Genomic DNA, 72089 nt, shown 5'->3' with positions numbered 1-72089 from the left:
TCCTATCAGACCACCATGGCCTAAAACTGGACCTCAATAACATCAAAGATAACAAAAGCCTACATAGACATGGAAACTAAACAACTCTCTACTCAATGACAGCTTGATCAGAGAAGAAATGAAAAAAGAAATTAGAGACTTCTTAAAATTCAATGAAAATGAAGGCACAATGTACCCAAACTTATGGGACACAATGAAAGCAGTGCTAAGAAGAAAGTTCCTAGCATTAAGTTCCTCCAGAAATAAGTTTGAGACATCTCATAGAAGCAACTTAAAGGCACACCTAAAAGCCCTAAGGGAAAAAAAAAAAAGAAGAAACAGACACACTCAAGAGGAGTAGATGATTAGAAATAATCAAACTAAGAGCTGAAATCAATGAATTATAAACAAAGAAAACAATTCAAAGAATCAGTAGACTTGGGGTTGGGCGTAGGTAAGAAGAGGGAGGGAGGATGGGTTTGGGAGGAGAGAAGGTAGGATGCCACAGCCAGGGTACAAAGTAAATAAATTGTAATATCTAATAAATAAAAAATTTAAAAATAGTAAAGGACCACTAGAGTATAGCAATAAAATTCAGTGAAAATTAAAAAAAAAAAATGGGGTACAGAGCTAAACAGAGAATTTTTAACAGAAGAATATAGTATGGCAGAGACACTTAAAGAAATGTTCAACATCATTAGTCATCATAGAAATGCAAATCAAAAGACCCTGAGACTCCACCTTACACAAATCAGAATGGCTAAGAGCAACAACTCAAGTAACAATACATGCTGGAGAGGATGTGGAAAAAGGGAACCCTCCTCCACTGCTGGTAGGAATGTAAAGTTTTACAACCACTTTGGAAATCAATCTGGTGCTTTCTCAGAAAATTAGGAATTAAAATCCAGCAATACCACTCCTGGGCATATACCCTAAATATGCTCCACCATTCAACAAGGACATTTGTTCAGCTATGTTACAGCAGCATCATTTGTAATAGCCAGAATCTGGGAACAGCCTAGATGTCCCTCAACCGAGAATGGATACTGAAATTGTGGTGCATTTACACAATGGAATATTACTCAGCTATTAAAAATAAGGAAATCATGATTTTCAGGCAAATCCATGGAAGTAAAAAAGATCATCTTGAGTTACGTAACCCTGAAGCAGAAAGACACACATGGTATAAGGACTCTATTTCTTGATCTTAGCAATTAAGAGCATATACTTCTTTCATAGAATCAGAGCTTGTTTCCCAGCTTCTATGTTTGATAAGTCACAACTGCCTGTTACTTTTGCTCCATTTGATTAAACATTCACTTCTGGATTCCATGGACACTACATTCATAAGCACATACTTACCTATCAACACATACACATCATTAAAACCTAATTAAGTATTTTAAAAATTAAAAAATAATAATATATATAGGGCTGGAGAGATGGCTCAGAGGTTAAAAACACTGGCTGATCTTCCAGAGGTCCTAAGTTCAGTTCCCAACAATGACATGGTGGCTCACAACCATCTATAGTGAGATCTGGTGTCCTCTTCTGGTGTGCAAGTGTACATGCAGATAGAACATTGTATTTATAATAGATAAATCTTTTAAATATATAATATATATTATATTTATGTATATATCTTTAGAGTATATATTATTATGTATATTTTAAATGTTCTTTGGTACATATCTCCATAAATATTTGATTAAAAAAAGGAAGGGAAGTCAGTTGTGATAGCACAAGCCTTTAATCCCAGCACTCAGGGAGGAAGAGGCAGGTGGAACTCTGTGATTTTGAGGCCAACCTGGTCCAGGACAGCCAAGGATACACAGAGAAACCCTGTCTTGAAAAAAAAAAAAAAAGGAAAAAAGGAAGTGTTAGCCAGGCATTCAGAAGGCAGAGGCAGGAAAATTGCTGTGAGGTTAAGGCCAGCCTGGTTTACATAGTGAGTTCCAGGTCAGCCAGGGTTACATACAGAGACCACATATCAAGGAGGTGGGGTTGGGGAACTGGGGTGCATTATCTGTAAGCTCAGGAGTTCATGGTCATCCTCAGCTACATAGCAAACTAAAGGCTAGCCTGTGCTACATGAAATCCTGCCTGCCTTCTTTAACTTCCTCCACATCTGGTCTGAACAAACGGAGGATATGTCATGTCCCAAGGACATCAACCATTCTCTTACCTCACTCCAACACTTAACCAAGTACCTTCTGCTAGACCCTGGCAGTCTTGCTGCCTGTGGGGAATGTAGCAAACTGAAATCCATAGCACCCAAACTGGGAGACAGCCAGAGATACATTCCTGGGATACTCATCCAGCTTGGCAGACAAGAACATCATCCAATGATGCTGGGCCCTTTCTTGGGGTAGAAGATAGCCACAGAAAGATGCAATAAGTCTGGCATCTCCTTCATCCAGGTTATCCGTGTGATTGTCATATTCTCTTTAGAAGCCAGGCTACAGTACAAAGATGCAGACTCACCTAAGAAGTCAGTCGCATTGGAGGGTACCTGCACAGTCCTAATGCCACCTGGGAAAACAGAGGCGTTATTAATTCATTTAATGTAATTTATTTTAAAGATGTATTTATTTTTATTCTATGCATGTTAGTGTTTGCTAGAACATATGTACATGCATCACATATGTGAATCACCATGTGGGAGCTGAGAACAAAACTCATGTCTTCGGTAAGAGCAGCCAGTGCTCTTAACTGCCAAGTCAACTCTCTAGCTCCTTATTTTACTTATAATCATTATCATAAAGTAAAACTTTATTATTGTTATTATTATTATCATTAAAATAAACAGGGTCTCAGTATATAGACAAAGCTGGCCTGGAACCCAGAGGTCTGCTTGCGTCTGCCTCCAAGTTCTGTGATTCTGTGTTTAAGGGAGTGCGCCAGCACACTGGGCTGGATGCACCACTCAGAACTGTGGAAATGAAGGCATAGAAGAGTTTGCTAGGAGATCACACAGGCATAAGACAAGGTGGGATTTGAATCTGGGCCATTCATAGTCACTACAGTAGGCCCTATGTGAGACTCTTTCTGTCTTTAGCCTAACACACAGTCAGCTCTCAACATTAGCAAATACAGTGTCAGGCATTTCTGATTACAAGGACAATGACTTCAGCCTCAAGTTCTGGGACCCCAAACCCCTCCACGGTGAGCCGAGGGCCTCCCTACATGGGGTTGCCATTTTGGCCTCTGTTTGTGCATCTGCAGAATGGGCTGTCTACTGCAGATGTAAATGTCCACTGATAGTCTTCCTGTGTAGAGATTTAATCCCTCTAAGGGGTGGATCTAGAGAGAAGTCTTTCTATTTGTTTTTTTGTGTTTTTTTTTCCTTGCTTTGTTTTGTTTTTGCTCTTTGAGACAGGTCTCATGTATCCTCCTCAAACACATTAATAGCCGAGAATGAATAACCCTGAACTTCTGATTCTCCTGGCCCTACCTACCTAGTGCTGTCATAGTGGGCACACCTGGTTTAGGTGGTGCTGAGGACCTAACTTGGAGCTTCACACAAGCTAGGTAAGCATTCTATCATTGGAATAAAGACCCAGCTCCAAGTGGTTGGTTTTGGGGGGACAGTATTTCTTACATAGTTGAGGATACACTCAAACTTGAGATCCTCAAGCTTGTACCACCAAATCCAGTTTCTAGGTCATGAGGTCACTGGAAGTATGCCCTGGTTGTCCTAGAACTCACTCTATACAGCAGGTTGTTTTTCCACCTTCCTCTGCTTCCCAAGTGCTGGCTGGGATTAAAGGAGACCACGTGACACTACAAGCTTGTTTCTTTTGGGGGGGGTGAGGGCATTGCAGACATGACTTCAGCATCTCACCTCAACCTCAGGTCCTCTCCACCCACTGAAGTATGGGGCCCATCAGTTACAGAGCATGGCTAAGCACAGAGCTCCGTGTGAGGCCAAGCTTCTATTGTCAGCATTCGGACATGCTCAACCCTGTGCTTCAATCTCTAATTCAGTAAAATTAAAGGATGACCAAATGAATGAATGAGTTGACATTGAATCACATGGAACCTGCTGGAGAGGAAGGTGTGGCCGCCAGAGCTAAGGTTACCCGGCTTGAGAGCACCCTGATATTTTTCCCCTCAGAATGTGTATGTGTTATTTATTGTATAATTAAAAAAAATATTTAGTGTGTGTGCCTGTGTATGCGTGTGTGTCAGTGGTGGTGGTGGTGATGTATCAAGGTCTTATTTTGGAGCCTATCCTATCCTGGAACTCACTTTTGCCTCATCTTCCCCAATACTGGGGTGGCCAGTGTGACCCATCATGTCAGATTATTCTATTCGGTTCGGCAGGCTGAACCAGCTCCTTTTCGGTCCACAAAGATCCTAGCTAGATGCACGCAAGCGCCTTGTCTCTCTGAGACCAGGAGTCAACGTCTGGAATCTCAGTTGAGCATGGGAAGTGCCTGGAGGACTGTCCATTTACTGCTGCCCCTTGCCCTCTGCACAGCCACAGCCAAGCCAGTTTCCAGCTCTTGCAGGGAACCAAGTCTGAAATTCCAGCACTTTGGAAGCTGCAGCTGGAGGATCGCTGTGAATCTTAGATTGGGCTACATCAGGTAGCTATAGTGAGACCTTGTCTCAACCAACAATAACAATAAGAATAAAAATAACACAGAATAAAGGGGGAAAGGGCGGTGGGGGGAGAAAAAGCAGGCTGCTTGAGGGCAAGACTCGGACATGTACTGTTATGTAAACCTGTCATCTCACCACTTGGGCAAGGAGAGGGATTGAGGCAGGAGAATCAGAAGTTTAATGTCTCCTTTGACTGTATAACAAGTTTGAGGCCAGCCTGCGCCATATGAGATCATCCTGTGTTTGTTTGTTTGTTTGTTTTGTTTTTAATAAAAATAATAGGAAGTAAAAAAGCTAGGTTTGATATGTCATTAAGCTCAGCTCTCTGGAAGGCGGGCAGATCTGTGAGTACTATGTCAGCCTGGTCCACATAGAGAGTTCCAGGCCAGTCGGGGCTACGCAGTGAAATCCTGTCTTAAAAAGATACAGGGTCTCATGTAGCACAGACTGGCCTCAGACTGAATATTCTAAGCAAGTAGCTCTCAAATTTTCTAATTTGGGGAGCCTTTAATATACTTCCTTATGCTGTGGTGACTCCCCCCAACCATAAAATTATTTTAATTGCTACTTATAACTGTAATTTTGCTACTGTTGTGAATTATAATGTAAATATGTAATATATGCGGGATATCTGTTGGGGTCGAAACTCACAGGTTGAGAACCATTATTCTAGGCTAATCTTGAACGCCTGATCTTCCTGCTAGCACCTCTGAGTACAGGAATGACAAGTGTGTGCTCCCTAGCCCTGCTCTCCAGTCTGAACTAATTTCTTAATGGGATCCGAAGGGCAGATCTATTGGAAATCTGTGGATTTTCTTGAGTTCTTCTGTGGCATTTCCACACTGAGAGCCTTGCCACTCTCTTCCTCCTCTGATGATGCCACATGACCATGGGGTTCCCATTCCCCCAGGTGTCCCCATTGTGTTGACACAGATGGGCAGATCTTAGTGATTTGGAGGCCAGCCTGATCTACAGAGTACGAAGGCCAAAGATACACAGAGAAACCCTGTCATGAAACCACCACCCCCACAAAAAAGAAACAGTTCTGTTCCTTTCTCCCTCCCTTTTCTGCCCCGTGACTATCCCAGTCTGTGAGCCAACACAGCAACACAGCATCTCTAGTCCTTTCCCATACAAAGGCTGTTCTGTCTTTGAATCTCTGGTCCTGTTTCTTTCTTTCTGGTCAACCTCACACACACACATAGCTTGTCAGCCTTCTGAAGTGAAAGAAAAAGGTGGAAATGTCAGATTTCTGAGGAAGCTGATACCAACCTTTACGTTTTTCTTACTAACTTTTTTGCTGTTCTTCAACATGTTTCCAATTTTGATAGATTTTTAAACCGTTTTCAATGTATGTATGCATGTATGTGAGTGTATGTATGTATGTAGTATATGTGTGCCTGAATTTGTATGTAGTATATTATATAATGTGTGTTTGTGTATATGTAGTTTGTATATGTAGTGTATGTGTACACTGCATGTGAGTGTATATGAATGTACATATGTGTATAGTGTGTGGGGGCTAAATGCATATGTGTCTGTGTATGTAGTATAGTTATGTGTGTTTGTGTGTGTGTTGATCAGGCTTCTTTCTAGAGCTTTTGTATAAGCCTATTGCCAGCCCTATGGTGCTCTCCCTGAAGTCTCCAGCCTGCTAGGGTGGATGAAAGTGCTTCTTCAAATAGTAAATATATAAAATTTAAATTGCATTTTATTTATTGTGTATGTATTTCATATTTCACATGAGTGTGCATTGCCATGTCCAGGTAAATGACTGGAAGTCAGATGCTAATGAATGTGAAGGACATGATAAAGAAATAGAAATAGCTACTCTGTGGGTGAAAGCAGAAAGTTTATTTCAAATTGCCAAGGCTGTCTCTTGTGTGCATGTGTGGGGGGGGGGATTAAGGAGAAATGAAAGGGAGAAATTCTTCCAGGTTATCAGCAAATGGGTAGTGGGAGGATGGGAGCCTGTGAATGGCAGTGTGGGGATTTGAAGTGTTTAACATGTACCTGTGAGCAAGGACTGAGGGAGCCTGGAGGTAAGCATGGACTTTATATGCTGATAAACCCCATAGGAATGTGTTAGTAGAAGAGCCAAATGCCTCCCCCCCCTTTTTTTTAGAGATAAGGAGAATGACTCCTATTGGCAAGTGGGAACTAATAGCAGAATTTTAGCAGAACTGTTGTATCTGGCATGAATCTGGAGTGGTGGCACCTAAGCTTCAACCAGAGCAGAGGAACTGGCTTCTCAAGTCCCCAGTGAAATGCTGTCCTTTGTCTAATTGTCACAATGTAGGAAAAAGAATTTCTTCAGACTGACAGCTAATTTTCCAGAGTTGGTCTTTCCTTTCTTCCAGGTGGGACCTGGTGATCAAACCCAGGCCATCAGGCTTGGTTTCAAGTACATTTACCCACTGAGTCACCTCTGCAGCCAGAAAGTGCCTCAACCCATCATTCTTTCTGGCTGGATGCTCAGAGTTTTCTGAACTATGATGGAGGTTGTAATAAACAGGGAGGAGGAAAAGGCTATTTGGTAGCAAGTGTATAAGTATTTTTGAACAAACGAGGAAACTGGTGGCAGGAAAGATGGCTCGTTGGTTAAGAGCTCCTCTTACTCTCCCAGAGGACCTCAGTTCCCAGCATTCACATTAGCCTGCTCAAAACTGCTTATAACTCCAGTTCTTGCAGATCCAACACCTTCTGGCCTCCATGGGCACCTCTATACTACCTGTAACAATACACAGATATACACTGATAAATTTAAAAAAAGAAAAAAAGAATAACTGGGTGTGGTGGTGCACACCCATAATCCCAGCACTCAGGCAGGCAGAGGAAGGTGGATTTCTGGGAGTTTGAGGCCAGCCTGATCTATAAAGTGAGTCCAGGAAAGTCACAGCTAAAAAAGAAAGAAAAAAGAAAAAGAAAAACAGAATGGCCAAACAACCAGCTTAGAGTAAAGCAGTTCTGTCCAACAAACCAAAGTGAAAAGCTGGTCCTCTGAAGTGACTCACTGACACCCAGCCAAGACAATGTTGAGTGGTCTGGCCACAAGACATTACCTGTCACCAGTCTGTGTGACTCCTTCACTGAAGATGGTCATTCTTGGGGCCTGACATTGGGTGGTGCAATACTATCAATGAAAGACCTCATAGAGAACAGAGAGTGTTGATTCTGGAACCAACTGGAGTGACCTTGTCTTGGGATCATGAATTCAGCTTGATGTTCCAACAAAAGGGTTTCAGGCCAGGCATGGTGGTACACGTCTTGGGAGGCACAGTCAGAGGAATCTCAGAGTTCCAGGCCTGTCTGGTCTACACAGTGAATTCTAGGCCAGCCAGAGCTACATGGTATTGGAAACATCAGGTAGGTAGGAGTGATGGCAAATCTTGCTTGTCAATATGATACATCTTGGTAAAGCAAACTTCATTTAAGTTATTGCCTTTATTAGCCTGGCTTATAGCCACATCTGGGAGGCATTTTCTTGATTGCTTATAGATGTAGAACCCAGTCTACATGGGTGGGTACTATCCCTAGGCAGGAATGTGAGCCAAGGAGTAAGCTGTTACATTGTAACCTTAATAAACTTGGGCTTTTCCTCTATGCTCCAGTTCCCGAAATAATAACCTTGAGACTTTATTCATTATGAATCATTATGAATAAAGGCCTAGGCCATAATCTTTGGCTCATTCCCCTAATACCTTATAACCCATATTGCGTTTTTATCCTATTGTTTGTATGCCTCGTGGCTGGTTTAATGTGGCCATCTTCCTCAGAGTCTGGGCCGAATCTCTCCTCTCTTTCTATCCCAGAGTTCATCTCTCTCTGCTGGAATTCCCACCTCCTATTTCCTGCCTCAGCTAATAGGCCACCAGCTTTTTATTGGTAGGTGATTTTTCCATATAGCATACAGATATTCTCTCTATATTAAGTAGCATTTCATCATGGTTTTGCTTTAAATTCCTATCTTGAGTTCCAGCCTTGGTTACCCTCAGTGATGGACTCTAACCCATAAGCTGAAATTCCCAAGTTTTTTTTTTTTTTATCACGGTGTTTATCACAGCAACAGTAAGCAAACAAGGACAGCAAAGCAGATATAGTCACCAGATCTCTGATGCTATTCGATGGAATTCTTGGCTTTGGAGGTAGTGCAAATGGGTGATTTGTAAAGACAACATGTTCCCAGAGGTTTCATGTGATGGTCAAAAGGGCATTAGATCAGACACAGATTTGGGCAGGGAATTACTGCTATAAGGGGTTAAAGGTAATTGAGGATCTGCAACATCCTAACTCTACAATCATGAAGTCAGCCCGTCCAACAGCCTTGTAGACTAGCTTTTTATTGTTGGGGAGCTTCAGTCCACAGAAATTTTATGAGAAACACATAAAGTTTGTGGCACTGCTGTGGGTTTTGTTAGTGGTGGTACAGCAGAAGACAAAGCCCAGGCTAGATGCTAGCATCTTGAGGAAGTCCCTTAATCTTGACTTCACTGCAGAAAAGGATCTTAGCTAGCATGGAGCAGAGTCAGTGTTTATGAAAAATTGTGGGAAGGGCAGGTGAGATGGCTCAGTATGTAAAGGCACTTGCAACCAAGTCTGAAGACCTGCTTTTGATTCCCCAGCACCATATAAAACCAAGCAAAGTGGTAAAGTGTTCTGGCCTGCATGACACTTCACACAGATGAGGTGGCATCTGCCTGTGGCTTCCTGAGTGGGCAAAAGGGCATGTGTGTTTGCACTTTTTGGAAGATACCACCAAATTGCTGACAGGAGCAGCCTATGTTGGCAAAGCAAATGCAGCCATGACCTCTACTATGGTGCTCAAAGTTGGCACAAAAGTGCTTTTCTTAAAAATTTCAGATGCATGGGCCAGCGAGTAGGCTCAGCAGGTAAAGGTGCTTGCAGCCAAGCCTGACGACCTGAGTTTGATCTTTTGGGATCCTACATAGTAGAAGAACAGATTCTGGCAAGTTGTCCTTTGACCCCCACATACATGCCATATGCATGCATGTGGCACACCATAAAATAATGACATAAATGTCAATGTTCTATTTTTAAGATTTCAGATATTGATATTTTTTCAAAAAGGTGCAGGGGTTAAGGGGTACAGGAAAGAGAAACAGAGGAAGGCATGGGAAGAGAAGGAAAGTGGAAGAGAGGGATGGGAAAGACAGAAGGAAAAAAGTAAGAGAGAAGCTTTGAGTTGTAAATGACTCCTCTGATCCCAGCAATTGAGAGGCCAGGGCATGAGGTTCCTGGGTTACAGGGTGGTTGACATCTCAACACTAGAGAGTTGAAGGTTTTGACTAAAATAAACAAAAACAGTAAGTGGTACAGATTGCCTACATAAACACAATACTTGCCCATATTTCAAACAAGATTGTTAAAATAGCAAGCTAGGAGCCAGGTGGTGGAGATGCATGACTTTAATACCAGGCATTAAATACCTCTCACAAGGCAGAGGCAGGTGGATCTCTGAGATCTAGGCCAGCCTGGTCTACAGAATGAGTTTCAGGAAAGCCAGGGCTACACAGTGTAACAAGGAGAGAGGGAGAGTGGTGTCATTAGTTCTGTTATTCCAGCTCTTGGAAGGCAGAAGGCAGAGGATCAAGAGTTCATGGTCATCCTTAGCTATGTACCAAGTTTGGGCCCAGCCTGCAATATAAGAGACCCTGCCTCAAAAAACCACAAGAATTAATTTTAAAAGAGAGATGAAATAAAATAAAATAGCAATGAATCCTGTTTAAGACTCAAGCATATCAGACCTTTGCTCTATTTTTTTTAATTTTACTTATGCAAGTGTTTGTGGTGTGTGTGGATGCACATGCACCCACATACATGTATAGTGATCAAGGAGGCCAAAAGAAGCTGGAGTTACAGAGTTACAGGTGATTGTGAGCCACTCAGTGTGAGTGCAGGGAACCAAACCTAAGTCCTTTGCAATTGCAGTCCATGCTCTTAATCCCTGAACCATCTTTTCCACCACAACACATTTGCTGCTATTTACTGTCTCTCCCAGCTTGAATCTGTAAGTTCTCAAAATCAAACACCAGATTTTAAATTTGGATAACAGTCCAGTGTATTACTCAACAAAGTAGAAGCCTAGAGGAGAGGGGAGAGTTTACTTTGACCATTATGACTCACAGTTGTTTCTCATTCCTAATCAGCTCCTCAGGAGCAACAGTGTGATCTAGCTCACTTATCAAAAAAAAAAAAAAAAAAAAAAAAAAGGCAACTCTAAGAAAACATTTACTTGGGGCCTTGCTTATAGTTTTTGAGAGTGATGATTGTCATGATGGGGACCAGATAGGCATCATGCTGGAACAATAGCTGAGAGCTTTATACCCGCTCTGGAGGGAGCAGGCAGAAAGAGACAAAGAGACAGTGGGCCTGGTATGGACTTTTGAAACCTCAAGGCCAAACCTCAGCGATACACCTCTGCTGGAGCCTGCCAGCAGAGTCAATCAGTTCCTGAGTGGGGAGTGAGGATTGAAATAATTAAAGCAAGTCACAATACACATGGGATCAGCTTGAGAGGGATGTCAGTAAGACTGCAGCTAGGAGTTTATTCCTCAATTCCTTTTTATAGGCAAAACAAAAACAAGTCACATCAATACAAGAAAGAAGTTCAAGGAACTGCTCCACTTGTTTTCTTAAACAGCTTCCTTGTGGCAGATATGGTCCAAAGACACAAACAAGTTTTAAGGAACTTGGCGAAATATCCTCTTATCTCTGTCTCAAGGTGAAGGCCAGAGGGAAAACATGTTTTTTGTTGTTGTTGTTTTGTTTTTTTTTTTTTTTTTCTGGACACTCAATAACAAAGTAGCTTGAAAAACAAACAGCTCTCCACACACCTCCTCCAACAAGGCTGCACCTCCTAATCATTCCCAAACAGTTCATCAACTGGGGACTGAGCATTCAAACATATGAGCCTATGGGGTCTGTTCTCTTTCAAACACCCACAGGAAGCCACTGCTCTGTAGTCAGTTCTAGGCCAGCCAAACCTACATGAGACCCTCACTCAAAAACCCAAGATCAAGGCTGGTGAAGTGACTTAAATGGGTAAAGGCACTTGTCACCAAGCCTGAGAACCTGAGTTCAATCCCCAAGACTCACCTGGTGGAAGGAGAAAAGTGACTGTCCACACACACACACACACACACACACACACACACACACACACACACACACGTCTTTTAAGCCATGTAATTTCAGAAGCCACCTTAACCATGGATATGGAGGCTGGGGAGATGGCCCAGCAGTTAAAAACATCCTGCTCTTTTGTTCCCAGCACCCATGTTGGGTGTTTCACAACTGCCTGCAACTCCAGATCTAATGGATCTGACACCTCTGGCCTCTGCAGGCACCTGTACACATGTGAACAAACACATAAAAAAATTTTAAAAATGCTTTAGAAGATGTGTAAATGCTTGTGAGGCTCTAAAACCTCTTTCTCTTGAGCCTGCTCCTCCATCATAGGGTATGGACTACCTATTTCCCATGTACCTCTCTCTTTCTTAATGTCCATGTTTAAATATGTTTAAAAGAAATCTCTTCTCAGGCCAGCAAGATGGAATATGTACTGGAATTTGGAGGTTTAGACCCTATTTATAGGAGCCAGTGTTATGCCCAAGTCTCACAGACCCAAAAGACCACCAAGGAGCCAATTCTGATGCAAACACAGTAGGGTGTTTTATTATAAGCTCAAGCTTGGGCCCATACCATCACCAACGCAGTGGGTCTTGAGTGTAGAGCCTGGAGCTCAGGAAAAGGAGGATTTTTATTGGTTTCCAACAAGCTTTGGGAAATTCTAGCTAGGCAGTTCTATGATTGGTTGTTTGTCCAAGGGGTCAAACCACAATTGTTTTACTCAACCTATTGTAAAGAATACTTGGGTAAATTCCAGGTATTCACAGATTAGCTGTTGCTAGGGGTAATGGTTAAATATTACTGGGTTTTCTCCAAGCTATTCCTTGGGTAGGGGACTTTATTGTCTTTTTCCTGGAATTGGTGACCTAGTCCTAGTTCCTGGGACTGGTGACTTTTGGAGAAGTTCAGGCCTGGTTCTCTCATTTCCCGATTTTCACAGTCATTTGAAGGCCCAATCATGGGTCTTATAGATATGACTTCTTGGTGTCCTCTTGATGTAACCTTCCATAATAGGATTTGGGCACCATTAACTGTATCGCTTCCAATTGTTTCTTCATAAAAGCTACCAAGCAATTTAAAATGCAAGGCCCCAAAGTAAAAAAAAAAAAAAAAAGCAATATCACTTGAGGCCTAACAGTAGTGATTCTAGTGGGGGCCAATTTCCTGGTATGTTATTTGGCATTATAGAAACTCACTTCTTATGCCAAGGAGCCCCGTTTGACTTAGCATTTCAGCCTGTTGGGTAAGATATTGATCAATGAATTTCTCTTCTGTAACTTTCTTCAAGCTGCCATTAAGATGGAGATATTGGCAGCCCTGGAAGGCTGAAAGGCTAGTCAAAAGCAAGGCAATGTGGCACTTATCAAAACCATCTAACTAACGATCCAGTTGAAGAGACAAGAAGATATCACATCAGCTACTGATTTACTTCAGTGTTCAGCTTTCAGAAGGTCCAGATCTCAGCAGCTTACAATTCACATCTGGAGTCTGTTAGCCAAGTGAAAATCTGCTGAGACAAATTTAGACTGGAGAGAAAAATTTGTCTAGTAAATAGGGAAGTGAGGAATCCCAAGACCAAGGGAAAAATCCCATTTCAAAATCACGAGGGTGTACTCATCTGGGGTCCACTTGAGCTATGGCAGATCCAAGTCTCATGACTTTTTCATTTCCTGAAGCTCATGTGAATTTTAGTTTACAAAAATAAGTATTATTAGTATCACCCTTGTATTGAGATCCATACTTTAGTAAATGCAGGTAAGACGTATCTGCAAGACAGCAGGAGTAGACTCATGCCATTAAGACCTAGTAAAAGGTATGGTAGTGGGTCAGAGATATAAACATTAGACAGAGATCTTTTTAGCATGATGAGAAGCACCTTTACCTCTATCTCCAGAAGACAACCAAAGGGAAATTAAATTCTTGAGCTCCACCAGCTTATCAGTACTCTATTGATCAATGTCATAACTCTGAACTTCTGAAATCTTATACCAACATAAATACAACAATAGCATAGAGTGGGGAAGAGAAATCTGAAATATCTCCCATTTTTAATATGCCTTAAATTATTTTCTTATATTATTACAACTTGAATTCACATACCTTAAAACACCTTCTTAAATCCACAAACACTTTACAGCTTTCATTTACCAACCTTAAAATAGCTACTAGACTCTCCAATCTTCCTTGCATTTAGCAACTTTGAAACACCATCTTAAGAGGCTTCCCTTCATAACCTTCATTTAGCAACCTTGAAATATCTTCCTAGACTCTCAAACAATTTTTAGATCCTCATTACTTAAACTTCTATGTCCTCAGACCTTATATAAATTTTCTATCTTAATATCCAGTTATTCATCATAAGACACAAGAAGTTAACATGAAGCCTGTGAGCAAGGTAAACTTGTTTGGCTTTCTAAGTAAGAGAACTAGTACCTAGTAGTTTTAACTAGCCAATCAATCAACTAATAAACTAACAGTGGATCTAACTGTCTGCAATGCTACGATTAGCTCAACTTAGCTGTCAATGTGACCAGAGACCTGAGAAGGATAAACTGTAACCAAAATGAATCTATGTACCAATCAAAATAACAGAGATGACAAGTCTGTCCACACCTAAGCAGTTGTCCCTGGCTCCTGTGGTTTCATGGCATCATGAGCAGAGGCAGTCTGGCCATCAGCCACAAAAACAGGCAGTAACAGACAAGACAGTCAACCAGAATGACAGACATAGAGCCAGACAACAGATCCCACCCGCTTGTACCTCTCTCAGTAGAAAAACTGAAAGTAGGATAGTCTGTACCACAAAAGTAACCCATTTTGTCCTTATCCAGAGATTCTTTGATCACAGAAAGCTAGGGGTGTTCTATTATCCCTTACAGACAGGGGCATATCCATCTCCTCCAATTGGGTCTGTAACATCTTCCATAACCTCTGTGGCCCACAATTGGCCAGTCCATCTGCTTTAACTGTTTCCAACCACAGAGATTACAGATTTTGCCTTCAGGCCCAAAACAGAAACTAGAGGAACACAGAGACAGACACAAAGTCAAGACGCTTACCAGCCAGTACTGGACCCTTTGGCTCGGAGATCCTGGGGGGTCTTGGGGATCGTGAACACGCTCCCAAGATGTTATAGACAAGTCTCATGGACCCCAAAGATCACCAAGGAGCCAATTCCCATGCAAACACAGTAGGGTATTTTGTTACAAGTTCATGCTCGAATCCACACCATCACCAGTGCAGTGGTTCTTGAGTATAGAACCCCGAGCTCATGCAGAGGAGGGTTTTTATTGGGTTACAGTGAGGTTTGGGAAATTCCAGTTAGGAAGTTCTATAATTGGTTGTTTGTTCAGAGAGCAAAACCGTATTTGTTTTACTCAACCTATTGTAAAGGACAGCTGGGTAAATTCTAGGTAATCACTGATTAGCCGTTGCTAGGGGTGATGGTTAAATATTACTGGGTTTCCTCCAGGCTATTCTTTGGTAGGAGACTTCATTGTCATCTTCCTGGAATTGATGACCTTTCCTAATTCCTGGGACTGGTGGCTTTTGTGGTGGGGGGTCAGGCCTGGTTTTCTCAAGGCAAAGAGTGCTCTTATGCTGTTTTTAGGGGGTGGTCACCTGTTCTGGCAGTCCAGAGCCCCACATTGGATGCCAGCTGTGGTTCTTTTTTTTTTCCTGGGGAGCTTTTGTCCATCAGCCCACGAAGGCAGGAGGAGCAGAAGGCAAGGCTCAGGGCTCAGAAGGCTGACAGCAACAGAAATGAACTTCTGTAACCCCTTTAAGGAGAAAGTTCAGCTTTATGAGGGGAAAACAAAAGCTATATACCCCTTGCACAGGGGATAGCTGTCTCCCAGGATAAATGTACATAATTGGTTGAAATTAGGCATTTCAGGGATGCTTTATTTGCGTTTGGTAGCAAGTTTCTATCATATGAAGGGGAACACAGTACTTAATGATCCTATAGGCAGAGGGAGGGCAGAGCTAGATCAGAACTGTGTCAAAGGCCATATATCAGTTATGGTTAAAGGTATCTATGCCTAAAGACACTCTCCAGATGAGGTCAGACAGAAACTAGAATGTCCTGCTTGGGAGAGGGAGTCCTCTATCTAGCGCCAAACTCAGAATGGCTATCTAGACTGGGAGGACTACTACTTCAAACAGCAGGGTCCTTCCAACAGCAGTCTACAAAACAATTTTATTAATTGTGATGGTTAATATTGACCGTTAACTGGAAAAGCTCTAGAACCACCCAGCATACAATCTGCTATGCACATCTTTGAAGACTTATCTAGATCCTGTAAGTCTCTGGTGTGTACTTCTGCGAGATGAGCTTATAAAACAAGTTTATTGAAATGAGAAAACCCATTTCCAGAAGTGATCGCACCATTCCATTCTGTGGGCTTGACATTGGATTATGTAATAAGGATCAACATTTATCACTCTCTGATTGGTGACTGTTGATTCAGTGTGATTAACCACCACAACTTGCTTCTATGATAAGCAAAGGCTTTACCATATTGGTTACATTCATATGGTTTCTCTATAATATGTAGGTTTTTTTATGTATTTGAAGAAAATTTTTACTTGAAAAGGCTTTATCACGTTGATTACATTCATATATTCTTTTATGATATTTGAGAATACTGTGACTTACAAGGCTTGAGCACAATGATTCTATCCAGTATGTGTTCTTTTATGATATTGGAGTTTTTGGACATGAAAAGGCTTTATTTACCCCATTGATTACATCCGTAAGTTTTCTCTCTAGTATGTGTTCATTTATGTGTTTGAAGACGACTTTTTTTTGCAAAGGCTTTACCACATTGGTTACATTCATAATGTTTCTTTCCAGTATGTTTTCATGTGTTTGACGAAGAGTGTGACTTGTAAAGTCTTTACCACATTGATTACATTCATAAGATTTTTTTTCCAGTTTGAATAATTCTTTCATGCCTTGAAGACAAATGTTTTGTGCAAAGGCTGTGCCACATTGGTTATATTCATAAGGTTTCTCTCCAGGATGTGTTATGTATTTGAAGATAACTGTGATATGCAAAGGCTTTACCACATTTGCTACATTCATAGGTTTTCTCTCCACTGTATGTTCTTTTATATATTGGAAGTTGACTGCAAATTGTAAAGGCTTTACCACTTTGATTACATTTATAGGGTTTCTCTCCAGTATTTGTTCTTTTATGATAACAGATTGAGTTGACTTGAAAAGGCTTTACCACACTGATACATTCATAAGGTTCCTCTCCAGTATGTGTTCTTTTTATTTGAAGATAACTGATATGTGGAGGCTTTACCACATCGGTTACATTCATGGGGTTTCTCTTCAGTATGTGTTATTTTATGTATTTGATGAAGACTACCATATGCACAGAACTTTACAACATGGGTTACACTCATAGGGTTTCTCCCTAGCACAAATGCAACCTTAACCCTCTCCCACTAACCCTAACCTAACTCTAATCTTGACTCTGACCCTAACCCCTAACACTAACCCCCAAACCCTAACCCTCACCCACTCAACCCATCACCTGATGACCTTAACCTTTGAACTACCACTTCCTGAAATCTGAATGGGAAAAATTCAGGTTACATTTCATAGTATATCCTTAAACACTTATTTTGCTCTTTACACCATTCTTAAATATTAGTAAATAAAAGTATAGTAAGAACTTGTAAAACAAGTAACTTGATTTTTTGCTCTTAAGTTTTATTGTTTTCTTAAGTTTGTGCATCATTTACAATGAGACATGTGCCTTACAAAGCCTTCTTACACCTAGAGCAAGGAATACTTAATTCTTATAGCATGCACATAAATTTTATTCAGCTTGTAAAATAAGGGAAGTAAATTTTAAGCCTTTAATTAAAAATTAAAAATTAAAAAATTAAAATTATTACTCAAAAATGTCAATTATTTTGAGAATGAATATAAGTAGGAAATAATTATATAATTACAATGAATTAGTAGTGCTCATAAAAATATATTGGAAAAACATTTTTAGTATGCCTGATGAACAAAAGAAGTGTTCCTGTGTGTATTAGATATATCATTAAAAAAAAAAGGTAGCATGAAGGTAGAAGATACCCAGATACTGATTATAGAACACAAAGATATTCAAGGCACATGACTAAGCTAACAATTGGCTGAGTTTAAAATGCTAATTTATTGTTTCATTGAGAAAAGAGTAAGCTATAATATCACTTCTATTTAATTTCATCTATTCATAAATAAATGCAATTATATCTAGGGCAAAATTTTTCTTCTTTTCAGATAGACAGCAACTACTAAATGACTGATGCCAAAATAGATAAAGAAGCATTGCACTCAAAAATTTTTATACTACAATAAATGTATGATAAGATATTTTGTATTTTTTCTATATCATTATACCATCTATTCTCTTTCGGGTTTTAAATTTTTCAAAATTAGGCAGATTAAAGAATTTGTTAAACTATAAAAAAGAAGTCAAACCCAAATCCTGGAACTGACTTCTAACTGTATTTACTTCGGGCTTTTCCAAGAATGAAAAACAAAAACAAAAACAAAAACTGCCCACATGACCACATTTTGTGAGGCTAAAATGCATGCACTTTTACTATGGCTCTCTTCTTTTTCTTTGGTGACTGAGAGGTATTTGGTTCCCCTCTCATCAATTATAAATTTTATTACCATGTTTGTCCCAAATATGCACAGAAGAAAAAAGAATATATAAAACCCATAATCCTCAACTTAATTCATGTTCTCAATTAAACTTTGTAATAGGGAAACTGAAGATACTAAACTATGTGCAGTATGAATAAATAATGCACGAACTTTATTTCAGAAAGTAAACGCTGAGAGTAAGAAGGATAATTCTTGTGCTTCTAATGGGCCAGCAAATGTTTCCCACCTTATTGAAATAAAAACTCAATGTTAACCACATTACTTGTATGGGCTCCTGGATATAAGCAGCACCAACAATTTATTATAATTCCCCAAATTCTCTATTTATTATTTTGAAGCACCTAAAACTCTCCTATACCAAAAGAAACTGAAATGATATGTTAGCAATACAATCTGTCTCCCAATACTTTTGTGTGAATATACAAAGTTCCTAGACAGTTTTAGCAGACAGGCCTTAAGATTGGTGGTTTTCATGTTGGCAAACTCTTTGTATGCTACAAACAAAAGTGTCTTTCTAAGTAGAAGGTTCTACTTAACTAAAGAAACAGAGAAATGCTTTTTCTCCTGTAAATAATGGTTCAATGTGAAGTTCATTAAAATAAACCTTATGGTAGGACAAAATAAATGTGGAGGCATATAATACTATTAAAACAAGAAAAAGAGAAAAAGATTAAGGAAACTGGCAGGTACTTTCTGAGAGTAGTGAAAAGCCTGAGTCACATGGACTGCCTTTATGTCCTTTCACTCTCATATCCTTTGTTAATGGTAACTTTTTCTTTCTTATTTCTTCACACAGCTTGGCCATGTAAACCCACCACAGATAGGTGACACAATGAAATAGATGAATACCTGGAAGGATAAAGAAGGCAATTTTACTTACATGATTCTATCACACGGTTCATAAAAACCATTAAAGAAACATTACCAGTACTAGGAGAGTAATAAGTCTTCACTAATGCAAACAATATATAAAATATAAGGGGTTATTTTGAGGACAAATTTTATTATTTTCTTTTTTGTTAAATGTTAGCTTCTAAACAATGGGGGGAATCCACAGTTTCAGAATTCTATAACTGTCACACGACTATATGTACACAATAAACTTCTTCGATCATGAGACAGGATTAACACAAAAGACATACCACATAGCTAACAGATTTTAGTTGAGATGAAATCACATATTCATTCATGAATAATTCTTTGTATAGACTGAACTGGTTAAAAGTTTTACATATTAAAAGTGTATATATACAGGCATGTACACCTGTGACTGTATAGGTAGAAGCCAGAGAACCTTCAGCGCCTTCCTTTATTGTTTTCCTATTTATTTTTTGAGACCAAGTCTCTCACTGAATATGAAGCTCACCTTTTCAATTAGGTTGGTTACTAAACAAGCTCCCAGGATCAATATGTCTACACTGCACATGCTGGGGTTACAGGCCTACATGGTTATGCCCAGCTTCTTGGGTTAAGTGTAAGAGATTTGGACTCAGGGCCTCTTGCTTACAGAGCAAGAGTCATCTCTTCAAACTCAATTTTATTTATGTCATTTAGGTACAAATATTCTCAAAAGAAATAAAAGTTAAGTGAAGGATAGTATTTAATGCTGATTTCATAAGAAAAGGTACTTCCTGGTCATATATTTTACAATTAAAAGGTGAATGAAGCCCTTTTTAGAGAGCTAATCATTAAGAAAGAATTTCAGCACCCAATTCCTTCCTTTCTTCCTTTCCGTTTTTCCTTTCCTTCCTTCCTTCTCTTTCTTTTTTTCCCTTCCTTCCCTCCCTCCGTCCCTTTCTTTCTTTTTCTTTTTTTTATAACAGTGTTTATCTGTGTAGTCATGGCTTTCCTGGAACTCACTTTGTGGACCAGGCCGGCCTTGGACTCAGAGATCTGTCTGCCCCTGGCTCCCAAGTGCAGGGATTAAAGGTGTCTTAAAGAATTTGGGCCACCATCTGGCTCAATTTCTTAAAGAGTGAAAAATAAGCTCATACACTAAAGAGAGAAAAACTTACAATTGATACGATGATGATGATGATAGTGAGCTTGATATTCTTCATACACATGGCTCGAGCAAGATTTCTGCTGGTAGTTTTGAAAGTGACAGACTAGAAAACAATCATCAGATGTTTTATTCTTGGCACTGACTATGAATGATTTGTAGTAACAACCTTCAAGATCTTACTTTAATCAGTTCTCATACTTTTATGGTTCTAAAGATGGAACTCAGGGTCTAGATCACAGTAGATAAGAACTATACTACAGAGCTAGAGGCAAAGTGCCCTTTCACTATTCTGTTTAATTTCAAATGTCCCTTTCCCCTTCCTTCTCTTTTCAAGAAGAGATTGGTCATTCAGAATCAGTAGTTCCCCAGAGCAGAGTTCTCTAAAACCTATAAAAAGCAGTATGAACTCATTGGCAAGGATTCACTTTTTTTCCTTCTCTATGTATAAATGCAGATGGTGTTGAATCAAAAAGTGGTTCTTCAAGGGAAAACATTTTCTATTTTAAATTTTTAATAAAGTTTTATGCTAAGCCAATTGGCTGCAAGCATACTAGTTTATTCTATCCAACATGAACTTTGGGCTTTGAACCACACACATAAATCTGTGATTTTCCTAAAAACATAGGTATTTACTTATTATGTGTCAAAACCCCAGAGACACAGTCCTTTAATTATGTATTTTCTTTTGCATCATCACCTTTTCAGTATCAATTAATGCGTTTTCCCCAGGATACAAGAAGTTTAAAACAAATATGAAAACAAATAACAAAATGCAATAATTACTCAGTAATTCCAATCTTAGAAATATTATAAAAAGAGATATATAAAAGTTCAAAAGAGCCACATAAAATGTTTTGGGCTATTTTTCATACCTAAAACTGGAAACTACCAAAATATCCATAAACAATAATGAAATATTGTACAGTAATTAAAACAAACAATTTACTAATATTTTATATAGCCACTTAATATATCATGGATTAATGTCACAATTTTGACAGAAAGAAAAATAGAGTAAATGTTACAGCTTCTTTCTATAATTTTTGTAGACATAGCCTTAGGTAGTACTGACTAACCTTAAACTTGATATGTAGTCAAAGACATTGGAATCCTCATATTTTTGCCTACACTTTAAAAATGCTAGGATTATAAGAATGCATCCTTGACTGGTTTAGGTGGCTAGTTTTTATGTCAACTTGACATATGCTAGAAATATCTATGAGGAGGGAACCTCAATAGAAAAATGCCCACATAAGACTTGGCTGTTGGCAAATCTGTAGGATGTTTTCTTCATTATGAGGGCCCAGCTCATTGAAGGTGGTCCTATCCATGGGCTGATGGTCCTAGGTTCTATAACAAACCAGGATGAAAAAGCTATAAGGAGAAAGCCAAGTAAACTGCATTCTTCCATGGCCTCTGCATCAGCTCCTGCCTCAAGATTCCTGGCCTGTTTAAGTTCCTGCCCTGACTTCCTACAATGATATGCCAGTGAAAGGCAAAATAAACCCTTTCCTTCTGAAGTTGATTTTGGTCATAGTGTTTCATTACAGCAATAGTAAACCTAAGACAGAAGTGATGGAGATTAAGCCCAGGGCTTTGTGCACACTATCCAAACATTCTATAAATTGGGTTATTTAACAGCTTTTTAATCTATGGGGATAAGTTAGGGCAGAGATCATCTTTCAAGGGGAGTAGTCATTCAGTAGACAAAGGTAGAAAAGCACCTCTAATTCTTAATCTTCATGTTGGCTCAATGCATATGTTAGCTTTATATCAGTAAATTATTACAAACTACATATACTTACAAATACAACTTTTAAATATGGCTACTACATTTCAATTAACTGCTTTCTTTACAAATTCTCTACAGTGCAGCAGGTAACAAGGTGTCAGCTTGGGGTTCATTTAGTGCAGAATGAACAGGATACAATGCATAAATCCAATTGCTACATAAGCACACACACACACACACACATATATATACAGATATATATATACAGATATATATATATATACATATATATATATACATATTACATGAGAAAACTAACTACATTCAGTCGTAAACATTTATACCATAATTATGTACATTGACTAGAGCATATGAGAAGGGTCTACAAAAGTAAATGATCAGAGAAAATTGTCCTTTACCGAAAAGAACAGTTAATAGTTAACAGATTATAAGAAAATAATAATAATAACTCTAACAATTATCTTCTATCAGTCACACTTTTGCAAATATTTATTTTTGCACAGGGTTAGGGTCCTTGAGTTTTGGAAGTATTTATTTTCAGCACATGATTTCAGAGGACTCAGTCTATTCACATGGCCCCATATGCTTTGCCAGAACAGTATGGTGATTGCAATGCATGGCAAAGACTACTTACCTCATGGTGGACAGAAAGTGGAAAAAAGGAGACTGGAAAGGTGAAAGGATAAGACAACCCCAAGAACCATCCCTTTAACATGCCTTTAATCCCAGTACTCAAGACACAGAGGAAAGTAGATCTCTAGGGTTGAGGCCAGCCTGGTTTCCATATGCAATTTCAGGCCAGCCAGGGCTATATAGTAAGACAATCTGGGCCACTATACGGGTGCTGAAAACTGAACCCAGGTCCTCTGCAGGAGCAATTAGTACAACTAAATAACAAAAAATATTTCCACTTTCAGAATGATCTGCTTGGATATGTGAAGACATTGTTGTAAAAATCTGACTGAAAGAAGTTACTATTATTATTCTCTTATAATTTGCGTTAACTGCTGAGCCATCTCTCCAGCCTTACACAGGAAAACTTTTAATAGTAAAAAGCTATAACACATTCCAAATCAATGACCTAAAACAGAAAAACTCTCAGCACATTTCCCCCACCAAATACAGAGAAATGAACTATTAAAATCCACCCCCCTTTTTTACTGACACAGTGTCTCTCTGTGTAACAGAGCCCTGGTTGTCCTAGATTCATTCTGTAGACCAGGCTGACCTCAAAGTCACAGAGATCTGCCTGCCTTTGCATCTTGAGCACTGGTATTAGAAACATTTGCTACCATGCCCAGCCCAACTACTAGAATCTTAGCTGTTCATGATAACAGGTGTCCCTATTTCTCTATGTAAAAAGGCTCTGAGTGGGTTACCACATTTTAATCTGGATAAATCTCATTACTCAAGAATTTTATCTCCATGTACCTTTGGGACCTGTTTGCTATGGCTGTTTCCCTTCCTGGCTATGAAAAAGAATATTCTTGTTTATTGGCAAGGCTATCACATTATAATTGGTATAAGAAAGTGATTTGCAAAAGTAAGTTAAGTAAGTTAAGAAGTTGTGAGATACCAGGTTATTGGGTATGCTTTTTCTAAACTGCTATTACAATGTTTATAGAGAAAATAATTTAAAATGATGGTCTATTCAGATACTCATCCTAAGAAGTCAAGTATGAGCATGCAAGTAAATCCACAGTTACAGAGGATCCATGTTAACAACAGTAGGTAGCTGTGATGCAACAAAAACAAGCTGAATGACCCTGACACACTCAAATATTACCTTAATAATTCAAAAAGAATTCCTGAAGCAACTTGCTAGTATTGTTACAGTGCTAAACATTAAAGTAGCAAGTTTTAATTTATCTAAATTTTAAAATATTAAGAAAAACATTACAGTATTTCACTTCTTAAATTATACATATATTTAATTAGCTTTATTTATAGATTAAGGACTTTTTCCAGAGTCCAGTGACACTGAATAGAATCTTTACACATAGAAAAAAAAACTATGCAGAAACCTAAGATAACAGATGTTGGTACTCATCAAGAAGAGGCACGTGTAGCTACTAGCAGCTCTCTATGTCTCAGTTACTCAGAAGTAATTTTGCTGCAACCCCTATATAAAATGATTTTGAAGACAAGGCTATCAAATCCCACAGCACATAGCTTTGTTTTGATTCTTTTTGTTTGTGTATGTGATATGAGTATATTCTGTACCATGACCAAGGTACCATGACCTCCTCCACCATTTCTATCACCAAGAACGAACACTACCACTGGCACCCCTGCCAACATGTTTCACATCAATGCTGGAATCCCCTACACCTTAGCCACCCAAATCTCTAATGGATCTAAAGCCTGCTCCACAAGATGGATCTCATGCTCGGTATGTTAAGTAGGTCCCAAATTCCACAGATAGATAAAATACAGGCATGAGAAGGTAATCTAATATTATTCTACAAAATGGTCATAATAATAAACTTCCCGCTGAATTTTCATCTTTCTATCAGTGCATCTCCCAATCCATACAAGAGATTCTATTTACAATAGATGGTGATTAATGAAGAGAACAATAAACTAGTTAACATGCAGACAATAACAGACTGTGGACTGCCCATCTCTAAACAGGACACCTATATCACACACTTCCTCCCACAAGGCTCAGGGAGCATCATGGGTAAAAAGGTGAAAAGATTGTAAGAGGCAAAGGCATTGAATATCTGCAGCAAAAGTCTTCTTGCCAGATATATCAGAGTCACTGAATACATAGACACAAAGCATCTGTGAATACATGTACAAGATTAAGGCAGCCAAAACCTAAGCATGGACTGGGGAGGAGCTCATGAGATCCCACCCCTAACTGAGGACTACTGTCAATTAATGGCTGCTAGGTAAGGAAGAGCCAGTTTACTTTAGGGATTTCATCCATGAGACATCCCTATGCCCTTGTAGATTGTCCTACAGGAGTACATATACAGGAAGCACTAAATGGACTCAGCACACAAAGTTGGGAGAGAAACATGAGAAAGGATAGGGGATGAAAGGGTAGGGAGGGGAAGTCGGATAGCATTGATCAAAATGAATTATAAGCATATATGAAATTTTATTAGTGGGAGGCCTGCTCTTTTCTGAAGGAAAATGGAAAAGGAATGGATCTGGAGGAGAGGAAAAATATAGAGGGAAGGACAGGGAGGAGAGAAGGAAGGAAAGGAGGAAGGGGAAATTACAGTTGGGATATAATATATGAAGAATAATACATACATAAATGAATTTTTCAAAAAGCAAAAAACTAAGAATCTTTACATCATTCTTCTACTTACCACATACTTTGATGAAAAAAATTGTAAATTGCTACAAAACCCAACATTTGTCATGCTGTCAATATTAAAATTAAAAACAGAAGTTCAAATACCTGTTAGAATGTAACAGATATCATGTCAAGCACTTTATATGCACCATATAGTTTAATTCTCAAAACTCAATTTAAAAAGTATATTGGCATTTTATAGATTTTATAGATTATGACAGCTGAGGTATAAAGAGTTTCAGTGATGTGCTTAAGGTCATACTACTAGCAAATGGTATTCAAATTGAGGGAGTCTGATTTTAGAGTTCGGGTTCTTAATCACTACAGTCTGGCTACCAGTCACCATCAACATAACTATGATTTTTATATTCATTGTCATCTTTACAGCATCAATAATCACCTTAGAGACATATATGCATGTCTGTGATGAATTATCTAAATTAATTAAAGTAGGAAGATACACCTTAAATATGTCATTCCCTGACATGAAGTTCTGGACTAAATAAAGAAGAGAAAGCAAGCTGAGAGTTAACATTCATTGCTTTCTGTCTTGTGAATGTGTATGCAATATGATCAGCTGCCACCTCAAAATTTTGCCTCTACGATTTCCTCACCAGAATGAACTAAAACCTCCATACTGTGAGTCAAAATAAGTTGTTTTTGTCAGGTATTTTGTCACAACAATGAAGAAAGTAATTATTAACAGTAATTACTGTTTTCAATGTGAAAAATTTTATCTCTATATATTTATCTTTTTTAACACTTTTTACATTGAACAACATATAAAATATAAAGAAATATTTGAGAACAGAATGAATAACCCATAGGGACAAACTTCCTTAAGTTAAGGATTAATGGCACATTTCAACCTATGCCTTGATATAAAGAAAACATCAAGCTAACACTATAGACATCAAAGGAAATTGCATAGTTTCAGGATTCACAATAAGTCATATCTAGCCGAAACTTCTAGAAGAAGTACATAGATGATGAGTTATTTATCAGTTGAAAAACTTTACCGAAATCTAAAATTTTAGAAAATAATTTCTGTATACTGAATATATTTTCTAAACAAAAGCTAATTAATGGCTACTGAGAGATTGTGTTTTTTTTGTATGTCTCACTGCTACCCTTCTTATCACAATATAACAACTTAATAGACATGAGAAGTGAAACATAAACAAACATCTTACTATAAAATTTAAGATATTTTCAAATTATCTTAGTCATCAGTGCAGTTGTTTTAATGCCCTGGAAAAAAATATCACAGTCCATACTTACTGAATCCACAAGGTTTTCTGTTTTATCTATCAGTAATTCCAGTCTTTCTCCACGTTGAGCAACCAAATCTGGAAACATTTTTAGAAATAAAAATAATGTTTTATATTAGAAACAAAGGAACCCAACCCATCAAAGCCAAGGCCCTAAAACTGAGACCAAAATTCCAGGAAATCACTATTTGCCTGCAGAAGAAAAGTAACTGACCCCAATTTAAGACAACTGGTAGTTGCAAAAAGAAACAACAGACTCTACAGTTTCAAAAACTGCGTATTTATGGAAAACAGGTAACTTCCTCATTCTGCTCCTAACAAATGCCTTCCTATTTTCCCTATCATTACAAAACCTCCAGATTGGAGAATGTGAACTGTGTTCTCTTGAACTCTGGTCATTGAATGACTCCATCTTTTACCGTGATCACGGTAAGGTCAGAACTCAAGATGGAACCTCTTTGGCATTAAACAAAGCCCACTCTAGTTTTTGAGGTCATCTAAATTCTCTTCTTTTACTTTTTCCTATAAACTTAATCATTCCAAACCCTTAAAGTAAATATGCAGTTTTGAGGCCAGCAAGGAAAACCAGAAAGTAAGGGTGTTTGGCGCCAATCCTGACAACCTGAATTCAATTTCCATAACACATATCAAGGTAGGAGAGTTGTCCTCTGACCTTCATACCCACACTGTGGTATGTACCAGGTACCACACATAAATAATTTAAAACATATGAATATAACAATAAGATATTGAGTCAATAACTTCAAAACTATACATAAGGAAAATCAATGCCTAGATAGCTTCAAAGATGAATTCTATATAAAATATTTTTTTAAATGCACCAATTTATCAAGAATTTCTCCAAAAAAATAAAAAGAAATACTTTAAAAATCATTATATTATTACTTGGTATTAAAGTCAAACAAAGACATCACAAGAGGATCTGGGGATGTGGTTCACTTGGCAAAGTTCTTTGCTAGCACGCATAAACCCTAGATTTAATCCTTAGTACTGCATAAACTGGTACAGACCTGTAATCCCAATACTTTGGAAGTCAAATCGGGGTGTGATAGTTAATTTCAACTTTACACACTTAGGATCACTTGGGAAGATAGTATGAATGAAATATTGTCTAGATTAGATTGGACTATGGGTAATTGTCTTATTTGCCTTAATTGATGCAAGAAGACCCAGCCAAAATGTAGGTAGCAATCATTTCCTGTTTTCAACCCTGGGACATATAAGAGTAGAAAGAGGTAGATGAGCACTTATGCATGCATTTATGTTTTTCTATTCTTCATTGTAGATGTGATACAACTAGCTGCTTCAAGCTACTGCCTTTGTGACTTTCCTGCTGTGACAGACAATAACATGGAATTGTAAGCTAAAATAAACTTTTCTTCTCTAAGTTGCTTATCTTAGAATATTTTATTAAAATAAGAGAAATAAAACTAAAATGCAGGAGGACCAGAAGTTCAAGGTCTTCTTCAGCTACATAACAAGTTTGAGAACAGCCAAAGATAGGCAAGATGTCTTAAAACAAGGACACCATAAATGGAGAAAACAAATATGCTAAAAACCCCTGACACACACACACACACACACACACACACACACACACACACACTCACACACACACACACACAAACACATACACATATACACACACTCTCTCTCATTCACTGTGGGTGGGGCCACCCCTGAGCTAGTGGTCCTGGATCTATAAGAAGGCATGCCGAGGAAGCCATAGAGAGCAAGCCAGTAAACAACACCATTCCACAGCTTTTACATCAGCTCCTGACTCCAGGTTACAGCCCTGTCACATACTGACTTCCTTTGATGATAGACTATGATGGAGAAGTGTAAACCAAAACACTTTTTCTACTCAAATTCCTTTTGTCCATGGTGTTTCATCACAGCAATACTAGCCGTAACCAAGACACTGCCTGATACACAGATCAAGGAAGCAAGAAGGCTAGCTGCAGCTCTTCAGTGTTCCCTCCTTTCTTCCAAATCCAAAACCCTAGTTTCATACTAGACCACCTGCTGCAGGCTCTCCTCCCTTTCTGCCACCACTGCCACCATTTCCAAAGGATCACACAGGTCTCTTTCAAACTTTGCCAACACTCATACCTTTGTCTCAGCCCTCTACCTCCAGCAGGCATTCCCTGGGAACCCACCAGCCAAACCTTCCAATGAAGAACGAAGGTGAGCTTCAGCTCTAAACTCTCTTTTCCTCCAAATTCAATACACATGTCTCATCTGCAGCTCTGCAGCAGACTACCTGTTGTGGCCTCTCTCCCTTCATTCTCAGGGGACTAAGCAGATCACAGTGAAACACCTTACTTTCCTCCCCCACTGTGGAATTCCTCTTTTCTAGCTCATTCTTATTCCTAAGTATCATCTCCCAATAACTAGAAAAACACTGAACCAGGAATCCCCAATGAGATACTTAGAAACATTCCCTATCAGGCAACACACAGTCACCATATCCTTCTAAGAACAAGAGAGGGCAACAGAAATCAAGGAACAAAATATCCACCCAACAAAGGCAAGACCAGGTATTAGCACCTAGATCAGCAGTTCTTAAACCATGTGTCACAATCCCTGAGATAAGTCTTGTATCAGATATCCTGCATATCAGATATTTACATTCTGATCCATAACAGTAGCAAAATTACAGTTATAAAGTAGCAACAAAACTAATTTTGTGATTGGGGGTCACCGCAACATGAGAAACTATATTAAAGGGTTACAGAATTAGGAAGGTTGAGAACCACAGACCTAGATGGTAAGCACAAGGAAGTGCTGTTTTCATCCTTCCTACAGTAATCTGACTCAAATCTAGTAATCCATTGTTATTTTGTGTTCATATGAATGAAATTATGCTATTAAAACATACCGATGTTTCTGACCATTATTCCTTTCAGTTCATCCACTTGTGCTTGAGTCTCCACCACTCTGTCAAGGCCCTTATTCTCGGAATGGTGCTTCTACAAGATATTAAGTTTTAACTTACAATATTAAGATATGATTTGCAATAAGAAATAGAGAATAACAACTTATAACAAAAATGCTATACAATTAAGGTTCTATTATATAAAAAGACATATAAAATAGTATTAGATTTAGGAAAAATATTGGCAATATAAAAATTGCTATCATATGAAATGCATTTTAGTATAAATATTTTAAGACAAATTCAGTGAATGTATTACAATATATGAAATATTTGAGAATCTTAGGACAGAAGTGAGGGGATATGTAATCTGTGTTTATACAGAAAAGAAGGAGAAATTTAAAAATGACTATAGTTGGGATGGGAAGAAGCAGAATAAAATAAAGGTACCCTTAATTTTTCCTCACTTCTTGAATATGATTAAATAGGGGCATGTTCATTTCCTTGAAAATTTGTTCTATTTGCTGGGATAAAAACATTGGCTTCTCACAAGAGCTAGAATCTAAAACACTGATGATAATATATATTTTGAAATTATTATTCAAGGCTGAAAGTACTTAATACATAATATTACACATATTTCACTAAAGGAGGTGATTTAGAAAAGATATTATTAGGTCCACTATAAAACACTTTGATGTACATATTTTCATTACCTCTGTTATAGGGAAGATATTAGTAATTCAAAGGCTCACATACAGATTTGTAGCTAATAACAAACAAGTTTTTACTTTTGCTGCTCACTAGAATATTTTTAAAAACAAGAAAAGTGAAACTGATTAAAAATGTAGTTTTCAATATTCACAATCAAATGATAGTTAGAAGTTATGCCTTTGCACTTAAATACTATTACAGATAAACGTAAAGTATTTTGAAAGATACTGACCATCATTCCAATCATAAAAATGCAGATTAAAAACACAATGAGATACCAGTGCATACCCACCAAAATGAATGACTGACACAGTAAATGTTGACAAGGATGAAAAATACTGGAACTGCCAATGATAATTTAAAATGGCATAATAACTGGAAAAATAGTGTAATAAAATTTTAAATTACATATCACTTACCATCTGGCCCAACAATTCCATTCCTAGGTATTTACCAGAGAAATAAAAACGTATGTCCACACAAAGATTTGAAATTCACAGCAGCTTTACTCATGACAGTTGAAAACTAATGGCAACGTAATGTCAAGCAACAAGTAAATAGGTAAAACAGTATGCATATAGTATTGTTCAGCAGAAAAAGAAAATATGCTGCTGATGGGTAGATAGTAGAAGCATAAAAATGAGGGAAAAAATTAGACATAACTGAGTACCTACTTTATGATTATGTTTATAGAAAAATCTAAAAATGACAAAACTAATCTATAGAGAGTAAATATTGATCAATAATTTACTGGGACAGAATATTTGGGTAGGTAACTTACTAAAGAAGGGGGATAGGGAAAGTTCATGGTAATGGAAAGGTTTTTATTTATTTATTTTTTATTAATTACAGGTTATTCACTTTGTATCCCAGCTGTAGCCCCCTCCCTTACCCCCTCCCAATCCTGTGCTCCTTCCCTCTTCTCCTCCCATAATGGAAAGACTTTAATCTTGACTATGGTGACATTTCAGAGTTACACACACACACACACACACACACACACACTTCATCGATTCGGCTGACAACAAGGTAGTTATGCAGATGAACAGATTTTCACATGACTAATTTGAGGTATTCAAAAATCAAACTTACCTCAAGGATGAGGAAAAGGTTTATACACAGGTTAAAAGGCCAGTTGACATGTTTAGTGGTTTTAAGCATTAGATAAGTAGTCAAATTTGCCTGTCTTTAACATTCTTTCAAATCCTGAGATATGCTACTAGTAATAGAGAATATCACCAATTAGCTTTCTGCATTTAAATGAACCCTTTACATCTTCTCAAAGGGAAGTTTTATTATGTTGCCTTATAGTGAAGCAATCAGAACAGTGTTCTACGGGTGAAAGTAATGAAGAAAATATAAAACAAAAGGATATGTCCTGAGAAAAACCTTACCAGTTGTGCAGCCAAAACACTCGAAAACTCGCTATTCATGGCATATGGAAGTGCGGTCTGAGCTCTTGAACCATAAGTAGTCTGGAACCTCTTCTTTACTTCATTCAGAAAACTGAAGGCTCGAGAACGCTCAAAATCCTTTAAAATGATCAATACAGTTTTCACATTTACAAAGTAAACAACTATATGTGGCAGATTGATAAGAACAATATAACAGGTAATGTTTACTAACTAATTACACCATGAAGAAAAACCAGAACTGATCCCGTTTCATAGATCAGGAACCAAAGACTCCATAAAACAACTAACTTGCATCAAACAGCTAGTAAATTTAAAAGCTAATACCCAAATCCAAACTAAAGACAATGGTATGTAATTATTAACTCAGGGGTTAGAAATTGATTGTTATTTCACATGATCTATTGCAAGGTCCAACATAAGGAAATGCTCAATGAATCCATAAAAATAGTATAGTTTGGGGGCTGGAGAGATGGCTCAGTGGTTTAAGAGTGCTTGCTACTCTTTGAGAGGACCCAAAGTTTGGTTCACAGCATCCAGGTTGGGTAGCTCACAACTGCCAATAACTCCAGCTCCAAGGGATCTGACTTGTTCTTCGGACCTCTGTGGACATTCCCACATATAGATATACACATACGCAAAAACAAAATAAAAAACAGACTTTAAAAAGTACAGTTTTTAATATATAAAGATAACGCAATTGATACGGATTTTAAACTGATATATCTCAGTATTAGTGATTTATCTTAAAAAGGTCAAGTGATGTAACCTGTCTACTCCTAGTCAGTAAGAAAGTTGTGTAGATGTGTGTGTGTACACATTTGCAACAAATCACAGGTTAAGAATTTTGCTGCTCAACTTGGACCATTTGAGATTCTACAACAGTTCTCATCAGATTACACCAGTCCTTTCAGATACAGCTAGACTTTATTGTGAAAACAAAGCTAAAGGCCACTGTGATGATCACTATAATTAAATATCATTTTCGCTTAGCTTAAACCAAGGATTCTTTATCATTTTGTACATATAGGTGTTTTGTCTGCATGTATGTCTATGCACTATATGTGTGCAGTGACTAAGAGAACAAAAGAATGTACCACATCTCCAGAGATGGGAGATATATATATATTTGCCATGTGGGTGCTAGGGATGATATCTGAGTCCTCTGGATAAGAAGTCAGTGTTTTTAACCACTGCAATCACCACAGTACGGATTCGTGAACTAGGATCAATGGCCAGAATTCTAGGGGTATTTGTATTAGGATACAAAGAAATATTATACTGTTAGTTTCAACATTCATTGGGTTAAATTGCAATTCTGAGTGGAAGTAACAAAACAAAGGATTATTAAACCATACCTATAGCTTAATCATCACAGAAATATTTGTTATTATACTATCATGATTATGGGAATTTTGAAATAGTCTATATGCATTACCATTTCAAAATTATTAGGCTGACAGCCAGATATTTTCAATGAAGACATAAAAAAGTATATTCATTACTGTATCATTAAACATATACTGAGTATTATAGGTAGGTAAAGTTGATTTTGTTTAGAATCCTGTGTTCTGGTTCATACATTTAACAACATTTGCAGTGAAGCCACAGTGATTAAGGAGTCTGAGACAATAAAGATATTTTAATTTTATATATTTATTTTTAATTTATTATAATTTATTCACTTTGTATCCAAGCTGTAGCCCCATCCCTCAGCCCCTCCCAATTCCACTCTCCTTCCCTGTACTCCTAACATGGCACTCCCTCAGTCCAATGATAGTGGACGTCCCCCTCCCTGTCCATCTGACCCTAGCTTATCAGGTCTCATCAGCACTGCTGCAATGTCTTCCTCTGTGATCTGCTAAGGCCGCCCTCACCCCACAGCTGGGTGAGGTGACCGAACAGACAGCCACTGAGTTCCATGTCGGAGACAGTCCCTGTTTCCCTTACTAGTGAACCCACTTGGAGACTGAGCTGCCTTGGGCTATATCTGAGTAGGTGTTCTAGGTCATCTCCATGCAAGGTCCTTGGTTCAAGTACTGGTCATTCTGTTGGTCTCCTTGTGGAGCTCCTGTCCCCTCCTGGTCTTTCTCTCTTTCCCTTCTTTCATAAAATTCCCTACACTCTGCCCAAAGTTGGGCTAAGAGTCTCAGCATCTGCTTTGATACCCTGCTGGGTAGTCTTTCAGAGGCCCTCTGTGGTAGACTCCTGTCCTGTTTCCTGTTTTCTCCCACTTCCGATGTCTATTCTAACAAGAAAGTTTAAGAAAATTGATTTAAGCAGTCATCAACAGTCTCCCTTCCAAAAAAAACAGCCCCTGGACCAGATGGATTCAGTGCAGAATTCTACCACACCTTCAAGGAAGTGCTAACTCCAATTCTCTCCAAACTATTCCACAACATAGAAACAGAAGGAACATTACCAAACTCATTCTATGAAGCCACAGTCACCTTGATACCTAAACCACACAAAGATCCAACCAAAAAAAAAAAAGAGAGAGAATTTTAGACCTATCACTCTTATGAACATCGACACAAAAATACTCAATAAAATATTTGCAAACTGAATTCAAGAACACATAAAAGATGCTGGAGAGGTTGTGAAGAAAGGCGAACCCTCCTCCACTCCTGGAGGGAATGTAAACTGGTACAACCACTTTGGAAATCAATCTGGCGCTTTCTCAGACAATTAGGAATAGTGCTTCCTCAAGACCCAGCTATACCACTCCTAGGCATTTACCCAAAATTTGCTCAAGTACACAACAAGGACATTTGCTCAACCATGTTTGTAGCAGCTTTATTTATAATAGCCAGAACCTGGAAACAACCCAGATGTCCATCAACAGAGGAATGGATACAGAAATTGTGGTATTTTTTACATAATTGAATACTACACAGCAATCAAAAACGAGAAAATCATGAAATCTGCAGGCAAATGGTAGGACCTAGAAATGATCATCATGAGTGAGGTATCCCAAAAGCAGAAAGACACACATGGTATATACTCACTTATATAGACCTATGAGATAAAATAAACACACTAAAATATGTACACCTAAAGAAGATAAACAAGAAAGAAGACCTGGGGTAAGATGATCAATCCTCACTTAGAAAGACAAATGGGATGGGCTTTGGACATAGGACAGGAGCCTAATGCAGAAGGCCTCTGAAAGACTCTACCTAGCAGTGTATCAAAAAACAGATACTAAGACTCATAACCAAACCTTCTGCAGAGTGCAGAGGAATCATATGAAAGAAGGGGGAGTTAGTATGACGTGGAGAGGATAGGAGCGCCACAAGGACCAAATATATCTAGGCACAGGGGTCTTTTCTGAGACTGATACTCCACCAAGGACCATGTACGGATATAACTTACAACCTCTGCTCAGATGTAGCCCGTGGTAGCTCAGTAACCAATTGGTTTTCCCTAGTAATGGGAACTATTTCTAACAGGGACTATTTCTGACAGGAATTCAATGGCAGGCTCTTTGACCTCCCCAACCCCCCAGGGAGGAGCAGTCCTGTTAGGCCACAGAGGAGGACTTTCCAGCCAGTCCTGAAGATGCCTGATAAACCAGGGTCAGATGAAAGGGGAGGAGGTCCTCCCCAATCAGTGGACTTGGAAAGGGGCAGGGAGGAGATGAGGGAGGGAGGATGGGGCTGGGAGGGAATGAAGGAGCAGGACACAGCTGGGATACAAAGTTAATAAAATGTAACTAATAATAAAAATAAAAAGAACATTTATTTATAGAAAACATGACTATTCCATGATTCTGTCAGAGAACAGCTTAGAAATAAGCACATGACCAGTATGAGATGAAACGAATTTAACTTTCAAAGAAGATAATGGGGTATGTTATCCTCATTCCTACAATAACAGTTCAAAGAACACAGTCCCTCTTCTTTGTATAGAAATAAGCAGCCATGTAGCTACTTGCAACCATAAGGTGAAATTGTAAGAAACTGAAAACGAGTAAAAGACAAAACATTCCATGATGACATTATTAAGTTACTGATCATTCTGTGCTTATAGCCAAAGTACTCAGAAAACAATCCAACCAATGTAAACTATACATTTATGTAGTTGGTAATAATGTCTTATGATATTGCTTTCCCAAAGTACAAGTATATAAAAATATTAACTAGGGGGATCCAACATGGTGGCAATCAGTACACACCATATCTGAAGGGCAGAGGATCCAAAACTCCAAAACTGGTGAGTGGAAAGGCAGCTGAAGCCAGAACATCGACACTGACACTTCCTGTTCAAGAGGGGACAACCTGTGAGATGAGACCATTTGGATCCAGGTCACCCGTGGACATCTCCAGTGACTGAGAGTAGCGAATATTCAAATCCCCTGTACTTCCCCTTAATGGGCCTCTCTCCTCAGTAGAAGCGGCCCACACTGCCCTCTGTCCCTAGCATAGAACTCCCTGATCAGTAACTGAAACAGCAGAAACAGGCCACCCAGTTTCTCGACTGGCTGTACGGGCATCCCAGCTCCACAGGCAGATGTACAGGCAACACAGGGCCTCTCAGCCTGCAACTGTACAGGCTTCCCAGTTCAGCAGATGCAGAACCACTGAGCTGACAGATCTCCTACAATTGCAGGCCCAAATCTGAGGGTAGAGAGCAGGGGGAACCCCAGTACTTTCCAATTAGGGCTGCTAGAGAGTGAGTGCGCCTTCAAGTGAGTGCATCCAGAGCCCCAAATCCAGGGTCCCTCAACACTAGCAGCCAGACATCAGATCCCTCCCACCCACAGCCCCACTGTGGGCAACATAGGGATTCATGGGACAGCGTTCTCAACATTGAAAACCTTGTTCTGTGGGTCTATGACTGGAGTCCAGAGAAACAAATCCTGCAGCCAAGACAGATCTGAATACCAGGAGGACAGTATGACAGGCCTGTAGGCCACTAAGTTATTCAGGGAATGTGCAAATCTGCATTGCACCTGCAAACAGCACCCACACCCACATCGCCTCCTGTGCCTAAGCCCCATGTTCCAGGCATCTCTACTCTCTAGCACCCTGTCCTTCAAGGCATACTTCCACACACAGGACTGCACTTGCTAGCCGGCACTTGTGCACTTGCACTACGACCTTCCTCCCTTAGCTACATCTGAAATACCAACACATACTCTAAAACAGGTGGACCTTCCTCATCTTCCCTGAAGAATACCCCAGACAGCAGAGAAAGAGCCAGCCTGAAGTACAGACTCCAGGAATAAACAGTGAAGGTTACGAATAAGCAGATGGCTAGAAGCTGGCAAGAGAGTACATACAACAAAAATCAGGATTTCATATCTTCACCAGCAACCCCAAAATCAACGGATATTTTAATTTATTGGAAACGCAAGAAAATGATTTTAAAGCTATGGTTATCCAGTGATTAGCGGCACATAAAGAAGAAATGAACAACTCTCAAATAAATAGCAACAAAATGGAGACAAATAAAGAGGACACAAACAAAGCTCTCAAAGAAATACAGGCAATTACAGCCAAACAAATATAAACTCAGGTAGAGGCACACTTAGTGGCATATAAAGAGAGGAAACGAACAAAAAATTAGAGGCCATCAAGGAAAGACAGGAATCCACATTCAAATAGAAGAAGGAAATGGTGCAATATGTAAAAACAGAATATGAATCAATAAGGAAAACATAAACAGAGAAAAGCCTGGGGCTGGGGAACCTAGAGAAAAGATCAGGAACCACAAAAGTAAACATCACTAATAGAATACAAGAGATGGAAGAAAGACTTTCAGGTGCTGAAGATACACTTGCAAAAATTGATATATCTTTCAAAGAAAAAGTAAAATTGGAAAAGATCCAAACACAAAACATTGAAGAAATCAAGGATGATATGAAAAGACAAAATCTAAGAATAACAGGAATAGACAAAAAAGAAGACTCCAGGCTCCAAGATCCAGAAAATATTTTCAAGAAAATTTTCCCAACTTAAAGAGATATCCATAAACATACAAGAGGCCTACAAAACACCAAATAGTCTAGAACAGAAAAGAAACTCCTCATGATACATAATAAGAAAAACATTAAATCTACAGAACAACAACAACAAAATATTCAAAGCAGCAAAGGAAAAAGGCCAAGTAACATACAAAGTTGGACCTATCAGAATCACACAAGACTTCTCAACAAAAATTATGAAGGGCAGAAGGGTCTGATATCATGTAGACTCCAAGGGACCACAGATGCCAACAGAGACTACTATACCCAGCAAAGTTTTCAATCAACATATATGGAAAAAACACAATATTCCATGAAAAAACTAAACTTAAACAATATCTACACAGCAATCCACCCCTACAGAAGATACTAAAAGCAAAACTCCAATCCAAAGAAATAAACTATTCCCAAGAAAACACATGATAAAGATAACTTCACAATAAAAAATTAAAAGAAAACAAGCATCCATTCTTCAGGTGAGGGGCATCTGGCCTGTTTCCAGCTTCTGGCTATTACAAATAAAGCTGCTACAAACATGGTTGAGCAAATGTCTTTATTGTGTACTTGAGCCTCTTTTGGATATATGCCTAGGAATAGTATGGCTGGATCTTGAGGAAGCGCTATTCCTAGTTGTCTGAGAAAGCACCAGATTGATTTCGAGAGTGGTTGTACAAGTTTACATTCCCGCCAGCATTGGAGGAGGGTTCCCCTTTATCCACAACCTCTCCAGCATGTGTTGTCAATTGAGTTTTTCATCTTGGCCATTCTGAAGGGTGTAAGGTGAAATCTCTAGATGCAAAAATTGTGGTACATCTACACAATGGAATATTACTCAGCAATGAAAAATAAGGAAATCATGAAATTTGTGGGTAACTGGTGGGACCTAGAAAGGATCATCCTAAGTGAGCTGTCGGAGAAGCAGAAAGACACACACGGTATATACTCACTCATATAGACATATAACATAGGATAAACCTTCTAAAATCTGTACATCTAAAGAAACTAAGCAAGAGAGAGGACCCTGAGTAAAACGCTCAATCCCCATCCTGAAAGGCAAAGAGGTTGGACATCAGAAGAGGAAGAAAACAGGAAACAACCTAGGAACCTGCCACAGAGGGCCTCCGAAAGCCTCTGCCCTGAGACTATCAAAGCAGACGCTGAGACATATTGGCAACAGTTGGACAGAGTACATGGAATCTTATGTAAGAAGTGGGAAACAGTAAGAGCTGGAGAGGATGGGAACCACACAAGGAGAGCAACAGAACCAGAAAATTTGAACACAGGGGTCTTCCCAGAGACTCATACTCCAACCAAGGACTATTCATGGAGATAACCTAGAACCCCTGCACAGATGTAGCTCATGACAGTTCAGTGTCCAAGTGGGTTACATAGTAATGGGAAGAGGGACTGCCTCTGACATAATCTGATTGGCCTGCTCTTTGATCACCTTCCCCTGAGAGGGGAGCAGCCTTTCCAGGCCACAGTAGGTGACAATGAAGCCACTCCTGATATGATCTGATAGGCTAAGATCAGAAGGAAGGAGAAAAGAACCTCCCCATCAGTGGACTTGGGGAGGGACATTCGTGAAGAAGGGGGAGAGAGGGTGGGATCGGGAGGGGAAGAGAGAGGGGCTTATGGGGAGATACAAAGTGAATAAAGCGTAATTAATAACAATAAAAAAGAAAAGCATAGAAACACATTAACACCAAAAACTCCACAATAAAATGAACTAAGATTCATTATTCACTATTATCTACCAACATAAATGGACTCAACTCTCCAATATAATGATATAGATTAACAGGATGGTTGAGGAAACCGGATCTAGCATTCTGTTGCATCCAAGAAACGCACCTCTGCAACAAAGATAAACACTACCTTAGAGTACAGGGCTGGAAAAATGTTTTTCAAGAAAACGGACTCAGAAAAGAAGCTGGAGTAGCTATCCTGATATCAAATCAATTAGATTTTCAACCAAAATTAATGAAAAAAGATGAAGAAGGAAACTTCTTTCTCATCAAAGGAAAAAATCTACCAGGAGGACATCACAATCCTGAACATCTATGCTGCAAATACAAGAGTACCTGCATTTGTAAATGAAACATTATTAAAGCTTAAATCACACATAGATCCCAACACCTTAACAGTGGGAGACTTCAACAGTCCACTTTCACTAAGGGACAGATAATCTATACAGAAGCTAAAGAGGGAAATAATGATACTTACAGAGGTCCTAAATCAAATGGACCTAATAGATGTCTACAAAACTTTTCACCCAAAATCAAAAGAGTATACCATCTTTTCAGCACCTCATGGAACCTTCTCAAAAAATGACCATATAATTGGGCACAAAGAAAAACACAACAGATACAAGAAGATCTCAGTAATCCCTTCTATCATATCAGACCACCATGGCCTAAAACTAGACCTCAACAACAACAGAATTAACAAAAACCTACATATACGTGGAAACTGAACAATTCACTACTCAATGACAGCTTGGTCAGGAAAGAAATGAAAAAAGAAATTAGAGACTTCCTCAAATTCAATGAAAATGAAGGCATAACTTACCCAAACTTATAGGACACAATGAAAGCATTGTTAAGAGGAAAGTTCATAGCAATAAGTGCCTTCAGAAAGGAGTTGAAACATCTCATACAAGTAACTAAACAGTACACCTAAAAACCCTAGGAAAAAAGAGACACACACAACAGGAGTAGACAATTGGAAATAATCAAAATCAGAGCTAAAATGAATTAGAAACAAAGAATCAATGAAACCAAGAGCTGGTTCATTGAAAAAAAAAAATCAATAAGATAGATAAACCCTTAGCCAAACTAACTAAAAGGCAGAGAGAAACTGTCCAAATCAGCAAAATCAGAAATCAAAAGCAGGCATAACTCCAGACACTAAGGAAATCCAATCATTAGGACGTATTACAAAAGCCTATTTGCCACAAAATTTGGAAATCTAAATGAAAAGGACAATTTTTTGATAGATTCAATTTACCAAAATTAAATTAAGATCAGGTAAAAAGATTGAAAAATCCTATATTGCCCCAGGGAAATAAAAGCAGTCATCAAAAGTCTCCCTTCCAAAAAAAGCCCTGGGCCAGATGGTTTCAGCACATAATTCTACCAGACCTTCAAAAAAGAGCTAACTCCAATTCTCTTCAAACTATTCCACAAAATAGAAACAGAAAGAACATTACCAAATTCATTCTATGAAGCCACAATCACCTTCATACCTAAACCACACAAAGACCCAACAAAAAAAGGGAACTTCAGACCTATCGCTTATGAACATTGATGCAAAAATACTCAATAAAATACTTGCAAACAGAATCCAAGAACATATCAAAGATATCATCCACCATTACAAAGTAGGCTTCATCCCAGGCATGCAGGGGTAGTTCAATATACAGAAATCCATCAATGTAATCTACCATATAAACAAACTGAAGGAGAAAAATCACATGATCATCTCCTTAGATATCGAAAAAGGATTTGACAAAATCCAACATCCATTCATGTTTAAAGTCTTGGAGAGATCAGGGATACAAGTCACATACCTAAATGTAGTAAAGACAATATACAGCAAGCCTATAGCCAACATCAAACTCAATGGAAAAAAACTTAAATCAATCACATTGAAATCAGGGACAAGGCAAGGCTGCCTACTCTCTGCATATCTCTTCAACATAGTACTTAAAGTCCCAGCTGGAGCAATAAGACAACTAAAGGAAATCAAGGGGATACAAATCAGAAAGGAAGAAGTCAGAGTATCACTAATTGCAGATGATATGATAGTATACATGAGCGACCCCAAAAATTCAACCAGAGAACTCCTTCAAGCTGATAAATACCTTCAGCAAATTGGATGGATATAAAATTAACTCAAAAAAATCAGTAGCCCTCTTGTATATGAAAGACAAAAGGGTTGAGAAAGAAATTAGGGAAACTACACCCTTCACAATAGCTACTAATAACATCAAATACCCTGGTGTGACTGTACCCAAGCAAGTGAAGGACCTGTTTAAAAATAACTTCAAATCTCTGAAGAAAGAAATCAAAGAAGATGTCAAAATGTTAAGATCTCCCATGCCCATGGATCTGTAAGACTAACATATGAAAATGGCCATCCTGCCAAACTTAATCTACAGATTCAATGCAGTTCCCATCAAAATACCAAAACAATTCTTTACAGACCTTGAAAGACCAAATTCAACTTCAAATGGAAAAACTAAAAACCCAGAATTGCCAAAACTATCCTGTACAACAGATCGTCTGTAGGTATCTCCATCCCTGATCTCAAGCTGTACTACAGAAAAATAGTAACAAAAACTATGTATTACTAGCATTGAAATGGAATGGTGCATCAATAGCATCGAAGGCACAGATATAAACCTGCACACCTACAGACACTCAATTTGTGACAAAGAAGCCAAATCATAAAATGGAAAAGAGACCCAGAAATAAACCCACACACCTATAAATCCTTGATTTTTGACAAAGAAGCCAAAACCATTCAATGGAAAAAGGACAGCATCGTCAACAAATGGTGCTGTTCTAACTGGATGTCTACATGTAGAAAAACTGCATATAGATTCACATTTATTACCTTGCACAACATTAAAGTCCAAGTGGATTAAAGACCTCAACATAAAACCAGAAACACTAAATCAGTTAGAACAAAAATTGGGGAAGAGCCTAGAACTCATTGGCACAGGAGACAACTTCCTGAACAGAACACCAACAGCACAGGCTCTAAGAGCAACAATCAATGAATGGGATCTCATGAAACTGAAAAGCTTCTGTAAAGCAAAGGACACTATCATCAGAACAAAATAACAGCCTACCGACTGGAAAAGGATCTTCACCAATCCTATATCTGACAGAGAGCTGATATCTAGAATTTATAAAGAACTCAAGAAGTTAAAAAGCAACAAAACAAGTAATCCAAATAAAAACTGGGTACAGAGCTAAAGAGAATTGTCTGTAAAAGAATATTGAATGGCAGAGAAACACTTAAAAAAATGTTCAACATCCTTAGTCATCAGGGAAATACAAATCAAAATGACCCTGAGATTTCACCTTACACCCATCACAATGGCTAAGATCAAAAACTCAAGTGACAATACATGCTGCAGAGGATGTGGAGAAAGGGGAACCCTCATCCATTGCTGGTAGGAATGTAAACTTGTACAATCACTTTGGAAATCAATCTGGCACATTCTCAGACAGTTAGGAATAGTGTTTCAAGATCCAGCCTACCAGTCCTAGGCATATATCCAAAAGATGCTCAAGTACACAAAAAGGACATTTGCTCTACCATGTTTGTAGTAGCTTTATTCATAATAGCCAGAAACTGGAAACAATCCAGATGCCCCTCAACTGAGGAATGGATTCAGAAATTGTGGTACATTTACACAATGGAATACAAATCAGCAATTAAAAACAAGGAAATTATGAAATTTGCTGGCAAATGGTGGGATCTAGAAAAGATCATCCTGAGTGAGGTATCCCAGAAGCAGAAAAACACATATGGTATATATTCACTCATAAGTGGATACTAGACATATAATACAGGATAAATGTGCAAAATCTGTATACCTAAAGAAGGAGGAGCTCGGATAAGATGATCAATCCTCACTCATATAGGTAAACTGAATGGACATCGGAAGAGAGAGAAAACAGGGAACAGGACAGTGGGACTACCACAGAGGGCCTCTGAAAGACTCTACCTGGCAGAGTATAAAATTAGATGCTGAGACTCATAGCCAATCTTTGCGCAGAATGCATGGAATCTCATGAAAGAAGGGAGAGATACAAAGCCCTGGAGAAGACAGGAGCTCAACAAGGAGAGCAACAGAACCAAAAAATCTGAACCCAGGGGTCTTGGTTGGAGACTAATACTCCATTCGAAGACCATGCATGGAGATAACCTAGAACCCCTGAACAGATGTAGCCCATGGCAGCTCAGTCTCCAAGTGGGTACTCTAGTAAGGGGAACAGGGACTGTCTCTGACATGAACTCAGAGGCTGGCTCTTTGATTACCTCCCCTTAATGGGAGAGCAGCATTACCAGTCCACAGAGGAAGACAATGAAGCCAGTCCTGATGAGACCTGATAGGCTAGGGTTAGGTGGGATTGGGCGGGAATGAGGGATGGGGCTTCAGCTTGGATACAAAGTGAATAAACTGTAATTAATATAAAAAATAAAAGTAAAATTAAAAAAGAAAAACTTGTGAACTATTGCCTGAAAGAACGAAGTAATTAATTTAATATTCAATTTCAACATTTTTAATTATTATTTTTTATTTCAGTTTATTTACTTTACATCCCTCCCACCTCTCTTCCCAGTCCTCCCCTTGCCCTTACTTCCTCCTTCTCCTCTCCCTTTCCTCCCCAAAAGGGAAACCCATCTCCCCCCCATATCAACTCTCCCTAGCACATTAAGTCACATCAGGACTGAACATATTCGCATACACTGATGCCAGGCAAGGCAGCCTTGCAAGGGGGAAGTGAACCAAAAGCAGGCAATAGTCCATTTTAGAAACATTCCCCACCTCCACTAGCCAGGGGACCCACATAAAGACCAAGCTACCCATCGGCCCCATATGTCTAGGGGTCCTAGGTCCAGACTATGTATGCTCTTTAGCAATTTCAACATTTTGAAAAACTTTAATAACAATCATATTCATTAGGTGGAGAAAGAGCCCAAATTGGAGCTCTTCACTGGGTCCCTCCTTTGGAGCTTGGAGAACTCCACAGAAGAGGGAAAGAAAGAATTGTAAGAGCCAAAGGGGTTGAGGACACCAGGAGAACATGGCCCATGGGGGTTCACAGACACGGAAGCAGCAATCCAGTGGTCTGTATGGGTCTACACTATGTCCTCTGCATATATGTTCTGGTTGTTAACCAGTTGGTTCTGTGGGACTCCTAACAGTAGGAGTGGGGTGTTTCTGATTCTTTCATCTGCTCTACGGAGCCTTTTCTTCCTATTGGCTTTCATTGCCCGGCTTTGATATGAGGGTTTGTACCTAACCTTAATGTATCTTGTTACGCTATGTTCAGCTGACATCCCTGAGACGCTCGCTCTTTTCTGGGGGGAAATTAAGAAGAAGTGAATATGGGGATCAGGGAGGTGGGGAGGGGACACTGGGAAGAGTTAGTGGGAAGACTGAGAAGAGTGGAGGAAGGGGAAACTGCAGTCAGGATGGATTGAAAAAATAACTTTAAAAAAACAGATTTAAAAACAATACAGCCACTTTTGATGTGAACTGACAGACTAAGATCAGAAAGGAGAGGAGAACCTCCCCTATTAGTGGACTTGGGGAGTGGCATGCAAGCAGAGGGAGGAGGGAGGGTGGGATTGGGAGGGGAGGAGGGAGGGGCTTATGGGGGGATGCAGAATGAATAATGTGTAATTGATGAAAAATTAAAAAAAAAAAAAACAAAAATCTTAAATGCCAATTTCAACATACTTTAAATTGATAAAGGTTCAGAGATTAACCAAAAACTATCAAAACTGATAATTATACATATTAAATTATCAAACTTTGTCATAATGTGCTCTTTATAACAAATGCAAAGTGAAGAAAAAATGTCCAGCTACAAATTTTGTATCACCATTACCCACCATAGGTATAGATAAGAATTGACTGTATTAGTATACATAGTGAAATAGCAATATATCTTCAAGTTACTTACATCATCAGTGATACAAAGATACACAATCCTGTCTTGGCAGATGTAATGAAATAAATAACTGTAGAATAAAAGACATAAAACTTATTGCGGCGTTAAGCATCATCTATTTCACTTCTAAGTTCTAGCTATATATAAGGCATTTCAGTATGTTAAATTTCTCTATATTAATTACAAATACAATTCATTTTCATCTTTCCCTCCCCAATAAATTTCTATCTCTGGTTAAACTGACATGAATGAATAAAACATGAAAAGAAGCTCTCTTTCCTAAATATAATAACATGCATCAACCATTAAAATGTTAGCTACAAAAGCATAACTAGATTCTTAAGGACTAAAGGAGAGATGGTGTCTTAGAAGTGACACACTATTAAAATTAATCCCCAGTGGGCCAGATATTTTGTTTTTTGTTTAGTTTTTTACTTGGCAGATAGAAACACCTTTGCTACCAAATTCTCAACAGTAACATTTGAGTATGTGCTTTGATCAAGTCAGTGTAAGACAGTATGGACACAGAATGTAAGGCCATCATTCCCTGCATTTTTGAGATCATAGTACAAGGAATTCCAATGCAAGAAGGCAAACAAGTTGATAAGGAAATTGAGGGTAGTATATGGTACTCTGGGGACACGTAGGAAGCAGGTAATAGACATTTACCAAAGGGTAAGAGTGATATATGATCTGAATTCTAAAGAATAAATAAGGGCAATTCAAAGAGTCAGCAAAGGGTATACAAAAGAGGAAAATTAGTCAGTGTAAGGATGTGGAGATAAAAGAGCACATAATAGATACAGAAGAGTAAAATCTGTTTATATGACAAAAGTACAGAACATAGATGAAAGAAGTAATTCTTTAGACAGATGACAGTGGAAAAGTAAATACTGGATTATACAAAAATTTTTTAAACTGCATTGTACACTGCCTTGAGGACAAAATTTGAAAACATTTTTTTTTTGCCTGGGGCAGGTAATGTTATTACATATGATAAGATCCAAATTCAATATGGATTACACAACATGAGCTCTAGTCCTATACATGCTAATGTCTATCACATTTAAAATTTTTAAAACCTGCTTTTGTCTTTCAGAACAGATTTTTAAAAACAAGTATTGTAACTATACTCCAGTAAATGGTGAGAACTATCATAAATTTTATAAAGAAACAAAGAAATTAGCACTGAATAGTAAATTAAGTGTGGGTGGAAAACAAAATCGGGGACTGAAGTAGTAGAGGACAAGGTCACTGAAGATAAAATGAAGATAGAGAAGGAATGGGCTGAGAAACTTGTTAACGAAAAGTAAATCTTTGGTGAAAAAGTTAAATATAACTCTGAAGTTTTAGGTTTAGCTAGCGGAATATCCAGTGAAAATATTCCACATATATAGAGTTGATGTTCTTATTTTGGTGTACAGAAGTATAAGTTATCTTACTGAGATGACAAACATGATTATATGACTGAAATTAGGGTAGAAGGTTAAAAAGGAAAAAAAAATCAGTAATTAAATCTCACCTAACAAACACAGAAGTATCAGATGAAGACTTGGGTAGAGATCACAGTATGTATATTTTCTTCTACTAAAACTTACATTGTAATAATAATTCCTAGCTTCCCTTGAAGCTAGATATATGTATGTTACTAATTTCTGGCTCTAACAATATTAATAGAAGATATATTTTCTTCCTCTCCTTAAAAGAATTCCTTTTTTTCATAGGCACTGATTAGAAACACATACATTGTAAACATAAAGTGTTTTGAAGAAAATATAAAGCCATACTCACAAGACACTAAGATTATTAAATTCCTATTATAATCTCTGGGCCTCCAAACCTAAACTGTAAGATGTAGACTATAAAACCTGTAAGTTCCCAAAGATGACACACTCTCTGACATTCATTTTGCATATGGCCAAAACAATAACATATAGGAATAACTTACTGGAGAATAAAGATAGAAGACTGGTAGAGAAGATGAGAAGTTTCTCCAAGAAAAATAAATCACTACCCCATTCCAAATTATTGTGAAGTAGTTATTTGATCACTGTTAGTAAGCAATGATATTTGGATGGTTAGAGAAGTAAATGGAAGACAGAAAATCATCCTCTGCTAAATTATAATAAATTCTTCCAGAGTAAGGGCTTTATTTAACCCAATGGCCACAGAGACAAAGATGGCAGTTCCTAGCTTCCCTTCTACCTAGTTAAGCTGCATGACTATACACTGAGGAGGAAAAAAATACAATTACAAACTTGAAGCCACAAAATGCAAGGACACTTCTGACCCTTGCCTTTAAAAACACCAGAAAAATCACTAGGACATAATAACAATAAAAGAAGCTGTCTTGGCCAAAGTTGGAAGGTATTGATAGCAGAGGCAACCCACTAGCTCTGAACCACTCATTTCTTTGGACTATTTTCATATACATCAATTTTGTATCTCAGTGTCTTTCTCACAGTAGCTTTAACTAACTTGTAAAAGGGCTTAACCCTATAAAGGCATACGGATAACTAGACATAAGAAGTAAAGAAATAAACAGCTGGGAGTGGTGGAGCACACCTTTAATCCCAGCACACAGGAGGCAGAGGCAGGAGGATCTCTGTGAGTTCAAGGTCATCCTGGTCTACAAAGCAATTCCAGGATAGTCAAGGCTACTTAGAGAAACTGTCTTGAAAAACCAAACCAAACCAACAACAAAAAAACAAAACAAAAACAAAACCCCTCAAACCCCAAAAACCAAAGAAACAAAAAAGAAGTGAAATAATAAGGATCAAATAATAAAATATTGTAAGAATCAATGAGGAAAGTTAGGGTACTTTTTCACAAGATTACTAGGATTTTCCATCTATAGCCTCTCTAATATGCCACCATAGTATCTTTCTAGAGCAAAAGCCATCATACCGTAAAAATCTTCAGTACCTTTTCACTGCCTACAGTTAAGTCTAAACTCTTAATATGTCCTATGAAGCTACACATGACTTTCTGCTACCCATATCTTGAGTTTTATCACCATCATGCTGAGTACTAGTCACAGAGAATGACTTATAATTCCATAAATATGATTGCATCACTACTTAACAGCCTGCTTGATGTTCCTTCTAACTAGAATGCCAATATTTCAGTTTCTATTATACTTTTTCTACAGATTTCCTCATTAAACTATAATCTTTATGAAGGCAAATACTACATTTCTTGTTATATCACTTTCACCAGGAAAAGTACATATCAATAGCTAAGTACTGTGCTAATATTTACTAAGAGAATAAAAAAGGAAATACTGTTTATTATCTTTTTCATTTCATATATCTTAGAACTCTACAGTAAAGCCATTTATATACATAACATTCGCATATTTTTATTTAATATATCATTTCTTGTGATAAAATGAAATAATCACAGGTTAAGTTAATAAGTAACAAAGCCAGACTTTATATTGTTTTGAGATAGGGTTTCACTCTGGTTTAGGCTGGCCTTCAACTCACAGTGGGATCTAGTAGCAGGATTAGAGGCATGACCTACCACCATGCCTAGCTTAGCACCAGACATTTTCCAAACTAGTCAAGTTTTGTCAAATTAGTCTATCTAAAAGCTTGTTTTCCAGTGTTTGATTACACTAAAATTCCTTCCCTCTACCACATGCAGACCAGAACTCACTTGCCATGTGAGTAAGTTAGTTTATTATTTTCAGAAGGTATCTTAGCCAGAATCTGCTCTGTCACCTCCAGGAAGTTTCCTCCACACCAAGCATGTTTGGCAAGGATAGTGGTTCCCCTGGCAACAACAGCAAAAAGAATGGCCATGACTTCAATCTATTAAAAGTAAAAAAAAAAAAGACAGATTTAGAATATTACTTAGGCATGAAATTTCAAAAGCAAACCTATCATTTATCTACATCCATCTAGAGATAGTATTGAACAAGTCACTATAGCATAAAAATTAATGAAGACAATAGGAACTGGGAGCACAGCTCAGTGGTATAAAGTATGCTTAATATGCTTGTAGACCTGGGGTTCATCCTCATCAATAAGGAAAATAAAGGGAACAACCTCACGGTCTTCTACAAGCTTATGACTAAACTGCTTATATTTACTAAACAGTGTACACACAGGCTGTATTTATAAATTATATAGCAAAAACTGATATTCTTTTGAAAGCATTGGTCACATATAGCAAAGTGACATAAAGATGCCACCGCAGTTTAATGAAATAATCTCATCTTGAAAGTTTATCCTAGGGAAACAATTTAGCAGAAACTAGACTGAATTCACAAAGATCACTGTTAACAAGAACAACAACCCATATTTATTAAATAATCACCTTGTAACAGGTGATACTAGTTTAAGTACTTTAAAATTAACTCATTTAATCCCCAGAACTCAGTAACTCAATAGGATTATACCAGTTATGATGCTATTAATTTATGTGTGTGTGTGCGTGGCACTGACTCCTTAACACTTTTCCCCAAATTTACAGCGCTAAAGTAATTTGGTGATTTTAAACCCAGACAGTGTGATTCTTGAACCCACATGGCTGCATAGAACCAATAATGTATATATCATATGATTTATGCCTATATGATAATTACCTCTAAAGTAAAGGCATTATCCACAAAAGCAATTAAATGAAATTAGCCTAAACCTTCCACAGGAGAAGAGTTGTTTTATGATTTATGGTAGGACTTTCATAAACAAACTGTTATCAAAACAATAGAGCATGAGTTCAAAATTACTTTCCTGATATTTGGATATTGATATGCTTATTTTTCCTCATACAACAAGCCAGATTCCCCTGTTTTAAGTTTTAAAGTATAGAAATCAACAAATTAACTCTTTAATGCAATATAATCTAACCAAGTAAATCAATGGTTCTCATACTATAGTGAGACTATGAATAGGTGACAGAATGAGTCACTTGACATAATATCTTAAAATCTGACTTTTAAGCCAGAGGTCAGGTTCTGAAAATTGTAATTAAATAATTTAGCCTGGATAAGCTTAGAAGAAAATAATTCACATAAACATACTCCAATATACAAAATAGAAAACTATGAAGTACTTGGGGTCAGAAAACCCGCTAAATCATGATTGGAATTTCAGCACTGAATGATAGTATACAGAGAAAAAAGCATTCATCTGTCTTTTCAACTGATCTTCTAGTAGGATCTTTTTCATTCCTATTGCCTAAATAAATTTGTTCCCTGGGGTTATGTCATCAGCAGTATTCTTTCCAGGCTCCTCTGTACAAATATGTAGAAAGTTACAGTTTCCAAACCAATGTTTTATACTTTTTATCTTCCTTGCTCTCAAAGCCTCCCTTGACCAAATATTATCACTTTACCATTATTATTCTATTTCTTAGACTTTTGTTTATATACTATCTTTGCTTCTCTGCCTCCTTTTAACCCCTCAACTTACTATACTCTGGATTTTAACAATCAAAAATACAATGCCTCCTAAAATCACCAACAGCCTCCCTCTATGCTATACAATAGTGATTACTTTTTATTATTTATTATTATTATTACCTTACTTTCGCTCTCAAGAGCCATCAACATGCTAATTCTCATTCTTATGTATTTGGTTTCTTTGGCATTTTTTTCTTAATGACTTTTTCTCCCATAACTCACTAAATATTAAATTCTCTCAGGAACTGATTCTATACCCCTTTATCACAAATGAATTCATGTCAACTTAACATAGAAAATATAATTCATAGAAGACACATTGCTTATAAAAGAATAGGATCAATGATAAAACCAAAGATACAACCAACAACTGAGGGAAAGATAAATGAGTGGAGACTCATGAAAACTTAAGAGGACCAACTGGGAAAATGTAGTTCAGAGGCCAAAGGGAAAGAAAACTTGAGGACTAGAAAATAGGGACTTTAATTTTATACGGAAGGAAGCTATTACATAGGGTCAAAGAGACATATAGTCAAGCAAACAAAAGCACAAAAAGATACAAAGATAAGAATTCAAATGGTACACAGTCAGAAAGATAAAGTAGTAACCTTGGTCACTCTGCAACTTTAAGAAGAAAACTAAGCTTTGCAACAATACAAAAAAGATTGTTTTCATCAACTGTAAATTCATTATGAATCAAGGGCATGAGGTAACTTTAAAATACCTAAATAATCCTAAATTGTGTTTAAAAATAGAATAATTTGCTCCCCTTAAGTCCTATTATTATTTCATGCTGTACTGTCTAAACTGTACAGAGAACACTGTATTCAATTCTGTGTATCTCAAGACTAAAGAGAAGGGAGAGTCTACATGTGAGAAATCTGGAGATTATGTCATATAAAGGATGAATTGAGGAAAGATAGTTAAGAAAAAGAGAAGGGGAATGTGAAACATTTTTTTAATTAATGGAAAGTGTATATGTATTGAAACAGAGAGCACATTATTCAGATTAAAATTGGGAATAGTGGATATAAGTTATAGAGAAGTAGTGTAGGTTTTTTTCCTGTCAATGAAAGTAGTTTCTAAATAAAATGTATACTGCTACACATTGTATATATAGTAAAAGAAACCTGATTTTCTTTTGATATGTCACCGATAGGAATCTTTTCACTCTGTCCCGTATTACTGAAAAAAAAATCTACATATAGTCAAATCTTGATTGACCACACTGTAACCCTTTCCCAGCTAAATGTGTAACATACTGATGAGTGTTGAGATAACAGAAAAAACTGTAGCATAAAAAAACTCTTACTCTATTTGAAATAAGGAAACCTAGCTCTGCTATAATCAGCACTATATGATTGTCTATAAACCACGAAATGCTGTATAAAATAACATTCAGAAAGAAAAAGCATAGAAACAAAATGCAGAGAAGCAACAAACAACAAAAACCGTAATGGAAGTATCAAATTTTCATCAACACTATTTCTCCCAATCATCTTAGCCATTTCTCATTTAGGCTAATAGCCATTATCTAAATTCTACTTAGATCTTGCTGAGAATTCTAAATTAGTTTTCTGTGGCAGTCATAAAAATTACAAGAAAAGATGGGTAACTACTGACAGAAATTTATTTGCTCAAAGCTTAAAAGGACAGAGGGCAAAAATCAAGATGTTGGTAGATCTATGGTCCCTACGAAATCTGTAGGGAAGAATCTTTAGTCCCTTCTAGCTTCTGGTAGTTTGCTAGCAATTTTTTGGCTTGCAGCAGTAGCACTTTAAATTTGCCTCTCTAGTCACATGGTGCTCTCTTTTCTTCACATAACATTGTTTCTGTGTCTCTTCTATCCTCATGACACCAGTCATATTAGTTGTGTCCCCTCTACTCCAATATGACCACATCTTAACTATATTTACAAAGCCCTATATGCATTAAGGTACTACACACAGGTATGAGAAGCCAGGACTTCAACATAACTTTATGGAGAACACAATTAACACAACTCAGTTTTCTCAAGTCAATCTTATTTTCTGCTTTCCACATAATTTACATCCCTCCAATTTGCCTCTCCTATTTCTATAAACCAGCTACTTCATCTTTTTCCTTGGTGGTATTAGAGACCTATCCTTATAGCTATGAGGCAATCTTCTATGGTTTGAACTTAGAAAAGCTTGTTGTAGTTGGATGTGGTTGTGCACACCTGTGATACGAGCACTTAGAAATAGAACCAGACTATGAAGAGTTCAGGGTAAGTCTTAGCAATATAGTGAGTTCAAGTCTAGCCTGGATGTGGCAGCCAAAGCAGTAGACAATGGAGATATGAAACTCAGGAAGAGAGGACTCCTATACTAAAGGGAATTATAATACAAAGGGAGAAATAAATAAACACAATACGGTGTAAATAATGAATACTTTAAGAATAACCACAGTTATTCAAATTTGATAAGATTATGTGATTCTAATCTTGAACAAAGACAAGGAATTACTATGTACCAATCTATCATCATTTTCCTCTGCATACTGTTAACATTTCTTCTTAAAAGAGAGGTCAAAGTGTTTGCTTTACTTTATCTTCCCAATTCTCAGCACAATACCTGACGAAGAATATTAATTGAACAGTTAAGTGAACACTGGGTACACTTAAAATTCTAGCAGATAACTTTATGTTCTATAGAACCTGGCAAGAAGAGTCTTTCTTTGTTTCTTTCTTTGTTTGTTTCTTTCTTTCTTTTTCTTCCTTTCTTCCTTCCTTCCTTCTTTCTTTATTTCTTTCTTTCTTTTTTTTTTTTTTTTTTACTACCCAACTCTCTCCCTAATTCAGGTAAGACTGTTCATTGGTAGTTATCCAGTCACCAATTCTTTACTCTGAAATATAGCAGGAAATAAATCAATGGCAGAAAAACCACAAATTGTGATGCAATAACCTTGGAACAGATAGCAAAAGAAGAACACTGTCAATTATAAAGGAGAGAGGGGTTATGACAAGTCAGGCTACAGACCAAGATTACTCTTGTTGCTATCACAAATACTGTTTCTGGAAAATGATCTGAAGTTCAACCCAATCCCTCTCAATTTCTCAGGACAGGATTTTGTTCTGTCAGGCAAACTACCTTTTAAGTTTTTCCTTAACCAACATATACCACCATATTGATTTATTATTCCTATTTATTTCTGTTCCCCAAACATGTAATTTCCCATATTAGTCACCTCCTATTCCTTGCTTGCTACCAATGTGTCCCATGCACTCAAAGGAGCACCTAGTATGTATTCATTCTTTAATAAATATTTTAATGTACATTGCTTCCAGCCATAGCTATTCAAATGGAAAGAAATTTCCCAAAGAGAATGGTGATGCAAATTATAGAGTGTGATGAATAAAATCTAAAGAAAAAGACTTGATAGTTCATTGGTTATGAGATTCAGAGCTATAATAACCAAAGAGTGATGTATATGATCAATTTGGTAAATATTGGCCGTCAATAAAAAGACAGTAACACGCTCAAAAAATAGGTTTAAAAGGAGATCTACTACCTACTATAGCTTAAAAAGAGAAATGTCAATCAATACTGGTAAGAGTGTATGGGGGTTAGGATCTCACACTGACGCTTGGACAGACAGAAGAAAAATATGAAGCAAAGAGTGATGTCGGTGAACATGGGTGAAAGAGATTTTTTGGATACAGAAAAGTCTGCAGAAGGCGAGTGAGAGAAACTTAGTATTTTCCCATCTTGTAATGTCAACCTAAATGACGCGTTCTGACATTAACCCAAGACCTCTTCAGCACTGTAAAATACACTTTTTCCAAACTGGAACTGCTTAACAGTCAGAACTGTAGACAACAGAGAAATCAAAATCACCCTTGCCCTACCTTTTGCTCCACCCTAGCACCTTCTAGTTTACACCTCCTCTGTCTCTCTCTCAAGTGTCTCCTCACCTCCTGCAGAAAATGCCCCACTCCATTTACCTGTCCAGGTACCCTCTAGTGTGCAATCGGGCTTGTGATCAAGGGACGCAGGTCCTCCTAGAGTCGCCCACTGCCCAAAACCAGAGATGTATGGGACCTGACGCCACAAGCTTCCGTGTACAGCGCCCCGCCTACGCGTGGCCTCCTGGGAACGTGAGCTCTCCTCCAATGGGAGCAGGCTATAGGGCGGGACTTGAGACGTTCGCAACCTTCCGTACTTCCCAGGACCCATACTGCACTCTGGGAGTAGTAGTTCTGATTGTAATTCGCCACGTCTGCCTTTAGGTCTGGTCAACAACTCATAAATAACATCGAACACTGTATTATAATATCGGGAAACGAGAGGATGAAAGGCAACACAAGTAATCTGCCAGTATAATAAGCAGGATAAATGAGGAGTTAAGCTTCCCCCTCTATCTCCCCACTGAGTCTCAGCATTTAATGTCACCTGTTCAGAGACAAAACAGAATTTCTGTGACAAGAACCCTTTGTGCTTTCGCTATGTAAAAACAAACAAACAAACAAAAAACCTTTATTGTGTTCCTCACTAATCATTTCTCCCATGATTTTGCAGCAAAAATAACAGCAGCATTAACGACAACAGTAAGCAGCAGCACCCCCTGGTGATTTGAGTCTGCTATGCTATATCTTTTTTCTCTGATGAACTCGTCTCATCATCAACCCCCTCCCCGCCCCCACCACCCTAGCTCCCTGGTTCTTTATTAACATCATTTAGAGAACCTAAAGTTTTCTTTCACGCAAAATATTCCAAAGTCATCCTTTTCAACCCTGCACTTCCAGCCTCCTTACCACACAGACTTGAACCTCTCCATTTCGTACAAAATTCTCAACAATGTTTCTAAGACAACTATTTTTCAGCCATTGCTATAATTCAATTCTGCAAAACGCATACAATGAATATTCTCTTGTTTAAACCCTTGTTTTCTAAAATCTAGTCTTCCAAAGATACTGCATTTACCAGGTTAACCTACCATCTCTATGGCAGCTCACTTACTTTGGAGTGTTCACACTACATGGGCCCTTGCCTTGTACTTCTCCCTTCCTCCTTTCTTTCCTTCCTTCTTTCTTCCTTTCTTTCTTCCTTCCTTCCTTTCTTTCTGTCTTTTTTCTTCCTTCCTTCCCTGCTCCCTCTCTCCCTCCTTCCCTCCCTTCCTCCCTTCTTTCCTTCCTTCTTTCCTTTTCTCTCCCTCTCTCTCTTTTGAGCCAGGATTTCTCAGTATATCCTTGGCTGTCCTGGACTCACTTTGTAGAACAGGCTGGCTTCAAACTCACAGAGATCCTCCTGCCTCTGCCTCCAAGAGTGCTGGGATTACAGGTAGGGCTGCATTTATTTTTTATCCTTCACACACTTCTTGGTTTTATCAGTTATCCCCATTTCATTGTTGTCATCCATATATTGATGATTCTCATGTATTTAGGAAACCCAAAGAATATTCTTTTTTAATTTTTATTTTTATATTAATTACAGTTTATTCACTTTGTATCCCAGCTGTAGCCCTCTTCCTCCTCCCCTCCCAATCCTACCCTCTCTCCCTCATCTCCTCCTATGCTCCTCTTCAAGTCCACTGATAGGGGAGGTCCTCCTCCCCTTCCATCTGACCCTAGCTTATCTGGTCTCATTCGAATTGGTTGCATTGTACTCCACTGTGGCCTGGCAAGGCTGCTCCGACATCCAGGGGTGGCAGTCAAAGAGCTAGACACTGAGTTCATGTCAGAAACAAGGCTAGCAACAGAACCAAAATATCTGCGCACAGGGGTCTTTTCTGAGACTGATACTCCAACCAAGGACCATTCATGGATATAACCTAGAACCCCTGCTCAGATGTAGTCCATGGCAGCTCAGTATCCAAGTGGTACCCTAGTAAGGGGAACAGGAACTGCCCCAGACAATATTCTTAAGGCCCAGTGTCAACTGAACATCTTGGGTATCTAAAACTTAATAATAGTTCCAAACCTACCTAATACATGTCTACTTTTCTTTCTTCTGTAACCTATTTGTCTCTCTCTTCTAAATTCCATCTCAGTGAATGGCACATTGATCAGTAGTGGTCCACTCCAAAATGCTAGGTGTGATTTTGAATGCATATATTCCCTCAAAGTTATATTAACACAGTAAGTAATCAATTTTCTAACTACTTTGTATTTTATTTTACACAGCTTCAGTTTTCTTACACTTTTTCAAGGACTGTCAGCAGTTAATGAACAATAATTCTAAGCATAGGATAATATTATCAATAGTGTCTTATTGAAAATACAAGACTCTATTATCTGTCTTTCTTTACCTTTTTTTTTTCTTCTCTAGATTGTACTATTGAGGTGCCCAGCATGCACAAGACCTACACAAGTTCAACTCAGACAAAATCCCAGCACCAATAAGAGAAAGTAGATACAAAATCCCACCTCTAACCCAAAAGCTGTTTTCACTTAATACCTGCTGGGAAAGGGAAAATCATTTTTCTTCAATGGAGCATTACTAATTTATCAACCACACTTCAGTCTAAAGTTAAAGGGCCTGGAAGCACAATATTTACATAAATGTAGTCTCTCCATAACAAGCAGGAAAGCATTATGAAATGACATTGTGAAAATTAGAGGAAAGGGTTTTGTGAAGAAACGCAAAGGCTTTAGAATCTTCAGTGAACTCACTAAACTTAGGCCATATTTTTAAAAAAGGATCAAAGGCACTTGGGATTAAGACAGTATGTCCTGTTTCCAATGAGTGTGTTATGTGACTCACATTGCTACCATATGATGTTCAGATCTTCTTGCTTTTTCACTACTGCATTTGTATGCCCTGTAATCATTGTGTGGGGTGATGAACATAGCCAATGCCTCCAAATAGTATCTATTTTCTATTTCACTATCAAAATATACTTGAATAAATAACTGAGTATCATACTAGCTAATGTTCTGTTCCTGACCTTTCCTGTTCTTCACTCTTGTTGAGTCTATTAGCAAATAGTGGAAGAATGATTTTAAGGAAATAAAGGTATTCCTGCAAATTAGCACTGTTTTTAGTGCTGGTGTCTGCCACTAATAGTTGCTTACCTTCCCTAAAATTAACTTGAGAAACAATGGTTTGACACTTTTAGATTAAAAATAGAAGAGATGGGATGGAAGAAGACAAGATATCCATTTTTTTTCAATTGGTACATAAACATATATATATATATATATATATATATATATATATATATTATAGGACCAATTTTCTTCTCAAGCGGATTTAAGAAGTCTCAAATGCAAGTTTCATTAAAAGTAGTGTAGAGGGAGAACAGGGAATTTCTCTGGCATGAACTCAGTGGCATGCTCTCTGATCACCATTCCCAGGGGGAGGGAGGTAGTGGTGTGGAATGCAGCCTTGCCAGGCCACATAGGAAGACAATATAACCAGTCCTGATGAGATGTGATAGGCTAGGGTCAAATAGAAGAGGAGGAAGACTTTCTCTATCAGTGGACTGAGGGAGGGGCATAGAGGAAGAAGGGAGAGGGAGGATGGGATTGGGAGGAGATGAGGGAGGGGGATAGGATACAAATTGAATAAATTGTAATTAATGATAAAAAGAAAAAAAAAGTACTGTGGAAGCCTGTGTTTTTAAAAGCTCCAGGAAGGCCAGGTGTTTTGGCAAATACTTTTAATCTCAGCATTTAGGAGACAGAGACAAATGGATCTCTGAATTTGAGGCCACCCTTATTTACATAGTGAGTTGTAGTATAGCCAGGGCTATGTAGAAAGACCCTTTCTGAAAAACAAAAACAACAAAGCTGTTGGAGGGGCATTTTGAGAGTTCCCAGAAAATGCCACTAAGAGGGTCCTGCCAGTTGACAAAGCTCAGGTCGGCTCCAGCCTCCTGGAGCAACCATGTTGCCAATTTTACTTGTGTCAGATTAACATCAATACCTAAAATGCATTACTATTTGAATTTTCTATAAATATTGAAAAAATGAGTGGATAATAGTGGTTCAGTGTTGTAACAAAAAATGAAAACCTTAACCAATCTATTTTACCAATAAAGCCCAAAAAGCTCAGCTGACAGCCTAGAATGAAAAGGCAAAAAACAAAACAAAACAAAACAAAACAACAACAACAAAAAAAAAAAAAAAAAACCACAAAGCCAAAGGTTTGGTAAGTCAAACCTCAAAAAGCCACAAAATCCAGAGCGCTAAAGCTCAAGATCTAGAGAGCTAAAGCTCCTTCTTTTACATCTTGTCTTAAATATCCCTCAACTCAAAGTCCCTCCTACTCTTTAATCCTTTTCTTGCTCTTCCCCTTGACCTAGTGTTAACTTTATTAAATTCTGTATACAAAAAATTCTTGTATTAAAGGTGTATGGGATAAAATATCCTGCAACATTTCTCCCTTTTTGTCTAAATAAAAAACTTTTTATCTAATATCAATGAACTATATACTTCAGGTAAAAATTACATTTACAATGTCTAAGCAAGGCTGAATCATCTTAAGTCTGCTTCTTTACCAGTTGATCAAGTATTATGCCCAGATCTTAAGATCCCCAAAGACCACCAGAAACTGGACCACTTAAGCAAGAGCAAAGAGATTTATAAAGAATTAAGCTCAGTCTCTCCACCATTACCAACACAGTGGATTAGAGAGGAGAGCCCTGAGCAGTTTGAGGAAGGACAGGGAATTTCCGATTAATAGTAATGTGACTAGGTCACATTCAGCAAGGGCAAGCTTGTTACAAAGTGATTGGCTAACTAACATAACATTGGGCAAACTATCTATAGACCTCAGGGAAGTCAGGTATTTTCTATGCCATAAAATGTTCTACTACAGGGTCCAGTGGGCTGTCCAGCACAGACATCCCCACCCTGAGATAAGATACCTTCCAATTCTTGTGGTTATCCTCAGGCCATTCCTTGCATAGGGAATCTTATTTCTGTTTTTGGAATTGGTGACCTATGGCCTAGTTCTTGGTGACCTTGGGGTGGGGTCACTAGTTCCTGTGACTTTTGGGTGACCTTGTTTAGGCTTCATTGCCGGTGACCTTTGGGAGTGTCAGGCTTGTCAGTTGGCCATTTTAAAAGTAGGACAGTTTGTACCTTTGAAAGAATAACATTGTCATGTTCTGCTTACGGCCAAACTGGACAGTCTGTGACTATTCTCGATACTGTCTTTTAATATTTTTCTCAAAATCATTCTTTATTTTACAGTTTGTTTCTGAGATTAGAAGAATGTTAATCTGTGCTTTCCATTGTTGTACAAATCACATTTCCATAAATTCATGGTTATATTAGCTACATATGGCTTTATTTTCCTATTTGTCCTTCTGGCCCTATACACTTGACCCATCTTGCACTTTGTTTTACTTAAGATAAAGTTCCAATCTCTAGAAGCTGAATATTTACTTTCTGAAAAGGCCCAATCTGGATGCCAAGATTTTGGTGAAATTATTGTTACATCTGATCCTGTGTCTACAAAATCTTCAATTCCAATGCCATTTATTTTATTTTTTTTATTTTTAGCTTAGGTCTCTGATCATTTGTAGCAGTTTGCCAATATATTTCTTTTGTAGGATTTTTTGTTTTATATTTAGGAGCTATTCTGTCTTTGCTTACATCCAGAGCAGTGTTTTTTTGTTTGTTTGTTTGTTTTTAACAACAGGCTTTAAATCTTTTAATTTCTCTGTAGATGAGTTTCTCCTACACAGACACAAAATGATTGACTTGAATTTTTGGGTAGGGCCTGCACCAGACCCCTGAGGGTCCAAAGAATTAAAAATTAGTTTTTTGGGGCTATTGGATTAAAGTTTAAAGCACAAGCCTGAACAAAGACAAGACAGGTGGAGACGTGTCCAGCCACTTTTGGGGTAGAATTAGCCTTACTGCATTTTTTTCCTGCCCACTAGAGATATAGTTGCTAGGAAACCTGCCCAGATCATCTCTCTCCCCTAGGACAGCCAAACAGTGAAGCCAGAACATTAATAGTTTGGGGGCCTTCCTACAGCCTCAGTTCAAAATGCAACATCCTCTTTTGTGTTTCAAACAATAGACTCTTGCCAGGCTGGAATTCTCCTGCTTTGGGCAAGCTGGGAAGGACTGGGATCTTTAAATCAACTACCTACCCTGAGTACGAGGCTCTACTTTGAACCACTGTGAGGGTATGAGCCCAAACTCTAGCTTGTAATAAAAAGATCCTCATGGGTTTTGCCATTGACTCAACACCTGGTGGTCTTCTGGAGTCTTGTGAATTGGGCATAACATATACTTGAGGGATCATAAGGAACCCCAAGTCCCCTAGGAACCCCCAAGAAAGAGGATTGGAATACTGGATAAGCACTTTTATCTTGACCAAGTTCTGTATTTATGTTCTGTCATTCTGTGTATTTTTGAGATCTCAAGGTTGTTCACAGTGGGTGGCCAGGGAGCAGTCACATTGATATACACTAGCTGATAAGCTGGCAGACCACAGCCACTGGGACCTGGGACAGGGTTCCCCAATAGCACTGTGAGAGATATGGGGTACCATTGTGTGTTTGATAAGCCAAGAAGAAAGTAGGTTGCTCCCACAGAGACAGGAAGTGCTGCCAACATACTGGTTTTGAGTTCTTACCTGCTCAACTGGCAAAATCTGTTGTTTGGCTTTGTGTTTGTCTATCTGGCTATGATGACTGTTCTCATGTCTTTGGATGGGACTCAGAGGACGTATAACATGGGACAGACTTCTTCTAAACCCCTAGACTTAATTCTTGCCCATTTGATGGAGGCTCGAGCCATGCTCAATGGGCTCTGGTGACAGAGGCGAGGAGGCCTCAGTCACAGTATGGCTATAATATGCAGAACCCCAGGCTTGGCGCCTCTGCAACTGCTTTAATTTCTGGTCTAGTGGAATGACAGGCTACCTTTCCTAGCTCTGGTGTAATTGGGTGGAGCCTGATTTCGGGTCAGGCCACTCCTAATGGAACAGGATGGAGGGCCCATTGAGAGACAGATCACTATTCTGATTTTTGTTTTTTTCTCCTTCTGTTCACTTTGCCAGTGTTGTACCAGTACATTGTTTTATTGTGTTGTTCTTTTATGGTTTTGTTTACTTATGATGGTCTCAGTAGGCTGCTGACCAACTGGCTGTGCACCACAGTGACTTTAGGCAAAGTCTTTGGGGCACTTCTGCTCATTGGTCAGAGCATGCCTCAGGGCGGGACAGGTAGAGAACAACCAAGAGCTGGATGGGCAGAGGGAGCTCTCCTAGGTTGATGGGTGCGTTTCCACCTGGAAGGCAGAGGGAGGGAGTTCTCACTGCTTAGAAGAGCTCTACTTGTGCGAGCCTGCCTTCTGGGAGGGGAAATGGCAATAGTAAACTTCCCTAAGGTGGTGCCCACTACTCTTCCGGGGTCAACATGAGAGGGCAGAGACGATGAGGCACGCCAGGGGATGGCTGTATCGTGTGGCACCCCTGGACACACTGCCAGCAAGTCCCAAACTCCCTTGTAGATTTAAGAGATACCAACGTGCTTGAAATTACAACTGGATGGAGTAAAAAAAGTGTATCTGTCTGTTTAAATGTATGTAAGGCCATCACATGTTTATTCTGCCTGATCATACATGGTTAACATGATCTGGATGCCTTGGTTGCAGATTAACAGTTATTGGATATGATTAAAGGTTAAATTCAAACTCTTGTCTAGAACAAATGTATGTGTGCCTATGTGTTTGTAACATCTATAGAAACACAGATGTTTTTAAAAAGCAACCATGTGGCCTGTCATGTGATGTGACTCTGCCATCTTGAAATTGCCACATAGTATGGTGTAGGGCAGAAAAAAATTACAGAGCCTCTTAGTCATGATGAATTCTATTTATCATCCTATCTCCTTTTAGACTAAGAAGACAAGTCTCATTTTAAATTGGTATTGATTTTAGAAATTGAATTGTTTGCACTGGTAAAATTTGGTTTTGACCTTTAAAATTATTGTTATCCTTTGTGACTTCACTCCTAAAAATGGCACTTTATTTGATATTGCAAAAACAGATTTCTTCTAAAAATATGTTTAAGGCTATGAAACATTTTAAAGTTTTATAATAATCAGGTATTTTATAATAATGTTTCTATGGAATATATATTATAATATATATAATATATATTATTTTATAATATAATAATATAATATATTATTTTTATAATAGTATATATATTATTATATTATAATATATTATATATAATATATAACATATTATTGTAATATTATATATAATATTGTATATAATATTATATATATATATATATTACAAGTTTGTGTTTTTGCAGCATGCTGTATGTGTGATTCAGCTCTGGTTTGTGAAGGTCTATTCAGATTAACAAGCTGACTTAAAGTGTGTGCCTAACTGTCAGTTCCTGTGTGAATGGATTAATGCTGTTTCTTGCTGATAGGTTTGGTGGGGCCAGAAGAGTTCAAGTACAGTTTTAAAATTGTTTTATACTGTTCTATTATGCAGTTGGTTCTAGTTGGTTCTAAAACTTATTTGAATACAATGTTAAAACTTGGTTATGGGAAATTGTAAAGGCTCCACAATGTCATTAGCGACACCTAATGGCTATATTTTAAATTGCCAGCCACAGCCTGTAAAAACACATGGCTAGCTGCCATGTTTGTTCAGCGATAAAGAAGGTGGAGCTGTGGTCTTACAGTCGTATTTAAGGGCTACCTTAAAGATCTCTATTCAGTTCTCTATTTAGTGCAAAGTGAAACTTTTGTCTTTTAAGCTTTTTGCCATTCAGTCTTAATAATATGATATGGTAGGATCAGCAAGATTTGCCAGCCCCTCTATGAACTGTATTGGATTGAAAGATTTTCTTTGATTTTAGTTCAGAAATATATTTAAAGTTATACTAATGACTGCATTTTGTTACAAGACTGAGCTTACCTAGTCTCTTGTTTATGTTTTCAACTTTAAGTCTAGAATGGGTAACTACAAAGTTTGCTTGTGTAGATCTACTTGAAATGGATATAGTCCTAAAACACTTATCTAAGGAATATGCCAGAATTAGAGCATATTTCTATAACATTTTGTTTTACATAATACAGTTTGAGCAGATAACTAAAGATCGACAAAGAGTAACTCATATGCTGGCCCTCAAGTTTGTCAGAGATCTGTGGAATCTGGCATTTTAACATATGTAAGCTTATTATGACAGAGAGTCCCAAAATCCTCGCAGTAGCTACCCAAGGTCTACGAGAAAATTTGGGCACGATAGATGACTTCGACTCTGGATTGTGGTACGCTAACCACTGGGCCAAAACTGCCCCAACTGGCCCACCGTTAGGACCCAGCCCTAACTGTGGACAAAACTGTAGACATCTGAAGAGTCATTGTTTCACATTGCTAAAGACAAGGTGAGATCAATCTCTCATGTTCTTTTTCCCACAGAAACAGTCTCTCTTCTTTTATGCCTGATGGCCAGACTGCCTCTCTTCCTGATGTCATGAGAGCACAGGAGCAAGGGAGAACTGCCTAGGTGGTATACTGACTAGTCGTCTCTGTCATTTTGATTGGTATATTTATTTAGATTATAATTTGTCCTTCTGAGGTCTCTGATCATATTGATAGCTAAGCTAAGGTAATGGTAGTTTTTCAGCTGAAGAGCAGACAAATAGATCCACTGTTAGTTTATTGGTCAATTCATTGCTAGTAAGAACTACTAGGTACTAAATCTTATTTAGAAAGGCAAACAGGTTTGCCTTGCTTACAGGCTTCATGTTAATTGCCTGTGTCTTTTGTGAATAACTGGATAGAAAGATGTAAAGTTTATGTAAGGTCTGAGGATATAAAAGTTTAAGTTATGAGGATGTAAATAAAATGAGGGTCTAGGAAGATGTTTCAAAGTTGGTAAATGCAAGGAAGATTGGAGGGTCTAAGTAGGTGTTTTAAGGTATGTGAATATAAGTTGTTATGATATAAGGAAGCAATTTAAGGCATGTTAAAAATGGGAGATATTAGTAGGAGAAAACAAGAAATAGGATAGAAGCCTACCATAGAGGGCCACTGAAAGACTCTACCTAGCAGTGTAGCAAAGCAGATGCTGAGACTCATAACCAAACCTTGGGCAGAATGCAAGGAATCATATGAAAGAAGGGGGAGTTAGTATGACCTAGAGAGGACAGAAGCTCCAAAAGAACCAAATATATCTGGGCACAGGGGTCTTTTTTGAGACTGTTTCTCCAACCAAGGACCATGTATGGATATAACCTAGAACCCCTGCTCAGATGTAGCCCATGGAAGCTCAGTATCAAATGGGTACCCTAGTAAAGGGAACGAGGACTGTGTCTGACATGAATGTAGTGGCTGGCACTTTGACCTCCCACCCCTGGGGGGAGGAGCAGCCTTGCTAGGCCACAGAGGAGGACACTGTAGCCAGTCCTTATGAGACCTGATAAAATAGGGTTAGATGGAAGGGGAGGAGGACCTCCCTTATCAGTGGACTTAGGGAGGGTTAGGGAGGAGATGAGGGAGGGAGGGGGGATTGGGAGGGAATGAGGGAGGGGCTACAGCTGGGATACAAAGTAAATAAACTAGTTAATATAAAAAATTTAAAAAAAATCACTTGGGATTTACATCTAGATAAAGAGAACGAAGACGTTGTCCCTGATAAAATGATTCTTGGCCACATTTACAATTTCATGGCTGGTATTATCTTTAGTTCTTACCCCTGGATCTACTCCCAATTGACTGGGACAGATTAAATGGGACAGAGCAACAATGTTTTTATCTTACTAGGTCTCACTAGGGATCCTGCTGTGAGAAAAGCACTTTTTGCCATGCTTTTATTCATCTACATTGTGACAATGGTCTGCAACCTGCTCATTGTGTTGACAGTGATTGCTAGCCTTTCCCTGGGTTTCCCAATATACTTTTTTCCTTGCCTGTTTGTCACTCATGGATGCTATTTATTCCACTGTCTTCTCACCCAAGTTGCTTATAGACTTAATCTGCAACAGAACAATTTCAGTTTCTGCTTACATAAGCCAGCTATTTGTAGAGCACTTATTTGGTGGTGCTGAGGTCTTCCTTCTGGTTTTTATGGCCTATGATCGCTATGTGGCCATCTGTAAACAACTGTGTTATATGTCTGTCATGAATCGTCAGGTTTGTATTCTCCTATTTGGTGTAGCCTGTGCTGGAGGTTTTACTCACTCTTTGGTTCAAGTTATCTTTGTTTACAACCTCCCTTTTTGTGGCCCCAATATTATTGATCACTTTAGCTGTGACATGTACCCATTATTAGAATTAGTGTCTACTGGACTCTTACTTAATTGGCCTCACTGTGGTTGCCAATGGTGGAGCAATTTGTATGACAGTCTTTATCCTTCTCCTAGTCTCCTATGGGATTATTCTAAACTCTCTTAAGACTCATAGTGAGGAAAGGAAGCACAAAGCCCTGTCTACCTGCAGCTCCCACATCATAGTGGTTGTCCTCTTTTTTGTTCCCTGTATTTTCATGTATGTTAGACCTGTCTTCAACTTTCCCATTGATAAGTCCCTGGCTGTAGTTTATACAGTTATCACTCCCATGTTGAATCCTTTAATATATACTCTGAGAAATTCAAAGATAAAAATTTATGTGGAAAAACTTTGGTGTAAAAGATTAACTATGGAAAAATTTGAGAATGTTTTATTACTGAACACATATTAATTTCAAAGCTACAAATAGGCAATAAACTCTAACAAAGGATGATGCAGTATCCCCAGGGAATTCTTTTTTTTAAACTTTTATTAATTATACGTTATTCATTTTGTATCCCCCCATAAGCCCCTCCCTCCTCCCCTGCTGGTCACACCCTCCCCCCCCCCTTTCTGCATGCATGCCCCTCCCCAAGTCCACTGATAGGGGAGGTCCTCCTCTCCTTTCTGATCTTAGTCTATCAGTTCTCATCAGAAGTGGCTGCCTTGTCAGGGTTCTAGGTTATCTCCATAGAATAGTCCTTGGTTGGAGTATGAGTCTCTGGGAAGTTCCCTGTGTTCAAATTTTCTTGTTCTGTTGCTCTCCTTGTGGAGTTCCTGTCCTCTCCAGCTCTTACTATTTCCCATTTCTTACATAAAATTCCATTCACTATGCCCATCAGTTGGCCATCAGGCTCAGCATCTGCTTTCACAGTCTGCATGGCAGAGGCTTTCAGAGGCCCTCTGTGGCAGGTTCCAAGGTTGTTTCCCATTTTCTTCTTCTGGCTTTCAGAGGCCCTCTGTAGCAGGTTCCTAGGTTGTTTCTTGTTTTCTTCTTCATCTTCGGATGTCCATCCTCTTTGCCTTTCAGGATGGGGATTGAACATTTTAGTAAGGGTCTTCTCTTTTGCTTAGTATGTTTAGATGTACAGATTTTAGTGGGTTTATTCTATGTTGTATGTTTATATGAGTGAGTATATACCGTGTGTGTCTTTTTGCTTCTGGGACAACACACTCTGGAGAGGAATTGAACATTTTAGCAAGAGTCCTTCCTCTTGATTAGTTTCTTTAGCTGTACAGATGATCCTTTTCAGGTCCCAACATTTACCTGCAAATTTCATGATTTCCTTATTTTTCATTGCTGAGTAATTTCTGCATCCATTCTTCAGTTGAGGGGCATCTGGGCTGTTTCCAGCTTCTGGCTATTACAAATAATACAAGTTTCTGGCTATTACAAATAGTACAAGTTTACATTCCCACCAGCAGTGCAGAAGGGTTCCCCTTTCTCCACAACCTCTCCAGCATGTGTTGTCACTTGAGTTTTTGATCTTGGCCATTCTGATGGGTATAAGGTGAAATCTCAGGGTTGTTTTGATTTGCATTTCCCTAATAGCTGATGAGGGTGAGCATTTCTTTAAGTGCTTTTCTGCCATTCGATATTCCTCTACAGAGAGTTCTCTGTTTAGCTCTGTTCCCCATTTTTTAAGTGGATTACTTGGTTTGCTGCTTTGAGAATTTCAGGCCAATCTCCCTTATGAACATGGATGCAAAAATACTTAACAAAATACTCACAAACCAAATACAAGAACACATCAAAGATATTATCCACTATGACCAAGTAGGCTTCCTCCCAGGTATGCAAGGGTGGTACAATATACAGAAATCCATCAATGTGATCCACCATATTAACAAACTGAAAGAAAAAAAACCACATGATAATTTCCCTAGATGCTGAAAAAGCATTTGACAAAATCTAACATCCATTCATGTTTAAAGTATTGGAGACATCAGGGATACAAGGCACATACCCCAGGGAATTCTTTAGGTGTGCTTTATTTTATGCAAAGCCACTGAAGAGCTGAATCAAATTTTCATTGAGATTAGAATTAATCTAGTAGAGACTTACTGAATATAAATAATAAAAGACAAAGATTATTTTTCATATAATAAAGAATGAGAGAACTAAGCTAATTTTGTAACAATTTTTAATTAATTTTATATAGGTTATAAAAAATGAATTTATTTTTTCCTAAGCAGTCAATTAATTGTTATTTTTGTTTATCATGATTATCTACATTCATGAGAAATTAGTGAGAACAGTACCTAGATAAATTTTGGGAAAAAGAAGTTTCCTAATATAATTAATTTTCATTTTATCTGCATGGCAGATTTTAGTACCTGCTCACTGTTTTGGGATTCTTTCTGTTTCCTGGGTCAATGTCTACACATTTTCCATTTCATGTACTTTAATGCTAGATTATACTGTGATTAACTAAAGATATGCATACTTTTGTTATATGAGATCCAGTTGAAGATAGTCCCAGATTACAATCATTGATGACAAAACAGCTATTTTGAAAACTGTTATGCCAAGTTATAAACCCATTTTTCTTGTCCCTCAGTAGTTACCACATGATTTTTTTTTTATTTTTCAAAGTATTGTCACAGTTTATTCATGCTATTAAAGAAATCAATAAAAGAAAAAAAATGAGAGATATTTTAGATTTCTCCTCCCTCTCTGCTATTGTTGTATTTACATTGTTATAAGATTTCAGAAGTTCAGAGTTACAACATTGATCAATAGAGTTCTAATAAGCTGATGGAGCACAGACAGCTTATTATCCAGTCACAAGCTTGAGATTTCAATTTCATTTTAGTTGTCTTCTGGAGATAGGTTTAAAGGTGCTTCTCATCATGCTAAAAGCATCTGTCTAATATGTATATCTCTGAAAAAGCCATAGCTTTTAGTAGGTCTTTATGGTATAATCCTACTCCTGCTGTCTTGTAGACACCTGTTGACTGCTTTTTCTAAACTATGGATATTAATACAATGGTAATATTAATATACTTACTTTTGTAAACTAAAATTAATATGAGTTTCAGGAAATCAAAAAGTAATGAGACCTGGATCTGGCATAGCTCAAACAGACCCCTGATGAGTTTTTCCTTTGGTCTTGGGATTCTTCGTTTTCCCACTTACTAGACAATTTTTAGCTTCTGTCCCTATGATGAATTTGTCTCAGCAGATTTTCACCTGGCTTACAGACTCTATTCAGGGATCAACTATGGACTGCAAGCTGAAATCTAGACTTGCTGAAAGCTGAAGTAATCCAGTACAGCCGATGTGATGACTTCCTGCCTCTTCAATTGAGTCGCTAATTAGATGGTGCCCCATTGTCTAGCTTTTGACTAACCCTGTAGTCTTCCTGGGCCACCTATATCTCCATCTTAATGTCAGCTTGAAGAAAGTTACAGAAGAAGAGAAATTTCTTGGCTAATATCAGACTGAAATGCTAAATCAAGCGAGGCTCCTTGGCAAAAGAAGTGGGTTTCTATAATGCCAAGTGATATGCCAGGAAATTGTCCCCTGCTAAACCCACTACTGTTAGGCCCCAAGTCATTTTGCTTTTTTACTTTTTTTTTACATTTTAAATTGCTTGTTAGTTTTGATTAAGAAACACTTGGGAGCAATACAGTTAATGGTACTCAAATCCCATCATGGAAGGGTAAATCTGGAGGACACCAAGGGCTCATATCTAGAAGACGCATGATTGGGCCTTCAAATGACTATGTCTCCTATCAGATGAGATGCAATATCAGCCATATTTCTAATCCATTCCTCTACTTGTGTTAATATTGCCTTTAAAGTTCTAATCATTCTTTTTCATTCTGAATTAGCATTTTCAAAAGCAAAAGTTTCAATCAGTGAAGGCTTCTTTTGGGCCTAGTATAATTTTAGTACATGAATCAAACTTCTTTCCTGATTCTTCAAACTTATTCCAAGCATTTAAAGATGCTAGATGACATGGTGCCAAGGTATGATTATCCAATTCATACTGCCTATGTAAATCAGCATATTAACCTTCACCTAGCAAATGATTCTGAGAGATATCAATACCTCTAGCCTGCCTGATTTCATTGTTCTATTGCCTTTGCTTCCCCTTTCCACCATGGTAGCCATTATCACAGCCCAGGTTCCAGTATTTCTTGTGTCAATTCTTTCCAGTCTTGGGGGATAATCCTGTTTTGAGTTGACCATGAATTTAACATTTGCTTAACATAAGATGAATGCATACCATAGGAGATTATTGCTTCCTTAAATCTCCTTAAATCTAATATGTCTATAGGATTCCATTTAAATTCATAATAAACTTGGGGGTACCTATTATCTTCTGATATGTCTTGTATAGTAAGATATACTAAGGCTGGTTTTCTAACAACTTTTCAGTTTCATTATGTGGTGGCATGGTAGGTTCTCATCTAAAATCCTCTATTTCTGAGAATTTTTCTTATTTTTATTTATAAATCTAAGGTTTGTCTAAATCCTTTTGTCTGTGTTTAAGTGTTTTTATTCTCAATTATAAGTCTCTCTAATTTCCCTTCTAAGACTTGTATCTACTTTTTCTTTGAGCGACTACAGAGAGCCATTATAGTTATTAAGAATAAAATATAAAATACCAAAATGATAACAATCATAATTGGTTTGGGGATAATTTCAGCTAAGCCATTTAACTTTTCATTTTCTGATTCTTTTTTTCAAGCCATCTAGAATATCACTGTACAGGGTCCTAAAGCCTTCTATTCCATCTTTAATTCTCTGCTTGAGGATTTCCCAGATGATTTACCTGTGGGGTTTTGCTTAATTAGGTTGAAGTCTGCTAACTCTGAATAGCCATTTGTTTGCACTCAATCTATGATGGTAGACTCCCTTTTCTCAGTGAGGTTTTAAAAGTCTCCCCTGGTCTGGGTGACCCAAGATATTGAAAGAAACATCACATAGCCCTCAGGGAAGATTACAGGCCAGACCCTTTCATGATAACAAAACTGGTCCAGGAAGCTTCTGGGAATTCCTAGAAATACCCCAACCTGTTATGGATCTTATTCTTCAGCAGTGACCTTCAAATGTACTTGGTGATTTTCCCCTTATCCCTAGGATATTAGGGATACTATATTCTTCTTGTGATAGGTCCATGCTAAAACGAGGCATTGTACCACTACATGCACATCAAGTACTCCTGAGCCCCTGACCCCAGCGAATCAAAAATATTTACTCTCAAAATCCCTCCCATTGCTCAAAAGTTTATAAATCCATGATTTCAAATAAACATGCTAGGGTGCATGCTGCTGGTGTTGCAATGCGGCATGATACCATCCGCCTTTCACTATGGCCTTCTGAGACTTTATTTGGGCCTTATCTCACTGAACCTACCCCCCACCACGCTAAGCCTGGGCCTTGTTGGGTCTGGGCCTCAAAGGCCCTGGGTTTCTGCTGCAAGCTGACCAGGCATGGGCTTTGGCCTGCACCTCTGCCATGCTCAGCACAGCAGCTTAACCAGGAGCTGTAACACTTTGGTATCACCATAGGCTTTGGAATGCCCAAGTTTCCACTGCCACCAGCAATCTCAGTCTAAAAAAGCTAAACTGTAAAATCCATGGAAAACCTTTCCATTCCATGCTAGCACATTCAGGCCTTGCCCTAAAGTGTTCTAGATGCTCCTGAGAAAAGTGGAACCCCCGTTCTCCATCCAAAAACTGAGCTGCAGACTCCACTGAATGGAGAACAACACTTACCAAATGTGATAGCTTCTTAGTCTGTCCTTAGCTGGAGTGATTTCTTTGTCTGCAGGGTCATGCCACCCTTTGGAGTGCCAAAATGTTGTTACAAACAATGAAAATCCCAACCTTTCTATTTTACCAACAAATACTCAGGATCTAGATGCTGGGGTAAAAACCTGCTAGCTCAGAGAGGCAGAGAAAGCACCCAGCTAACCTTTCTTCTCAGCTTACATCCCGATAGAAAAAAACCTAAAAGGCTCACTAGCTCAGCTGACAGCCCAGAAGGAAAGGCCA

The 72089-nt window shown here is 38.2% G+C and overlaps 1 protein-coding gene, 1 non-coding gene and 1 pseudogene across 4 annotated transcripts; 2 read left to right on the top strand and 1 right to left on the bottom strand.

Moving 5' to 3' along the window:
• Positions 1-17440: 17440 nt before the first annotated feature.
• Vamp7 (vesicle associated membrane protein 7) lies at positions 17441-54966 on the bottom strand. Of its 3 annotated transcripts, none has more exons than XM_060374290.1 (8): positions 54825-54966; positions 49111-49265; positions 45463-45520; positions 31765-31902; positions 29660-29750; positions 26768-26835; positions 20431-20523; positions 17441-19264 (listed from the first exon to the last, which is right to left on the bottom strand). In XM_060374290.1, the coding sequence occupies exons 2-8, from the start codon at positions 49254-49256 to the stop codon at positions 19196-19198; spliced, it is 663 nt and encodes a 220-aa protein (XP_060230273.1). In that variant the 5' UTR covers positions 49257-49265; positions 54825-54966; the 3' UTR covers positions 17441-19195. The 3 variants fall into 3 exon arrangements, with proteins under 3 accessions (XP_060230273.1, XP_060230274.1, XP_060230275.1); XM_060374291.1 differs by having other exon boundaries at positions 49176-49265; XM_060374292.1 differs by lacking the exon at positions 49111-49265 and having other exon boundaries at positions 54825-54965.
• On the top strand, positions 23595-23723 carry LOC132650214 (small nucleolar RNA SNORA24). Its single transcript, XR_009588597.1, has one exon. It is a non-coding gene; the product is annotated as a small nucleolar RNA SNORA24 (small nucleolar RNA).
• A 10576-nt stretch (positions 54967-65542) lies between the features above and the next one.
• On the top strand, positions 65543-66492 carry LOC110565173 (olfactory receptor 4A16-like; annotated as a pseudogene).
• Positions 66493-72089: the final 5597 nt, after the last annotated feature.

Source organism: Meriones unguiculatus, chromosome X, assembly GCF_030254825.1.
Source record: "Meriones unguiculatus strain TT.TT164.6M chromosome X, Bangor_MerUng_6.1, whole genome shotgun sequence".
NCBI classification, from domain to species: Eukaryota; Metazoa; Chordata; class Mammalia; order Rodentia; family Muridae; genus Meriones; species Meriones unguiculatus.
The sequence above is the reverse complement of the archived record's forward strand: the minus strand, read 5'-3'. Positions and strand labels throughout refer to the sequence as shown.

Coding starts and splice junctions, on each gene's coding strand:
- Vamp7 (XM_060374290.1), bottom strand. CDS start 49,256: ATGGCCATTCTTTTTGCTGTTGTTGCCAGGGGAACCACTATCCTTGCC. Junction 45,521..49,110: donor CTAACTTACTCACATGGCAA/GTGAGTTCTGGT, acceptor TTTATTCTACAG/TTATTTATTTCATTACATCT. Junction 29,751..31,764: donor GTGTTTTGGCTGCACAACTG/GTAAGGTTTTTC, acceptor AATATCTTGTAG/AAGCACCATTCCGAGAATAA.